Source organism: Bos mutus, chromosome 25 (genome assembly GCF_027580195.1).
Source record: "Bos mutus isolate GX-2022 chromosome 25, NWIPB_WYAK_1.1, whole genome shotgun sequence".
In the NCBI taxonomy this organism is placed as follows: Eukaryota; Metazoa; Chordata; class Mammalia; order Artiodactyla; family Bovidae; genus Bos; species Bos mutus.
In genome coordinates, this window is record NC_091641.1 from 23,939,206 (window position 1) to 24,011,046 (window position 71,841).

Below are 71,841 nucleotides of genomic sequence, written 5' to 3' on the forward strand. Positions count from 1 at the left end.
CATTCCAAACTGAGTCACTTTCTCAGAGGTGGGGTTATGGGAGAAATTTTTGTTTTCTACTTAACATTTTTTTATTGTGTTTCTTGAAATTTTTACATGTGTGCATTATGGTGATTACTTTTGAAAGAAATATTTACATTTGAGAAAATTTGCTCAAAAATCAAATGGGTTACACTGCCAGCAGTAAGCTTCCCATCAAAAGAGGTATTCAAGCAGGAGTTGGGGGAGCATGAGCAGAGGCTGTGATAGGGATTGGATTAGTCATCTCTGAGACCCAGAGGCTCACCTTGGGATTCTGGACTGAGTTTCATATCTAAAAATATTCTTACCTATTGTCTGGGGAGCCAGTGGGCTTGAGTGTTGGTTTGTGATTTGGCTTTCTGTTGCTCCGAGTGGGACCCTGCTGCCCTGAGCTAATCCCATGCAGTTTCAATGGGCCCCAAGGTTAACCTCTTTGGCAAAGTTTGCCTCTCCTTTACCAGCTTGCTTTGCTGAGCTCTGGGCACTGCTAGGAAGCCAGTGGGGGCATGCTGAGGTAATATTCTCCACATCAGGACTGACCTTTTAGGAAAGGAGATGGGGAGGGAGTGATGACGTGGGTCCCCACCACCCGTGTTGGTAAGAGTTCTTGTTCTTTCTCCTGCCCTTGAAGGACAGCCATGGAGCTGCTCTGTATGTCTCTGCTGCTGGTAGCCTCTTGTGTCGGCACTGTCCAGGGCTCACCAGAGATGAATGGCAAGAAGGAGAGCATCAACATGTCCCAGCCCTTGCATATCCTTGTGGAGGAAAACTTGATGGTGCTAACACCTGCTGGCCTGACTCAGATGCTGAACGAGACGCGCTTCCTGATGGTGCTCTTCCGTGAGTGTCTCCCACTCCTGGGCAATGGGTGATGGGTGGGCTGAGACCTGCCCCCTTTCTTCTGGTAGCCAGAGGAATTTTAAGTATTGTTAAACAGGTGGCGCTAGTGGAAAAGAACCTGCCTGCCTGTGTAGGAGATGTAAGAGACGTGGGTTCGATCCCTGGGTTGGGAAGATCCCCTGGATAAGGAAATGGCACCCCACTCCAGTATTCTTGCCTGAAAAATCCCATGGGCAGAGGAGCCTGGCAGGCTACAGTCCATGGGGTCTGCAAAGAGTTGGACACAACGGAAGCAACTTAGCATAAATACATGAGAACACATTTCAATAATAATTTAAAAAAAAATAGCATCATCCTTAATTCCCAGATGAGAGTACTGAGGTCCAGGGAAACTAAATCATTTGCAAGATACTATGTCGCCTCTTTGGTCTTGATTTGTATGGGGTCACACAGGGTCGGACACGACTGAAGCGACTTAGCAGCAGCAGCAGCAGCAGCAGCCTCTGTTTCACTGAAGGCAAGAAGCCAGGATTTACCTTCAGGTGTCTTTACCATTCTGAACCTTAGTTTTCTTCTCTGTAAAATGGGTATAAACAGAAGTGCTATACTGGATTATTGTGAAGACAAAATAAGTTGTTAAGTTGCTAAATAATATTGTAAGTTGCTGGGACACAGTTATGGGCACTGTCTCAAGGAAGATTTTTTTTTTTTTTTCAAGGAAGATTTTTAGATCATCAGGTTTTTCATCTGAATTTTGCATGCCCACTTTTATTCTTCAGATTTTGCATCAGCAGGCATTTTGATGGAGGAAACGGACTCCTTTTTCCTGAGATACTGACATAGACCCATGTCTATGCTTTGAGACCGGATGGAAGGGATGTTCATAACAACTTTCACATAGTGGGCACCTACTGCGTGCCGGGAACTGTCCTTATAGCCCCACTAAATGTTCTCACACACTCCTCATAATCACCCAGTGTACTGCCACTATTTGTCTCCCTATTTGGGGACATTTCATAATTGAAATTCAATTTACATCTGCTCTTGAAAAACCAAGAGATCTGGAAGCCCTGGCTTACGTTCCTATAATGTGACAGTTGGCTGGAGCTAAGTGACAGTTTCCCCCTTGTGATCAGGAAACAGCACACTAGTCAGTTTGCCACATTCCTAGTCAGCCAGCCCCACATAGTCACACCCCTGCCTCACCCCTCTAGCATTTGAGTCTGTGTCTTCTGCCTGAAATTCAGGCCTCCCAGCTCCTTCCTCAATTCTTGTCTCTTCTCATTTGATACATTCTCTCTGAGTTGCACCACTTCAGTGAGGTGGTCTTTGCATCAGTGGGCATTTTGTGACAGTGACATAGTATCAGTAGCTCAGTTACCATGGATCCCATTGCTTCCTCAGCTGACTTGTGCAGCCATTTCATAGCAACATACAACAACCTTAACCTTAACCTTGCCCTTAACCTTGGTAGTTCCCAGGAGAGAAAATCTAACTGGGTCATTTTGCCTCCTTCCAACTTTCACCCTTATGGCGGAAAGAAGAAGAACTAAAGAGCCTCTTGATGAAAGTGAAAGAGGAGAGTAAAAAAGTTGGCTTAAAGCTCAACATACAGAAAACTAAGATTATGGCATCAGTTCCCATCACTTCATGGCAAATAGATGGGGAAACAGTGGAAACAGTGGCTGACTTTATTTTGGGGGCTCCAAAATCACTGCAGATGGTGATTGCAGCCATGAAATTAAAAGACACTTACTCCTTGGAAGGAAATTATGACCAACCTAGACAGCATATTTCTTTTCCATGGGGATGGTCTTGATCCCTGTCTCCTGTACAATGTCATGAACCTCAGTCCATAGTTCATCAGGCACTCTATCTATCAGATCTAGGCCCTTAAATCTATTTCTCACTTCCACTCTATAACCATAAGGGATTCGATTTAGGTCATACCTGAATGGTCTGGTGGTTTTCCCTACTTTCTTCAATTTAAGTCTGAATTTGGCAATAAGGAGCTCATAATCTGAGCCACAGTCAGCTCCTGGTCTTGTTTTTGCTGACTGTATAGAGCTTCTCCACCTTTGGCTGCAAAGAATATAATCAATCTGATTTTGGTGTTGACCATCTGGTGATGTCCATGTGTAGAGTCTTCTCTTATGTTGTTGGAAGAGGGTGTTTGCTATGACCAGTGCGTTCTCTTGGCAAAACTCTGTTAGCCTTTGCCCTGTTTCATTCCGTACTCCAAGGCCAAACTTGCCTGTTACTCCAGTTGTTTCTTGAGTTCCTACTTTTGCATTCCAGTCCCCTATAATGAAAAGTACATCTTTTTTGGGTGTTAGTTCTAAAAGGTCTTGTAGGTCTTCATAGAACCGTTCAACTTTCAGCTTCTTCAGCATTACTGGTTGGGGCATAGAATGGTTTACTGTGATATTGAGTGGTTTGCCTTGGAAATGAACAGAGATCATTTTGTCATTTTTGAGATTGCATCCAAGGACTGCATTTCGGACTCTTGTTGACCATGATGGCTACTCCATTTCTTCTAAGGGATTCCTGCCCACAGAAGTAGATATAATGGTCATCTGAGTTAAATTCACCCATTCCAGTCCATTTTAGTTTGCTGATTCCTAGAATGTCGATGTTCAACATATTAAAAATCAGAGACATTACTTTGTCAACAAAGGTCTATCTAGTCAAGGCTATGGTTTTTCCAGTAGTCATGTATGGATGTGTGAGTTGGACTATAAAGAAATCTGAGTGCAGAAGAATTGATGCTTTTGAATTGTGGTATTGGAGAAGACTTTCGAGAGTCCCTTGGACTGCAAGGAGACCCAACCAGTCCATCCTAAAGGAAATCAGTCCTGGGTGTTCATTGGAAGGACTGATGTTGAAGCTGAAACTCCAGTATTTTGGCCACCTGATATGAAGGGCTGACTCATTTGAAAAGACCCTGATGTTGGGAAAGATTGAAGGCAGGAGGAGAAGGGGACGACAGAGGATGAGATGGTTGGATGGCATCACTGACTCAGTGGACATGAGTTTGGGTAAATTCTGGGAGATGGTGATGGACAGAGAGTCCTGGTGTGCTGCAGTTCATGGGGTCGCAAAGAGTTGGACACGACTGATGAACTGAACTGAACATGAAGTGTGCCTATTGTGTAAAGTTCTATCAAAATAATTCCAAGCCTCTGACCTCCATCTAGTTCAGGCTCTTAATGGTTTGTTTCCTTCAAAGTGTCAGAATGCACACCTGATTCTGCTTCAAGCCCATGGAGCAAAACTTGGTGAGATCCAGTTTGGGTCATTTTCTTTATAGGAGCCTGTGAGCAGGGCATAATTTCCACCTTACTGAACTACTCCTCCAGCTGGTTCCCTACCTCCCTCATTCACATCAAGACTTGGGTCACTACTTGAATATTTGGTTCATGGTTTTTTCCCTCAGGGAAGAATTGAGAACTCTACGGCTGCTGTGGCTTGTGAGTTAATGGTTTGCACAGGTCAGCCATCTAAGCCGTCTTCTCTTTTTTGCTGCAGCCTTAAGCCCTGAATCCTGGACCCTCAGTGGAAATATTGAAGGATTTAGAGCCACACACTTTGCATGACACAACACACACCACAACACTCATTTATGCTTCCAAAATGACACGGCAGGTGGACAAACCTGGGTAACCTATCCAATCTGGGTGAGAATGTAAGACTCTGTCCACAACTACTCTGCTTTAATCAGGGCAGAAGGGCAAGTTCATGGTTCTTTGGGACGTTGATGTTTTATAACTTAGGGATTGACACTGAACCTGGGGCTATGAAGGGAGCTAATCGATTTTATATTCTTTAATTATACCTGATAACAACCAATTTGAATACTTTAAAGTCTTCCCACCAGCAGGTATTTAAATTCGGTGAACACTGGCAGATATGCTATCTAAAAGACACTCAAACTCATTTCATTTGAAAATTTGATTTCTTCAAATATGCAGCTTAAATAAAAATGAATTCTCAAAAGCTTGCAGATCCTTTAAAATGACCTTTGGAAAAACGAATCACTTAGGACAAGCATTATAAAAGTACCCCCCACCCTGCCGCCAGGAGTAAATGGCTCTTTACAAAAAGGTCTTTCCAATATTGTCCCAGGGAAATACTGTCCTGGTAACTATCAAATCCTTAGCTGCTCCCCAGTTTCTCATTTCTCCAAGGACTCCAGATTCAAGAACCAACACTCAGAGGCATCTTTTCTCTTGGATATCTCACACATCTCAATGCCACATGTGTCCAAAATAGACCTCAGCATCTTTACTTGATTTGCTTTTTCTCACATCCTGTCTTGATTGACAGCATGGCTATCTTTATAATGTCAAAGTCAGAAATCCTAGATCATTCTTGACTCCTTTCTAGTCTCATCTCTAATCTCTCACTGAGTCCTATTGAAACTACCTCCTGAAGCCCTCTGCAATCTCCAGTCCTCCCCATTCCCCCCGCCACTGCCATAGTTATGGCCTCATCATTCTCTCCCTGAACCACTGCAGTATCTTCTAGATCAGGGGTAAGAACTGGGCCACACAGCAGGAGGTGAGTGGTGGGTAAGCAAGCAAAGCTTCATCTGTATTTACAGCCACCCCTCGTTATTTGCATTACTGCCTGAGCTCTGCCTTCTGTCATGTCACTGACGGTGTTAGATTCTCATAGGAGCACAAATCTTACTGTGAATTGCACATACAAGGGGTCTAGGTGGTGTGTTCCTTCTGAGAATCTAATGTCTGATGATCTGATGTGGAGCTGAGGCAGAGATCATAATAAATCAATTGCTTGCGGACTCATCAAAAAGCTGCATCTGGGGGCGGACTTTATAGTGGCAAGAGAGGTGAATTTCTTCAATTGTACAGTTGCATCTTGGTGGCAGGCTTTAAGTTAGAATCCAGCACTTATTTCAGTCCATGCATGGCCTGCCTGTGTTTTATTTACCACTTCTGTCTCTGCTTCTTTTCCACACTGTGCACTTGTCTCAGTCACAGTTTTGGCAAACTCACAAGCTAACTCTAGCCAAAATGAGTAAAAAATGAGTGTCACTGGGGAGCTTCTTTGAAAAGGGGGAAAGACTAAATTATGAGACAGCAGAATATTCTAAGACTGCCAACAAAAAGAAAGCCACAGTTACAAGAAAATATCAAGAGACTTAAGTTACAGGCTCATTGCAACAGGTGATTTATATTCTCTAAGCTCACTTTCTATGGTGACCAGCTATCCAACAAAGCCATGAAATCTTCAAATCTGCTTTGCCACATGGAGACCTAGCACCCTGCATTAAAAGACAAACCTTTGGAGCTTTTCAAAAGGAAAAATGTGAACAGGAAGAACAGAAGCAATTATTGAAGGCCACCACACCACCAAGCATTTCTGCACTAACAGCATCATTCTTAGAGGCTAAATTAGCACATCTGCTTGGATCACTTTCTGATTGAAAATCCCAAAGTTTCCAAACTCCTTAACATAGCTACAATGTCCTTGGCTTGATTTAACCCAGGCCTACTTTTCCATTCCACTTGAAGTCTGTGCTCTACACCCTGAGTGTGGCTACCAGGTAGGTCACACTGGCACTAGCCTCCTGGCCTTTACACTTGAGGTTCCCTCTACCTGTAGTGTCCTTCCTGAACTTCTTAAGCTGGATTATGAAGTTTAAGTTCATGAAGTTGCCTTGTCAAGAGGCTGTGTTCACCTCCCTCCCACCTAGGCTCTGGCATGCTCACTCAGCCCTCTGCACCCTGCTTTTTATAACATTTGCCACACTGCTTTGAAACTGCATTTAAACTTGTGAGTTCCACAGGGGACAGGGGTCAAAACTGATTCATCTCTTGATTGCTAACATCTAGGATTGTGCCTGGAGCACAGTAGTCATTTGGAGATGTTGGTAAATAAATGAGCTTTCCTTTGGCCCACAGTGTTCTTCATAAATGAGACAAGAGAAAAGGAAAAGCTACATTTAGTGGAGGAGGCCAAAATGAGACTTAAAAGGAGCAGTTTCTAGGTTGACTAATTAGTAATCATCCGTAAGGCAGAGGTGGCAAGAGTCTGCCTTGGGAGCAGATTAGATGATGTAGATGGTATAGTAGATGAGGATGGTGATGACGTGGACAATCGTCATGATGAAAATGAGGAAGACCATTTACTCAGACCTGTATTCCAGGCACTGGGCTTGTTCTCATTGTTCCTGTCTTATATCATGAGGCAAATAAAGTCTCAGAAAGGTTTAGGATTTGCCCAAAATTATACAACTGGTAAGTGATGAGGATTTCAGACCAGGTCTAACACTCAATTCTTCTTAAACTGTGCTGATAATTGAAACATTCATTCATTAAACACTTATTGAATATTTATTATATGCCAGATCTCTTCTAGGCACTGAGTGGTAAGCAAAACAGACAGACCCTTGCTTTACATATCTTTTATCCTGGAGAGGTGAGTGAAAATGAAAGTGAAAGTTGCTCAGTCATGTCCAACTCTGGGACTCCATGGACTATACAGTTCATGGAATTCTCCAGGCCAGAACAGTGGAATGGGTAGCCTTTTCCTTCTCCAGGAGATCTTTCCAACCCAGGGATTGAACCCAGGTCTCCCACATTGCAGGCGGATTCTTTACCAGCTGAACCACAAGGGAAGCTTTGAGAGAGGAGACTCAAGATAAAATGATGCAGAAGTCAAAAATGTAGCATATCTTAAGGGTAGAAGTACTATGGAGAAAAACAGAGCAGGGCCCTTAGGAAGTACAAGGAGTGGTGCAAGTGGGTTAAGTACAGGGTAGCCAGAGAAGGCTTTCCTGTGAAGATGGAAACTGAACAAAGACCTGAAGGCAGTAAAACAGCAACCTGAGAAAATTTCAGGCAGAAGGAACAGCAAGTGCAAAGGCCCTGAGGTGGGAATGGGCAGGGTGGCTAAACTGAGTTGCTGAAGAGAAAAGTAGTGGGATATAAGATCAGAAGGGTAAGGAGCAGATTTTTAGAGTTTTGTAGGCCTTTTCAATGGTCAAAGAAACTTGTTGGCTGGACCCTGAGGAACTGGGAGTTGGAGATCATCCTGAAGTCCTTATCACCTATGAGCACTATAAAGCATCCTATGGAATGGTGAGAGTATTATACTCATAAGCTTTTTCCATGCTTGATCTTGAACTTGGTCTAAAATGGGGTTTCTCATCCTTAGCACTGTTGACATTTCTGCTGGCTAATTCTTAGCACAGTCTCTCTATGTATGTGTGTGTGTGTGCGTGCGTGCGTGTGTGTGTGTGTGTGTGTGTGAGATGGGGAGGAGGGTGTCTTGTGCACTGTGGGATATTTATTAGCATCCCTTGCTTTTACCAACTAGATACCAGTAGCATTCCAGATGTGACAACCAGTAATGACTCCAGATAGGGCCAAATGTGCCCTATTGAGAACCACAATCTAAAGAAAGGCAGACTCCAGCTCCCTGTGCTGGGAGCGAATCTCCATTTCCTACACTCACACCTCTCCCATCCATCAGCCCCATGGGGTTACCTACTAAAGACCCAGGCAAACATTGATTCTAGGTCCACTAGCCATTAACACATTTACACACTAGGCACACTGTCGAGAGCCACTGCCAACTCTAATGGGACCCTGGGTGCCATTTGCTTAACCCCAAAACCCATGAGAGAGCCACAGAATAGGCCTCAGCCTTATTTTGGATGGCTTGTCACCCTTGTCTTCCTTTCCCCAGGAATAAGAAGATTTGCTGAAGATCCTGATAACTACATAGGATCCTTCCTCCCCAGAGAACATCTGGTCAGAGCAAGACCATGAATTTCCCCCATATTATCATAATGCTCAATGTTTATTGGGCACTTCTGTATCAGAGCTTTGCATACCTTGGCTTACTATGTAGGCTTATTCTAAGGTATGGAAACTTATCACTATCCCCATTCTATAGGTGATGAAGCTAAGGTTCAGAGATGTTTAAAAAAACTCCTTTTCTGGACCACAGGTGCTGTAAGCCACCATAACTGTCTCTGATTTATGAAACAACCTAAGGAAATGATGTTCATTGAATATCTAGTATGTGCCAGACAATGGACCCTAGTTAGAACCTGAGGAGGGCTAAAACTGAAGGAGCTCCCAGCAAAGGGCTCCCTGCCCATCCACAGTCCACTGGGCACTGCTTTGCCCAGGTTCCAATGTACAGCTGAATTGACTCCATGCCCCATAAGACATAGTCACCAAGATCTGAGGGTGTATGCATTCATTTTACCTTTACACGCTTGGCATTCAAGGCTCCAGAGGTAAATACTGATTTGCAAATTTTAAAAAGATAGAAACTAGCAAACAGGACTGGACATAAAAAGTAGATTTGGTTCTCTACAGTCTATTTGCTCTGATATGAACCACCCAGAGCAGGGTAGATTGGAAACTCACCCCTCCAGGGAAAAAGAGCATTTTTTCAGTCTGGCTTGCCTACAAGGTCAGTTAGAGCATGGAGTTTGGAGTCAGCCAGCCTTGGAGCTGGAGAAGGCAATGGCACCCCAATTCAGTACTCTTGCCTGGAAAATCCCATGGACAGAGGAGCCTGGTAGGCTACAGTCCATGGGGTTGCACAGAGTCAGACATGACTGAAGTGACTTAGCAGCAGCCTTGGAGCTGAGTCTTGGCCTAATGCTTACTAGCTGTGAGACTTCTGGGTTTCTGTTTCCTTGTCTAACACTCCTCACCTGTAATAGTAGATGACTGTTTACAACAGTAGATGACTCCTAGGCTTTTTCTGAGGACTAATCAAGATAATGCACATAACACTTAGCAAAGTACTTGGCATAGTAAGTGTTCAATAAATGCTGTTATCTTGTTATCAATACTATGATCATCATCACAATCATTACCATCATCATCACTATCATCATCCTTCTGGTTGTTCAGGTCAAAATGTCAGAGTCATCCTTGATTTCTTTCATTTACATTCCACCTCCAATCCATCAATAAACCTTGTCAATTCCTCCTTCAAGACCCCTCGAGGCTCTGACCACTTCTCACCCTCTCCATTGCCACTCCCCTGATTCAAGCCATTAACATTTCTTACCTGGATTATTATAGTGGCCTCCAGCTGGCCTCCTTTTTCCTCTGTGGTCTAATCTCCATGTAACATTCAAAACAATCCAGTAAAAATGTATATCATCACATCTAACACTGCTCCAAACCCTCTAGTACATTTCCACAAGCTTCAGAGGAAAGACCAAAGTCTATTCAGTGGTCTACAAGGCCTGTGTCTCCAGACCCAATGGACTTCTTGTCATCCCTCAGACATGTTGCTGCTACTGCTGCTAAGTTGCTTCAGTTGTGTCCGACTCTGTGCAACCCCACTAGACGTCAGCCCACCAGGTCCCCATCCCTGGGATTCTCCAGGCAAGAACACTGGAGTGGGTTGCCATTTCCTTCCAGTGCATGAAAGTGAAAAGTGAAAGTGAAGTCGCTCAGTCATGTCTGACTCCTAGTGACCCCATGGACTGCAGCCCACCAGGCCCTTCTGTCCATGGGATTTTCCAGGCATGTTGTATGTGTTCTTACTTCAAGGCCTTTGCTCATATGGCTCCTTTGCCTGGAACTCTCTCCCTCCTGTGAGTGAGCACACAGCTGGTTCCCTCATCATCTTCAGTCTTCATTAAAATGTTCCATTCTTTTCTCAGTGAGACCTCCGTTTACCTCCCTACTTAAAATCCATTCCCAGACACACTCCCAACTTCCATGTCTGCTTCTTTTTTCTCCATAGCACTTAGTGTTCTCCATAGAATACAGCCTGTTTCTTTACTTTATTCTTTACTTTATTTTCTGGCTTTTCCAATGAGAGCAGTGATTTTTATCAGTCTGTTCATTGTTAAGTCCTCAATACCTAAAATACTTCCTGGCACATGGGAGATTCTAAAAAAGATTTGTCAGATAAGTGAATGAATGAATCCCATTACTGTAACTATTAGGTCCCATCCATCCAACTCTCAGGCCCCAGTTGTCACAGTCTCTTTCTCTCACTTTCATGTTAGACACCAAAAAGCACTGGGCTATGTGTGGAACCTCAAAAACTCCACTGTTTGGACAATCATTCCAAGTGTTTCTCTTGTCCCAAGCTTAGAAACTCAGATTTGAATGCTATGTCAATCAGCAGCCCTGAGCCAGGCATGGCCAAATCCATGAGGAAGTCAGAGGAGAGGCCTGCAGGCCAGAGCTTCTGGCAACAGGCCAACCCCTGCTGATGGTGAGGGATGGGGTATCGAAGGCAATGCTGGTGACGAAGCAGGCAGTGGAGAGGCACTGATCAACAAGGGAGGCGAAAAGTCACACTTCATGTCCGTTGATTGAGAGTTTAATGAAAGTGATCATGCACATTTGGGTTCCATCACTGGAGCAGTGTGCTGACTGGCAATGGGGTGTGTGCCAACTGTCCTAGGCCTGGCTTTCTGGGTTTTGCTTTACAAAAGCCCTTTCTCTTGTACTTGGAACTTGCCCATGGCAGTGGAAATGACTTGCACTGGTTTCAAGTGCTCCAGATGGACAAGGGAGTTTGAGAAAGATAAAGCATTCTGGCTTAAAAGGGAATCAATGACCCCCTACCCTGGCTCAACCCACCTGCTGCAGACACTGGGCTCTGAGAGCCAGTGAGGGGCCTACAGTCTCTCAACATTATCAGGAGGAAGGGAGACAAATGTGATTGCCTTTTAGCCCCTCCCATTTAGGCCAGGAAGTCTTCTACTGCTGCTGGGATCGCATGCCAGTCCCCTGGGGCTCTTTCCAGAAAAAGGCCCCTCACTTCTACTTCCAGCCTACCACCCGGCAATGTGAGAGGCCAAGGAATCTTGATCAATAGTGCCAGGTCTCTTCAACACTCTGGACCAAGGAGATGAGCTGGGTGGGTAGGGGGTCATCATAACCTCCCCCCACCCCCTTATCCTTCTCACATCTGGCCTCCTTTTCACAAGCATGTCTCCTGCCATATTACATGCAGATACAGGGCAAATGAAGGTGCAGAACCTGTCCTGTTAGCTCCAGGAACTTCCACCAGATGGTGCTCATTCTCCCTCTCTCTCCATGCCCCGCCCACCCACTTCTCTTTTTCTCTCCTCTCACCTCCCTCCTTCTCAATCTCTCCCTCTACTATGATTTCTGATAGACATTTTAACCATAATAACAATATTAATAAGAAGGCATTATATACTGACCAAGTGCCAGGCCTGATGCTAAGGACAGGCCCAGTGGAGGTTAGAGAGCAAGCACCCAAGCCAGAGTGAGTGAGTCCCATCCAGCTACACCTCCTATTGCCATAAAACTTTGGGCAAATAAGTCATTTCAATTATGCAACAGTTTCCTCCTCTATCACAGTGAGATAATAATAGCCATACCTACTCCATAGAGGCTTCTTTGGTGGCTCAGATGGTAAAGAATCTGCCTGGAATGGGAGAGACCCAGGTTTGATCCCTGGGTTGGGAAGATCCTCTGGAGAGGGAAATGGCAACCCACCCCAGTATTCTTGCCTAGAGAATTACATGGACAGAGGGGGCTACAGTCCATGGGGTTGCAAAGAGTCAGACATGACTGAGAGCAACTAACACACACACACACACACACACATACCCCATAGGGGTACTTGGAGGATTCAGTGGGTTAATCCACATAAACCTCTTTGAAAGTAATAAGCACTATATAATTGATTGTTAAATCTTTTGACTCAGCTTCACAAAGCAGCCACTATTTCCCCACTTTATTGATGAGGCACATGAGTCTCTGAGAAATTAAATTGCCCAAAGTTGTATTGTTTCCAGTGTTGCTGAACCCCCGAAAAACCTGATGCATATCTCCCAAACTGATCAGTTTCATGAACTGTGATATACTGTCACATTTCTGAATCTACCCATTAGCAGTGGAACATGAGAAAAACCCAGGAGTTAAGCAGGCCTTAACTTTAAAAAAAAAAGCCTTAATAAAGGCTTAAACTTAACAAAGCCTCCTCCTTGGGAGATGGGATGGAGGAGAGGTTCTAGTGAGCTCTGTCTTCTTATTGGCTCTTTCAGATAACCCATCCTCAAAGCAATCCAGAAGCTTAGCTGAGGAGCTGGGCAAAGCTGTGGAGATCATGGGCAAAGGCAAGAATGGGATTGGCTTTGGCAAAGTGGACGTCACAGTTGAGAAGGAACTTCAGAAGGAGTTTGATGTCAAGAAGGCCCCAGAGTTGAAGCTGTTTTTTGAGGGCAACAGATCACAGCCCATCAGCTGCGAAGGTAATGGTATTTGTGTGTCAATCAAAGGAATGCTAACTATGGAAATACAAAAATCTGCATTTCAGTAGCTTAACAGAATCACAAGTTTATGTCTTGCTTGCACCAAACCCAGTTGTAGCCAAGGTTGGCTGTGGGGCTTCTGGTCCACACAATCTTTCAAGGACCCAAGTCCCTGTCAGCCTGTGGCACTGTCCTCCCCTAGGACCTCTGATTCTCTGGCTGTTCCCTCTGTGTCTGGCCAGAAGTCGGTGCTGGGAGGCAGAGGAGTGCCCCAGTGGAGTCCGTAGCCCAGACCTGGAGGTAGTGAATACCACTTCTATTCCCATCCTATTGATGACCTGGTTTCTGTTATGTGGCTCCACCCAACTGAAAGGCCTGGAAATATGGCCCTGCTCTATGACCATAAGGAAAAAAATGGATTTTGGTGGACATGTAGTTACCTCCACCATATCTGAGCTGGTGGGCCCTGGAGGCACACGAGATGGCACAGTGAGGTACATGGTTTCTAAACTAAAAAGACCAGAGAGTGAGTTCCTGGCTTACCTAACTGCCCACTCCCACTGCACCCTTCCACTTTAGAATGATCTTGACAGGGTCTCGGACCAAGGAAGCACTGACTGGTCAAAAGGGAGACCGGGAAGTGCTAGAACAAGATGCGCATGGGACAGGGTGACTACTAAACTAAAGCTAAAGCTTCTGTCACCATCCATTTCATTAACTCATTCACCCACTTATTCCACACCTTTTATTAAGAACCTAACATGTGTCAAGCCCCATCTTGTAAAAATATTCATTTGTTTTTATTTATTTGGCTGCACTGTGTCTTAGTTATGGCATGTGGAATCTAGTTCCCTAACCACGGATTGAACCCAAGCTCCCTGTATTAGGAGCACAGAGTCTTAGTCCCTGGAACATCTGGGGAATCCCTCAAGTCCTATCTTAATGCTGGGGAATTTGAAGAATTTTGTGCCTCAGTGTGACTAGGTCTTAATTTTTAAAAAGTGTTAAATATATGGAGAAGCTAAAGGTAAAGGGGAAAAAGGAAAGATATATCTATTTGAATGCAGAGTTCCAAAGAATAGCAAGGAGAAACAAGAAAGCCTTCCTCAGTGAAAAAAGCAAAGAAACAGAGGAAAAAAACAGAATGAGAAAGACTAGAAATCTCTTCAAGAAAATTAGAGGCACCAGGGGAACATTTCATGCAAAGATGGGCACAATAAAGGACAGAAACTATATTGATCTAACAGAAGCAGAAGTTAGTAAGAAGTGGCAAGAATACACAGAAGAACTATACAAAAAAGGTCTTCTTGACTCAGATAACCACTGTGGAGTGATCACTCACCTAGAGCCAGACATCCTGGAATGCAAAGTCAAGTGGGTTTTAGGAAGCATCACTATGAACAAAGATAGGGGAAGTGATGGAATTCCAGCTGAGCTATTTCCAAATCCTAAAAGACAATGCTGTGAAAGTGCTGCACTCAACATGCCAGCAAATTTGGAAAACTCAGCAGTGGCCACAGGACTGGAAAAGGTCAGTTTTCATCCCAATCTCAAAGAAAGGCAATGCCAAAGAATATTCAAACTACCACACAATTGCACTCATCTCACACACTAGCAAAGAAATGCTGAAAATTCTCCAAGCCAGGTTTCAACAAACAATACATGAACCGTGAACTTCCAGATGTTCAAGCTGGTTTTAGAAAAGGCAGAGGAACCAGAGATCAAATTGCCAACATCTGTTAGATCATCGAAAAAGCAAGAGAATTCCAGAAAAACATCTACTTTGACTGTGTGGATCACAACAAACTGGAAAATTCTTAGAGATGGGAGTAACAGATCATGTTACCTGCCTCCTGAGAAATCTATATGCAGGTCAAGAAGCAAAAGTTAGAACCAGACATGGAACAACAGACTGGTTCCAAATTGGGAGAAGAGTACGTCAATGGTGTATATAGTCACCTTGCTTATTTAACTTATATGCAGAGTTCAGTTCAGTTCAGTTGCTCAATCGTGTCCAAGTCTTTGCAACCCCATGAATCGCAGCACGCCAGGCCTCCCTGTCCATCACCAACCCCTAGATTTTACTCAAACTCATGTCCATCAACTCGGTGATGCCATCCAGCCATCTCATCCTCTGTCGTCCCCTTCTTCTCCTGCCCCCAACCCCTCCCAGCATCAGGGTCTTTTCCAATGAGTCAATTCTTCACATCAGGTGGCCAAAGTATTGGAGTTTCAGCTAAGCATCATTCCTTCCAAAGAACACTCAGGGCTGATCTCCTTTAGGATGGACTGGTTGGATCTCCTTGCAGTTCAAGAGACTCTCAAGAGTCTTCTTCAACACCACAGTTCAAAAGCATCAATTCTTTGGTGCTCAGCCTTCTTCACAGTCCAACTCTCACATCCATACATGACCACAGGAAAAACCATAGCCTTGACTAGATGGACCTTTGTTGGCAAAGTAACGTCTCTGCTTTTGAATATGCTATCTAGGTTGGTCATAACGTTCCTTCCAAGGAGTAAGCGTCTTTTCATTTCATGGCTGCAGTCACCATCTGCAGTGATTTTGGAGCCCAAAAAATAAAGTCTGACACTGTTTCCACTGTTTCCTCATCTATTTCCCATGAAGTGATGGGACCAGATGCCATGATCTTCATTTTCTGAATGTTGAGCTTTAAGCCAACTTCTTCACTCTCCACTTTCACTTTCATCAAGAGGCTTTTTAGTTCCTCTTCACTTTCTGCCATAAGGGTGGTGTCGTCTGCATATCTGAGGTTATTGATATTTCTCCCAGCAGAGTACATCATGTGAAATGTCAGGCTGGATGAAGCACAAGCTGGAATCAATATTGCCAGAAGAAATATCAATAACCTCAGATACACAGATGATACCACCATAATGGCAGAAAGCGAAGAAGAACTAAAGAGCTTCTTGATGAAAGTGAAAGAAGAGAGTGAAAAAGTTGGCTTAAAACTCAACATTCAACAAACTAAGATCATGGCATCCAGTCCCATCACTTCATGGCAAATAGATGGGGAAACAATGGAAATAGTGACAGACTTTATTTTGTTGGGCTCCAAAATCACTGCAGATAGTGACTGCAGCTGTGAAATTAAAAGAGACTTGCTCCTTGGAAGAAAAGCTGTGATTAACCTAGACAACATCTTAGATAACAGAGGTGTTACTTTACGAACAAAGGTCAGTCTAGTCAAAGCTATGGTTTTTCCAGTAGTCATGTATGGATGTGAGAGTTGGACTATAAGGAAAGCTGGGAGTGCCGAAGAATTGATGCTTTTGAACTGTGGTGTTGGAGAAGACTCTTGAGAGTCTCTTGGACTGCAAGGAGATCCAACCAGTCAATCCTACAGGAAATCAGTCCTGAATATTCACTGGAAAGACTGATGCTGAAGCTGAACCTCCAATACTTTGGCCATCTGATGCGAAGAATTGATTCATTAGAAAAGATCCTGATGCTGGGAAAGATTGAAAGTAGAAGGAGAAGGGGATGACAGAGGATGAAATGGTTGGATGGCATGACTGACTTGATGGATATGAGTTTGAGCAAGCTCCAGGAGATGGTGACAGATGGGGAAGCCTGGTGTAGTGCAATTCATGGGGTCTCAAAGATTAGGACATGACTCACCAACTGAACTGAACTGAAATATATGGATGCAAAAATGTATGCACAATGTGTAGAAACAGTGGCTGACTTTATTTTTTTGGGCTCCAAAATCACTGCAGATGGTGACTGCAGTCATGAAATTAAAAGACGCTTACTCCTTGGAAGGAAAGTTATGACCAAACTAGACAGCATATTAAAAAGCAGAGACATTACTTTGTCAACAAAGATCCATCTAGTCAAGGCTATGGTTTTTCCAGTGGTCATGTATGGATGTGAGAGTTGGACTATAAAGAGGACTGAGCACAGAAGAATTGATGCTTTTGAACTGTGGTGTTGGAGAAGACTCTTTAGAGTCCCTTAGACTGCAAGGATATCCAACCAATCCATCCTAAGAGAAATTGGTCCTGGGTGTTCACTGGAAGGACTGATGTTGAAGCTGAAGCTCCAATACTTTGGCCACTGATGTGAAGAGTTGACTCATTGTAAAGGACCCTGATGCTGGGAAAGATTGAGGGTGGGAGGAGAAGGGGATGACAGAGGATGAGATGGCTGGATGGTATCATCGACTTGATGGACATGGGTTTGGGTGGACTCCAGGAGTTGGTGATGGACAGGGAGGCCTGGCGTGCTGCAGTTCATGGGGTCGCAAAGAGTCGGACATGACTGATCGACTGAACTGAACTGAACTGATGTTGGGAAAGATTGCGGGCAGGAGGAGAAGGGGACGACAGAGGATGAGATGGTTGGATGGCATCACTGACTCAATGGACATGAGTTTGGTAGATTCCAGGAGTTGATGTTGGACAGGGAGGCCTGGTGTGCTGTGGTTCATGGGGTTGCAAGGAGTTGGACACGACTGAGCGACTGAACTGATCTGAATGTGTAGATGAATAGATAGATGGATGGAATAAAACTGATGAACACAGAAATGATCAACACAACCCTTCCTTTATTAGTAGAATGTCCCCATTGTGTATGTTGAATGATTCAATCACAGAAAACTGAGCCTGTCTTTTAGCAGGGCTCAGCATTTAGCAGGAGAAGGCAATGGCACCCCACTCCAGTACTCTTGCCTGGAAAATCCCATGGAAGGCGGAGCCTGGTAGGCTGCAGTCCATGGGGTTGCTAAGAGTCGGACACGACTGAGCGACTTCACTTTCACTTTTCACTTTCATGCATTGGAGAAGGAAATGGCAACCCACTCCAGTGTTCTTACCTGGAGAATCCCAGGGACGGGGGAGCCTGGTGGGCTTCCGTCTATGGGGTCGCACAGAGTTGGACAGGACTGAAGGGACTTAGCAGCAGCAGCAGCAGCATTTAGCATGTTTGCAAAAATCCTATTCAAGAGTGGTTGCAAGAACCAAAGGGGTAGAGTGGAGAGGCCACCATGTGCAGGGCCTGCAGGCTGCCTTGAAGCTCTCAGAAGGGACACAAAGAGAGTATGAGATACACAGGCCAGACTTGCAGAAGAGCCTGCCTCAGGGCAGGTTGCATAAAAGACTTGGAGCCTCCTCCTAGCTGGTTTGTAGGAGGGTAGTGTGTGAGGGAGTAAGAAGAGAAAGAGATGAGGAGAGAGGATAGGAGTGAGAGAAAGGATAAAGACTGCTGCTTCCTGTGTGCTGAGTGATACCCTCAGTGGCTACACACTGACCTAAGCGAGGAGTCCTTTGTGATGTGTTGGTTTAGGGGAGGGCTGTGAAAAAAATAAAAGCCTGAAGTTACTTTGTTAAAGTACATATCTGCTCATGGAGTTACTCAGGCTCTTGGGATACCCTCACTTCCTAAAGGACAGGTGAGGTTCAACTGCACTTAAGGGTAAAAGGGTTGCAGCATAAAGAGGACTGTCTGAGCCCTCTTTGTGCTGGGAGCCAGTGCCTGAAATCTCCTCATCATTCAGGAAGAGTCACCATCACCTCCTCTAGGAAGTCTCCCCTGATTGCCTGGGTCATGGTGCCTGCCCTGTTTCTGTGGTCCCACAGTACCTGTCCTTCCTCCTCAAAGATCTCACCTCTCACCTGAGAGCACAGGACAGAATCCAATCTCACCTTCTTTTCTGCGATCTCTGAAAAGGCTACCAGAACTGGTGGACACTGTGACTTCAAATCCTCACTATGTACCTGAGGAGCAGCCACTTCCTCCCATCGAATTCTGATTTCTTCATCTGTAAAGTGTGAAGGGCAAAGATATCTACCTCTGAGGGTTCCTGGGAAGAAAGATAAGTGGACATGTCTGAAGCATTTACTGTGTTACAGATACTGTTCTAGGCCCTTCTCAGACATTACGACACAGGGTAGGAGGTGCTTTTACAGGTGGGGAAACTGAGGTGCAGAGAGTGGAATAACTCTTAAGGCTCCCCAGCTAATAAGCAGTGAGATTCACAAACATTTTCTCTAAAGGACCAGAAAGTAAATATTTCAAGCTTTACAGGCCAATCTCTGTTGAAACAATTTAACTCTGCTGATGCTCTGAAAAAGGAGCCATACACAAACAGATGTGGCTCTGTCCCAATAAAAATAACTTATAAAATTAGATGGCTGGTCAGATTTGGCCCATGGGCTATAGTTGATGGATCTTTCCTGCACATTGTTCTGTCCTCTAAGTAAATGGCAGATGTGGTTATTATTGTTGTTCAATCACTCAGTCATGTCCAATTCTGTGACCCCATGGACTGCAGCACACCCAGGCTCCCCTGTCCATCACCAACTCCCGGAGCTTGCTCAAACTCATGTCCATTAAGTCAGCGATGCCATCCAACTATCTCCTCCTTGGTCATCTCCTTCTCGTCCTGCTTTCAATCTTCCCACATCAGGGTCTTTTCTAATAACTTGGCTCTTCGCATCAGGTGGCCAAAGTAATGGAGCTTCAACTTCAGCATCAGTCCTTCCAATGAATATTCAGGGCTGTTTTCCTTTATGATTGACTGGTTTGATCTCCTTGTGGTCCAATGGACTCTCAAGAGTCTTCTCAAAAACCACAGTTTAAAGCATCAATGTGGTTATTATTATCCTCAAATTATTACTTTTCTAACCCTAGACCAGGGCCTGGAATGCTTAGGTTTTTAATGCATATTTTTGTGTTTGAATGGGGTGGTATTAGAAGGTTCCCACTGCAGCAGGCTTGGAGTAAAGAAGCCAGCTGTTATTTGTACTAGGCTTAACCATCTCCTTCTTCCTCAGTATGACCCTCAACCATGGAAAGAGACTATGGAATACTGGGATGGAGTCAGGGCCCAGATTTTAGGATGAGCACTAGCTGTGAGAACTTGAGGCAGCCTTGATCTATCACTTCCTAAAAAGAATGACTTGTGCCAATTCTGCCACTTGATAGGACTTCCCTGAGCCAAGCAGGTGATGGTACTTTACTGGCCTCCTACACTGTGACTTGTATGAAAATTTTCCTCAGATGCAGGTTGGGTTTAGTTCTTGTTGAGTCAAGTTCAGGTTCTCCTCTGGTCTCCAAGGACTGATGGTGGGAGACTTGGCTTTGACCATCTCCGTTGAGGGAGGGAGACTCAGGCTGCCTCCAGGCCCTCAATTAATGATGCATTCACACCTTGTGCCTGGAAATATGCAGCAGAGTGACGGCCCCAGTTAATTATTGGCACGACATTCACACCTCAGTTGTCACTGTGTCCTCTGGCTCAGAGCCGAGCAACAGGACAGGCATCTGCATAGTGGGGACAGTGCCCAACACTCAGAAACAAACTGTTTACCAGACTCAGAGCTGTCTCAGTCCCATAGGGCCCAGGGGGCCAAGTGGAGTCCACCCATCCCAGAGAGGAGGGTTCAAGATCAAGTTCCCTCACAGTTATCTAATGACTCATTAACCTTGTTCATTCATCCCATGATTTCCTGAACACCTACTATGAACCAGACATTACAAGATGTAGGGGAGGAAAACTTTTCCTTTCTTCCCTTCTAGGTTCTTTGAGGGGTCTAATAATTAAATGGACATAAGAGAGATTAATGAAAGAAAAATTAATTTCATATGTATAGGAGTCCCAAAGATATGAGGCTAAAAAGAAGTGATCAAAGCAGGCAGATTTTATACCTTTTAGACAAAGAAACAATAAAGTTGTGAAGAATTGACAAGAAAAAAGGGGTTGGGGCTTGGGGTAGAAAATTAGTGAGGAAGTAACCAGGTTTGTTTATATAGCCTTCTTGACCTTAAAACCCTATGAGTCATAATAAGGATGTCATCGACCCTGCTAGTGTTGGGAGGGTACCGCCACATGGGAGATTTATTTCCTGCTTTCAGAGGGATAAAGAAGAATCAGAACATCTTTTTTGCACAGGCTATTTCTCAAGTACCTTTCATTCAAAATAATATGCCAAAGTAGTAGAATTTGAGGTGGCATATTCTATTATCCTTCAGGAGCTACTGAGAAAGTTAGCAAAAACTCATAACTTCAGAAACAGAGTCAATGAGGAAAATATAACAGGTCATAATATAGAGAATGATTGAAAGGAGAGTAGGAAAAGACCAAACTGAGGATTAAATAAGCAGGATGAGATGCACTTGAGGGCTGAGAGGAAAGGACAGCCTAGGCGGAGGGACTGGTGGATGCCACAGCCAGTGTGCTGGAAGACAAGGGTGTGACTGGAGAGTGGCCACAGGGAGAGGGAAATCAGGGCAATGGTCCTGATGACCTGATATGCAAACTCGTTTGAAGGGATTTTATTCACCTTTTTTGACATTTTCAGAATGTCTAAGCTAATTTCTTTCAGGTCACTTAGAAAAAAATAATTTTTTCAGGCAAAGCCTTTAGGAGAAAGGGTTTGTTTTCATGATGTGTGCCTCTTTCTTCCTAAAAGATGGCTTGGACCACTGTGAAAATAGAATCTCAACATTAGGCTGGTATCTGGGTTGGAGGGTGGGGATGACTGCTGTGAGTGGAACCATGGTCTGAGAATGGCATGATGCCTCCCCACCCACTCTGACCCTTGAGACCACCACATCATCCTCTTATGAACCTTCAGAGGCTTGACTCACCGTGACTTTTTTAATGGCCTAATCTGTATCTACTGAAGCTGGACATTGTGTACCCATGACCAGAAATTCTTGTCTTGGGCATGTACCCAACAGAAGTGCATATAATGTGCCCCTAGAGACATGCCCAAGAATTAATTCTTAATAGCCCCAAACTGTAAACAAACCAAATGCCCATTAATAAGGAATGGATAAATAAGTCATGGAAATCTCACACAACAGTGGGAATGAATCTGAAAATGCAACATGGAGGACTCTCACATGTATAATGAAGCCAGATCCTCAATCACATACTGTATGACTGTTTACATGCAGTTCAAGAACAAGCTGTTAGAAGCTAGGGTAATTGTTACTTCTAGTTACCTCTAGGTGAGAGCAGGGTAGAGGCTGGGAGGGGGCACATGGGGACTTCTAAGGGGCTGATAATTTTCTATTTATTTATCTGGGTGGTATTTACACATGTTTGTTCGTTTTATGAAAATTCATCAAACTGTATATTATAATTTGTGTACCTTTCTCCACGTTGCTGCTGCTGCTGCTAAGTCGCTTCAGTCGTGTCCGACTCTGTGCGACCCCCATAGATGGCAGCCCACCAGGCTCCTCTGTCCCTGGGATTTTCCAGGCAAGAACACTGGAGTGGGTTGCCATTTTCTCCTCCAATGCATGAAAGTGAAAAGTGAAAGTGAAGTCACTCAGTCGTGTCCGACTCTTAGCGACCCCATGGACTGCAGCCTACCAGGCTCCTCCGTCTATGGGATTTTCCAGGCAAGGGTACTGGAGTGGGGTGCCATTGCCTTCTCCATTTCTCCATGTAAACATACTTAATTAGAACATTTTTAAAGGCCTAATGTTCTTAGGAAAGGTAAGTAAAGACACTTGGTGCCCTTTCCAGTCAATTTAACAATAATGTCCTTTTCAGACAGTTGAACAACACTGTGTGCATTCCTCAAGCCCCAGGCTGCAATTTGTCCTACCACAGGGGCTTTGCACAACCTGTTTTCTCTGCCTTTCCTTCTCTAGCTACTTCCTGTTAACTCTTACGTATCCTTCAGTTTTCAGCTCATAAGTGATTTCCTCCAGGATTACCTCCTCAACTTCACAGTGTAGGTCATGTATCTACTGGTCCACAGAATTTTGCTTCTTAATGCTAACTTTGGGTGTGACTACATACTTGTTTGTGCAGTTATTTAACAATTATCTTCCTCAACAGAATGAGAGGTGCATAGCAGAGGCAAGGTCTTATTTCTGTTCACCATTTTATCCCCAGGACCAAACACAGCACTTTAACACGGCACTCCAGTGCATATTTATCAAATGAATGAATGAGTGAAGGAATGAATCATGAGAGAAGGAATACAGGCTTTTTTATGTCATACAAAGCTACTCACAACTAACATTGCTCTAGCTCATAAATTCGTTTTAAATGATCCATTCTATTCTATAACAGTCTTTGACAGAAAATATTTTCATTATCTGCCATCATATAACATCGATGATCCTAGCAAGCACAGTCCATTTGTAGCCTTGTGTACATTTTGGCACACTATTATGTCTCCCAGATATGGTCGATGTGTCTCAATTTTAGAAGCTTTCTGCATGCTTGGCATTTCCTATATGATAGCTGAGAAATGGAAGTCAGGATAGATGACCTTAGAGGACATCCATGTCTCAGCTAACGAATGGGAGACACACGGAGATAATGGAATTTTCCTAAGGGTGCAGAAAAATTCTGCTGGTCTTTACCTTTTAAATTTTTATATTTAAAAAAATAAATCCATCTTCCTTTTACTTTGAATGGTGAATAAGAAAACACGGCTGGGCATGCTTCCTCCTCTGTTTGATTCCCAGGTTCACTAGTGGGGTGGCCACTAGCGAGTTGAAACCTCAATATGTATCCCATAGGGCTACTATGGAGACGTAATACATGCAAAATGCTCAGCACAGTGCCTGGTCCTTGGTAAGTGTTCGGTAAAGTTTAGTTGTTATTAAAGTTTACATCCTTGGGGCTCAGGTTGAGGAAGAGAGGAAAAATTGACCTTGGCTTTCAAGGGGTGGGAATCTAAGGCAAGAGGTTTTTACTCATTTAACTTGGGGAAGATAGGCCTTGCTCCAGTTCAAGAGGAAACTTCTGTGCGATCCATTTAATTGTACCTCTCTCTCCAGGAGTGGTTGAATCTACTGCTTTGGTTGTTTGGTTGAGAAGACAAATTAGCCAGAAAGCATTTCTGTTCTCTAACAGCAATGAGATAGCAGAGTTTGTGAATTCCAGGCCCTTGGTCATCATCGGTTTCTTCCAGGTACTGCATTCAAGAGGTGGGAGGTGGCTTCTCAGTTTCTAAGGATTCCTATGTCTGGGAAGGTGTGTGGGGTGAAGAGAGGTCTTCCATTTAGGTTAATTCCATGCCCATTTTTCCTTTTTCAATGAGTGGTTTTCTGGGAAAACTGGAAGGATAAAAAAGAAAAAGTGGAAGCTGAAATGGCAGGAGGAGCTAACTACAAAGGCAGATAGTAATGGGGAGAAAGGAGAGGAGATTAGTATACTTTGAACTGGTTTTGATAGTATCAGATCAGATCAGTCGCTCAGTCGTATCCGACTCTTTGCGACCCCATGAATCGCAGCATGCCAGGCTGATCTTTTTGAGGTCCACTTAGAACATCAATGAATAATAAATGATTTTCAAATTGCCCCTGCTTTTGGAGAATGAGTTTTTTATACATCTTTGCTCATTTCCTGTAACTTTGATGACTCCTCCCTTTTTCTGAGCAGAAATCAGAACTTTGGGGTTATATTTATACATGGGGAGAATTTGTAGTTTTTTCTCTCCCATATTACATTTTGACATTGTTTTGGGCCACAGTTTTCTTTCAAGCTAAAGAATGAAGGCTGAAACTACAGTTATATCTTAATATGAAGTTCATATTTGTTACTACATGTGATCAAACCAATGGCCTCTTCTGAAAGCAATTAAGGACTGTGTGTGCATGTGTGCTTAGTCACTCAGTTGTGTCCAACTCTGCAACCCCACTGACTGTAGGCTGCCAGGCTCTTCTGTCCATGGGGTTTCTCCAGGCAAGAATATTGGAGTAGGTTGCCATACCCTCCTCCAGGGGATCTTCCCAACCCAGGGATTGAAACCAGGTCTCCCACCTTGCAGGCAGATTCTTTACCATCTGAGCCACCAGGGAAGTCCATTTAAGGACTAAATGTTATTAATAAAAAGTCTCAACAACTGTGTTCAGACTTCACACTCATACTTGGAAAAGGTCAAGTTTATCAATTCTCTCTGTTTATCTCTGTGGATTTGCCTATTTTGACCTTAGTCATAGCCATAGAGGAAAAGGCAATGACAACCCACTCAAGTACTCTTGCCTGGAAAATCCCATGGATGGAGGAGCCTGGTGGGCTGCAGTCCATGGGGTCGCGAAGCGTTGGACACAACTGAGCGGCTTCACTTTCACTTTTTACTTTCATGCATTGGAGAAGGAAATGGAAACCCATTCCAGTATTCTTGCCTGGAGAATCCCAGGGACAGAGGAGCATGGTGGGCTGCCATCTATGGGGTTGCATGGAGTCAGACACGACTAATGTGACTTGGCAGCAGCAGCATAGCCATAGAAGTATTCTGGGTGTGAAACATCCATGAAGGTGGATTTAGGTAGCCTACCAAAACCACAGAACTTGGAAAGGTGAAGAGTTGAGTTAGTCACCATTTTCACCCTGTCCTTAAAACTGCTAGGCATTTTGCTTTCTGTCGAAGCCTCATCAAACATCTATCCCCAAATAGGACTTGGAGGAAGAAGTAGCAGAGTTGTTCTATGATATGATTAAAGACTTTCCAGAACTAACGTTTGGAGCGATATCGATTAGACATGCCATTGGGCGTTACCATGTCACCCTTGACAGTGTTATAGTGTTCAAAAAGGTAAGACTTGAATTTTATTGCTAGTGATGGGTCTCTAGTTCAAAATAATGAACCATGCATGGGCTTTGGGTATAAATTCTGGTTCTGTACTTGTGAACTAAGTGGTATTGACTAGTTGGTTTCTGGGAAACCAGTCTCTAGACGTCTGTCTGACCTTTCCATCCATTTCCCATCGGGAGCTCTTCCTTTCCTTAACCAGTAAATGCCATTAATTAAGGCTCAGTCTTCTGCCCTGCATTTTCTTCTGGTCCATCCATATACCCATGATTTACAAATCTCCATCTCCAGCCAGACTCCTCTAATCTCCAGACCTTTAAATCCATCACCAGACGTCTCAACATGGTCAAGCCTAAAGTCATGACCTCCCTTCCAAACCCTCTTCTAGTATTCTCTCTCTCTTTTTGTGAATAGCAGAAACATTTATTCCACCCAGCAGCCACTGAAGAAAAGCAAAGTTCAAAAACATTTCTTTGATTATCTTCTCAGTTATAAATAGAAATAGGCATTTTTGTCAAAGAAGACATACACATGGCACATGAACACAACACAAATGTTCAACATCATGAATCATAGGGAAATGCGATCCTCTCACAGTGCGATGTCACCATCACTCCCAGCTCCTCTGTAAACAAAATCAGAACACCTAGGCATCATTCTAACACCTCTCTCTTTTCCATCCCTGCTAACCGATCCATCAGCCCAATCCCATTGATTTTTAAATTTAAAATGTTCCATGAATCTATCCACTTCTTTCTATTGCTACCATCATAGATCAAGTTGACCATTCATATCCCACAGCCTAGTGCAACATACATTCAACTGGTCTACCACATTTTATCTTGTCCTCTAAAGAGATATCTTTTCAAAATTAAAATCTGATGGTTATTTTCCTTCTTCTCATTGAAAGCCCTTTAACAGTGTCCTATAATTTTTAGGATAAATATGAGTCTTTGATGAGACCCACAAGGCTTTCCACAGTCTAACCTCTATTACAAACTGCCCTCCTCTCCCTCTCTGGGATCTAGATCTGAGCTGTTCAATACAGCAACCACTAGTCACATGTGACTATTTACTGTAACATTAAAATGTTAGTTCTTCAATCAAACTAGCTATTAGTAGATAGTGGCTACTATATTTAATATCATTGATTTACAGAGCAAATCCATCATCTCAGAGAATTCTACTGAAGTGTTACTTTAGACTCTGTAGTTTGGTTCCTAGAATATGCATTATTCCTTCCCTACACAAAGCTAAATCCTTACAATAACCATGTTACTTAAAGACACGGCTCAGAGAGGTTAGGTTACTTGCTCAAGGCCACACAGGAAGTAGATGAAATGATCCAGATGCTGGTTGACTTCTCATAGGGAAGACTGTGAGCCATTGTGTTTTTACTTAGGCCCATGAAAGTCTGAAAGATTCCAAGCTAGAGAATAAAATAACCTGATTTGTGTTTTTGAATGGACAACATAGAGTCCAGAAGTAGATCCATATGCATACTGAAATTTAGTATTTAATAAAGATGCTGTTTTAGACTAGTAGGCAGACTATGTTATTCAGTGACTAGCATTGAGAGAATTGGGTAGCCGTTTGAAAAAAGCTAAAGCTAAATCCATAAGTCATTCCTGCCACCAAATTAAATTTCAGCTTGATCCCTGATTTAAAAATATAATAAAACTGTGGAAAGACTAAAAGACGCCATAGGAGAATTTGCTTTCTAACCTTGGAGGGAGGGGAAAAGTCCCTTTATGAAGCATGACAGAAACCATAGAGAATATGAAAAGAAACCACTATTAAATTTGGACCATACAAAAAAACATTAAATTCTGAAGAATAAGTGAAGGTCACTCAGCCGTGTCCAGCTGTTTGCAACCCCATGGACTGTACAGTCCATGGAATTTTCCAGGCCAGAATACTGGAGTGGGTAGCCATTCCCTTCTCCAGGGGATCTTCCCAACCCAGGGATCAAACCCAGTTCTCCTGCATTGCAGGCAGATTCTTTACAAGCTGAGCTACCAGGGAAGCCCTCTGCAGAACAAACCCAGTCACAAAATAAAAAACGAAACAGCAAACTTGGCATTGCATTTAGGAGAGATTTGGTTTATGTTAATGGTTAAGAACATGGGCACTAGAGTCAGATTGCCTGAGCTGGAATTTTGGCTCCATGTCTTAGCTTAGCTTAGTTTAGCTTAGCTTAGCAACTCTGGGCAAGTCACTTCACTCCTCTGTGCCTCAATTTTCTCAACTGTAAAATGGGCAAAATAATAGTATATGGCTCAGTGAGATGTTATGAGGATTAAATGAGTTAATACATACATGTTTAGAACTGTGGCTGGTACAACTTGATCTCTCCATAAGTTTAATTAGTATTATTAAACTATTATTATGACCAGACAAGAGTGTAGGCTTTATCAAGAGGACAATAAGGCTTATGTTTAAGAAAGAGTCGCATTTTAACATCACTCTGGCTGAAGTTTAGGGGACAGATTGAAGGGAAGCAGGGGGATAAGTTGGAAGACTATTAGGAAACTATTGTAGGAGCCCAGGAAATACGTTTGGATTAGAGGTTGGAATTGGTATAGATGTAGAGAAGGAGATGGAGTAGAGAGAAATAAGGAGATAGCTACTTTTTTCTCCTTCTCCCACAGACTTTGATCCTGTGCTACAGATAATTTATATTATTTTCTGTGTTAATCCAGTTCCTTCTGAGAAGCAGTCATCAAGCAGGATTAGTCATGCAAAAATTAGAGGAAATGCCTGTGAAGGAAAACAGAAAGGGGGGTGGGGAAACTTATCAGACCATGATGCAGATTCGACCCTTGGAAGGAAGGAAGGTGAAGTGGAAGTCTTTGATTGCAGTGTAGTCCTAAGAAAGTTCATCAAAGTCCTCCATAAGAGAAGTCCTGCATCTTCCAGAAATGGGCTTGCCTTAGTATCCTTGAAAAATTCATTGGTTAGGAGCAGTGTGTGAAAAACTGCTCAGCATCAGCACAAATACATTGACGAGATTTCAGAGCAAGGCAGATAGGGCTGTCAGTCAACTATACTCCCTGCTCTGTAGACCAGAGATTTTCATGGCTTCCCTATATCCATATTCCACCCTCAGGTTAGTCTGCTCAGATGTCTATATTTATTAAGTATCTAGATTATATGTCACACCTGTTACCATGGTGTTTCCCTTTTATCCTAGGGGAAAATCGTACTATTTACATTTATTAAATGGTTATGTCATGGATGCTACTGCCATCTAATTTTTTCTTCTATTGTCCAAGGGAAGAATTGTGAACCGCCAGGAGCTTATTAATGACAATGTCAACAAACAAATCCTCAATAAACTCATAAAAGAACAACTCACAGATCTTGTTATTGAATACAACACTGAGGTCAGTGAGCAAAGGGTCTCAGGAGGAGGGTAGCTGCGGTAGCTGTGTGCACAAAATGACTTGTTTTCTTTTGAATTTCAGAGTAGGGATCTGATTTACGAATTGAACATCCTGAATCACATGTTGCTCTTTGTCTCCAAAAGCTCTGAGTCATTTCGTATAATAATGCAGCATTACAAGTTGGCATCGAAGATATTCCAAAACAAGGTTTGTGGAAGTTGCCATTGCTTTTTAGGGTTCTTTGGATAGGAATCAAAGCCCTGTAGACCCTGATGCCATCCATCTGCTTTGCTGATTGTAAATGAATCTAAGAAGAATTGGCATATTCATTTGTATACCTCCTGATTTGCAGTCTTCTTCCTGCCCAGTGTCTCTTTCTTTCTCACCAAAGTTTTGCTTTTCCTTCCCTCATCTTTTTGAGAAGCCTACTATGGTAACATGATTGTTTTGGCTGCTTTTTTGATGGACCAGGCTCTGCTAAGAGTGGGTGACTGCACTGTGGCTAGAATCTGGCCTGGAAGAGAGGGGAAAGCAAGACCTGAGGTCAGGGACTGTGAAAAGCCTGAAGATGTGAAGCAGTACAGACAGCAGTTGCTGGGGTTCTAGGATTCAGCATCAACAGGCTTCGGTGCAAATTCTCTTCCTCTTACAAGTGATTTTGTCTTAGATGAGTTTAATCTCTCAGTCTCAGTCACTTTCAGTGAAAAACGGATAATTAGAGCAAGAATTAAAAGTGCTTTATGTAAAGGAATGAGCAAATGTACAATAAACAGTGCTTACTTTTATTATTATTAGAAACACATCAGTGTTTCCTAAGTATTATATCCATATATATGTAGTTACCACCGTCTGGATTATGGAAGCTATTTTCTTCCTTTTTCTCTTTATTTTTATAAGAAGTAAGGTAATAAAATTATTCTGAAATTTAAACAAAACAATTAAAAACTTTGAAGACTCAAATGAACACATAATAAAGCCACTATGCACCAACATATGTAAAGACCATGCTACATCCCACATCATTATTCTTCAGGAAAGCTGTTCTAATTACAGAAACATCTGTTGTAAATGCATTCCTGTGTGTGTGTGTGTGTGTTTGTGTATGTGTGTGTGTGTGTGTGTGTACGTGCTCAGTCGTGTCCTACTCATTGTGACCCCATGGACTGCAGCCCTCCAGGCTCCTCTGTCCATGGAACTTCCCAGGCAAGAATACTGGACTGGCTTGCCAGTTCCTTCTCCAGGGAATCTTCCCAACCCAGGGATCCAATCTGCTCGTCTTATGTCTCCTGAATTGGCAGGTGGGTTCCTTATCCCTAGCACAACCTGGGAAGCAATAGTTCCTGGTTTATTCAATTTTAACCTAGATTTTTGATGTAATTAAATTGATTACAATCTGATTGCTTTCCCGCTATTTTTGTTATAATGGTCAATTTGTTGTTGCTTAGTCACTAAGAGACGGAGAAGGCAATGGCACCCCCACTCCAGTACTGTTGCCCAGAAAATCCCATGGATGGAGGAGCCTGGTAGGCTGCAGTCCATGGGGTCGCTAAGAGTCGGACACGACTGAGCAACTTCACTTTCACTTTCCACTTTCATGCATTGGAGAAGGAAATGGCAACCCACTCCAGTGTTCTTGCCTGGGGAATCCCATGGACAGAGAAGCCTGGTGGGCTGCAGTCCATGGGGTCGCACAGAGTCGGACACAACTGAAGCGACTTAGCAGCAGCAGCAGCAGTCACTAAGAGAAGTGAAAGACGAAGCAGAAAAAGAAAATATATCCCTCTTAATGCAGAGTTTTAGAGAATAGTAAGGAGAGAAAAGAAAGCTTTCTTAAGTGAACAATGCAAAAAAAAAAAAAAAGAGGAAAACAATAGAATGGGAAAGACTAGAGATCTCTTTAAGAATATAGATACCAAAGGAACATTTCATGCAAAGATAGACACAATAAAGGACAGAAATGGTACGGACCTAACAGAAGCAGAAGACAGTAAGAAGAGGTGACAAGAATACACAGAAGAATTGTACAAAAAAGATCTTCATGACCCAGATAATCACGATGGTGTGATCACTCACCTAGAGCCAGACATGCTGGAGTTCGAAGTCAAGTGGGCCTTAGGAAGCATCTCTGTGAACAAAGCTAGAGGAGGTGATGGAATTCCAGTTGAGTTATTTCAAATCCTAAAAGATGATGCTATGAAAGTGCTGTACTCAACATGCCAGCAAATCTGGAAAACTCAGCAGTGGCCACAGGACTGGAAAAGGTCAGTTTTCATTCCAATCCCAAAGAAGGGCAATACCAAAGAATGTTCAAACTGTTGCATAATGGCACTCATTTCACATACTAGCAAAGTAATGCTCAAAATCCTTCAAGGTAGGCTTCAACAATATGTGAACCGAGAACTGCCAGATGTTCAAGCTGGATTTAGAAAAGGCAGACATACCAGAGATCAAACTGCCAGCATCCTCTGGATCATAGAAAAAGCAAGTTCAGTTTAGTTCAGTCCCTCAGTCATGTCCGACTCTTTGCAATCCCATGAATCACAGCACACCAGGCCTCCCTGTCCATCACCAACTCCCGAAAAAGCAAGAGAGTTCCAGAAAAAATCTATTCCTGATTAATTAACTATGCTAAAGCTTTTGACTGTGTAGATATCAATAAACAGTGGAAAATTCTTAAAGAGATGGGAATACCAGACCACCTGACCTACCTCCTGAGATACTTGTGTGTAGGTCAAGGAGCAACAGTTAGAACTGTACATGGAACAACTGACCAGTTCAAAATCGGGAAAGGGATATATCAAGGCTGTATATTGTCACCCTGCTTATTTAACTTATATGCAGAGAGAGTACATCATGAGAAATGCCAGGCTGGATGAAGCACAAGCTGGAATCAAGATTGCCAGGAGAAATATCAATAACCTCAGATACGCAGATGACACCACCCTTATGGAAGAAAGTGAAGAGGAATTAAAGAGCCTCTTGGTGAAGGTTGAAAGAGGAGAATGGAAAAGCTAGCTTACAACTCAACATTCAGAAAACTAAGATCATGGCATCCAGCCCCATCACTTCATGGCAAATAGATGGGGAAACAATGGAAACAGTGACAGACTTTATTTTCTGGGCTCCAAAATCACTGTGGATAGTGACTGCAGCCATGAAACTAAAAGACACTTCTTGGAAGAAAAGCAATGACAAACCTAGACAGTGGATTAAAAAGTAGAGACATCACTTTGCTGACAAATGTCCATATAGTCAAAGCTATGGTTTTTCCTGTAGTCATGTATGGATGTGAGAGCTGGACAGTAAAAAAGGCTGAGCACTGAAGAATTGATACTTTTGAACTGTGGTGCTGGAGAAGACTCTTGAGAGTCCCTTGAACAGCAAGGAAATCCAACCAGTCAATCCTAAAGGAACTCAACCCTAAATATTCATTGGAAGGACTGATGCTGAAACTGAAGCTCCAATACTCTGGCCACCTGATGCAAAGAGCTGATTCATAGATCCATTGACAAGACCCTGATGCTGGGGATGATTGAAGGCAGGAGGAGAAGGCAATGACAGAGGATGAGATGGTTGAATGGCATGACTGACTAAATGGATATGAGTCTGAGCAAACTCCAGGTGATGGTGAAGGACAGGGAAGTCTGGTGTGCTGCAGTCCATGGGGTGGCAAAGACTTGTACATGACTGAGCTACTGAACAACAAGTTGCTAAGTCATTTCCGACTCTTTTCTGACCCCATGGACTGTAGCCCTCCAGGCTTTTCTGTCCATGAGCTCTCCCAGCAAGAATACTGGGGTAGGTTGCCATTTTCTTCTCTAGAGGAATCTTCCTGACCCAGGGATTGTATGCACATCTCCTGAATCATCATGTGGATTCTTTACCACTGAGCCACAGGGAAGCATAATTGCTTAGCCATAATTCTTCTAGATTGATTTTTTAATTTATCTCTTTAATCTAGATGGAATTTATTTTGGCATATATCAAAAGACTGAGGTTGTTGATTGCCTTTATCCCATTTAGCAAGCTTGTTGAATGTCATTCATGATTGTGCTCCATTTTTGAGGCAAAGTTATACAGTTGGATAAATATTATTCCAACAGGTCATGCCCCTTATCTTGTTCTCCTCTAACAAATGTTTACTGAAAATATACATGGTTTTAATATGTCTACTTTGTTTTTCACTCTCTCCCCAGCACCTGGAAGACTGTCTGATACACAGTAGACTCTTAATATTTTGAATCATGAATGACCTGAGAGTGTCCAAATCCAGAGTCTTCAAGAGCCTCTAAATGGTCTCCTTTCACATTTTCTTCTTATCTACAACCAGAGTGGCCTTTTTAAATTATCACCATGTCACACTCTGGCTTATTATTCTCAGAAACTTCTCATCTCTTTCATATCAACTCTCGGCTCCTCACTGTAGATCTGACCTTATCTCTCACCATCTCCCATGACTCTATCCCTCATGGTGTTGTAGCCACACTGGGCTGCCTCTCTGTTCTAGAACACTCTAAGCATTCCCCATCCCTCCACCCAGGCCTTTTCAGTGACAGTCTTCACTGCTTAAATAAGTGATCCCCTGACTAGTTACTCATCACTCAGGTCCAAGCTCAAATGTCATCTCCTCAAATATGCTTTCTGACCTTCTATTGAGCCCCTATGTCACCCTATCTGTGCAGTCACTCTCTCACAATGCCCTGTCTCATTATCCAGTTGGCACTCACTCATTGCTATCTAGTTGATTAATTTCTTTACTCATTTCTTGCCTGTCTTCTCCACTAGAACGTGAGCTCCATGAAGGCATGAATTTTGTCTACATTGTATCCCCAGTACTTGGTAAAATTCCTAGTAGCCACTCCACAAATAGGTGTAGAATGCATGGTTGAATGAGTTATGAGTTTCCTAGATGGAAGAATAATTTGGAATAATAATGAGTTGACATGTAGTGAGCAATTTTCTACCTCCCAGTCACTGAACTAAGCCTTTTATATACAGTATCCTGTTTCATTCTCACAGCAACCCTGTAATGTGGATACTATTGTAATTATCACTTTACAGATAAGAAAACTGTAGCACATAGAGGGGACATTACTGTTTTGCCCAAGGAACTGAGATGAAAGCTTAGGATCTCCTGACTTCCTGCAGTTGTATGTCTTGCACAAGGATGATGAAACTAGGATGACAGCTAATGCCTGTCTATGCAGTGGTGTTCAGGACTGCACCTGATGAAAAGGAGCCTTTACAGAGATGCTCCATAGATGCTGCTATTTGCATTTCATTAAGTGCCTTGCCGGGCTTCCCTGGTGGCTCAGACAGTTAAGAATCTCCCTGCAATGCAGGAGACTCGGATTCAATCTCTGGGTCAGGAAGATCCCCCAGAGAAGGGAATGGCTACCCACTCCAGTACTCTTCCTGGAGAATTCCATGGACAGAGGAACCTGATGGGCTACAGTCCTTGGGGTTACAAAGAGTCAGACATGACTGAGCAACTCAAACTACTACCACTACAAGTGCCCTCTCGTAGCTTCCCACAGTTTCTCTCCCTCGCCCTCTCCATAACTCCAGTCCAGACAGACATGGGTTTCATTTGATTTTGCAGATCCTTTTCATCCTTGTGGATACAGATGTGCCCAGAAATAGACGTGTCTTCAAATACTTCCAGATCAGAGAGGTCGATGCCCCATGTATCCAAATCCTAAACTTAAGCTCCGATGCAAGGTACAAAATGCCTTTCGAGGAAATAACCTACGAAAACCTCCGGAACTTCGGCCAGAGCTTCCTGAATAGAAAGGCTAAGGTAAGCCCATCCTTGGATAATGATTATTCAGAACCTCAAAATAATTCTTTTTTGGCTGTGCTGGTCTTCACTGCTTCGCTTAGGCTTTCTCTAGTTGCAGTGAGCGGTGGCTACTCTTCGTTGTGATGCTCGGGCTTCTCATTGTGTTGGCTTCTCTTATTTCCCAACATAGGTTCTAGGCAAGCTTGGATTCAGTAGTTGTGGTATACAACCTTAGTTGCCCTGAAGCATGTGGAATCTTCCTTGACTAGGGATTGAACCCACGCCCCCTGCATTGGCAGGCAGAATCTTATCCACTGTGCCACCAGGGAGGTCCTCAAAATAATTCTTTTTCTGTCATTCTGCTGGCTTTGGGCATCTGAATGGAAAAGTCAGTCTTACGTTTCTTGTGATGAAATACCCATATCTCCCCATCTCAAATCTATTCAACGTTTGATATGTCCTGACCTTATAATTCCACCATTAATTCGTTATTCTTAATTTTAAGACATTTTCTCTATAGGAATCTCCAATTGAAATGAGCACTCCCAGCCTGGCATTGTCTCAAAGTAGGTTCTTATTCTTCTTTCAGACTCTAAAGTGAAAGATTTACTTGGGCACAGGGTAGATGCTTGCTTGGGGGAGAAGATGGGGTGGCATATATGGAGCAATCAGGACTTAACCTCAAAGACTTTAGGGACTAAGGAGGAGAGGCTTCAAAAAGAGGGCTACAAACACTATGTTGCCCCATTACATAACCACCTGCTGTTTATTTAGCTCTTGCTGTATCCTCAACCACCTTTCTGAGTTACTTCCTGCTGAGTTAGGTGATCATATTGTTTATTTTTCCAAATGTGGACACTTTTGAGAGTAATGGGAGCATTCTTTGGAAGTATTTTAAATGGCAGGAATAAACTGGGATACTCCAGGCAAACAGGAATGTATGATCACCTTATTTTGGAGGGCTCCCTTTACTTCTGTCCATCCCCCCACAGACACTGCTTCCTCTGAAGCCTTCTCAAATGAAAACTGATTTTTATTTTATGTACAGCATTATCACACACCAGTTGGTAAGGCTGGTGTCCTCCATGCCACTTCTAAACCATTTCTCTTCCTCTTGGCTTTTAAAAACTCCAAATTCTTTAGATTCCATGCCTTTGGACTTTAGACCACCAGCTCCTGCCTCCCATGGCTGTCCTGGTCACTTCCCTTTCACTTTCTGAGGATGCAGACATGCCCTCTACCCCTATTCTGTCCTTATTTACAGAGATGTCAATATCCAAAACCCTCATCTCTTCTCCAGTAACGGTATGTCCATGCCTTCTCAGCCACTTGCTCTTAGGGCCATACTCTAGAGATGGCAGCCCCTCTGAAAGCCTGATTTCACCCTTCCTGTCCCCTCAGTTCCCTTCCCTAGTAGCCACATGGCTACAACCCCTTACCCTTTTCTTGTGGCTCCAGTCTCCTGATCTTATTTCATAATCCCTTTAATGCCCTCCTTTGTTAACTTGGATTCCATGTCCATCACCCTGATGATGATTCCCTTAACTCCTCCGTCCCTTCCACCTTCTACCTCCTCTACATCCCCTAGCATTTCCCAGGCAAAATCACAACTCCAGTTGAACCCACTTAACTTTCCTATAGATTCTAGGCCAATTCTGGAAAAAAAGAACATCACCCTGAGGCAGGCTGGCTTCATGGAGTCACAAACCAAACCCCCTGTGGGCTCTTAGAAATGTTCTGACATTTATAGAAATTTCACTTAATGTGTTCATTCTCTTAATCTTGGAGTCTATTTCTCCTCAACCTCATTCCTACTTTCAGTCTGAGCTGAGTATTCTAATATATCCCTAATAAAATAGAAGGTTTCAGACAGGGTCCCCTCATTTTCTATCACCACATCTGCAGATCTAAGATGGAGCTCTGCCTGTCCTCTTTTTCTCATTCTGGTTATATCTCAGGAGGTGTTTGTCTTCCTCTCAAGGACCAGCACATCCTCTTGTGTTCTTGGGACAAAGAAGAGCATCTTTCATCTGACCTATAAGATGTCACGAGTCTGATCTGGCCCACTACTAATTCTCCATCATTTTCTCCATTTCCCATCCCTCACATCCAGTCCCCTCACAAAGAATCTTCAGGTCCTTTCCAGAGGTGGGGGTAGGGATGAGGGAAGCTATTGTAGGTGACAAGGCTGGTGAGTTGGGCAAAGACCACACAGCAAGGACTTGTAAGAATATTAAGGACTTGGTCTTCTAAAAGCAATGGGAAGCCACATTTGCCTGGTGAAATTAGAACCTGCTTTTAGAATAAAGGTGTGAAGAGGATTAGGAGGAGATAAAGAGAGGACACTGTAATAACAGTGACCTAGATGAGAGATGAAAGCTACCTGGCCAAAGTAGTAGCAGTGCAGACAGAAAGGTGTGAATTCAAGAGATATTCAGAAAACAATGGTTGCAAAGAAAAATACATGTTCTGAGATTTTTCATCGCCTCCTTTAAAGAGAAGCAAGAACTGAGTTCATTTTTTCATTTGTTCACAATATTGACTGAGGTCTCATGATGTACCAGTACTCAGTGGTACTCAATGATAAGGGAAGAAAAGTCCTTTGTGAGGACTCAGATAGGGACACATTAATCACATAACCATAAAATAAATATAAATGATAAATAAGTGATACAGGAAAAGTACCAAGTATTATGAGAATTTATGAAAGCAGGGCTGTGACCTAGTCTGGGGGAGAGTCAGGGAAATCTTCCTCTGAGATCATTCTGAAAGACAAATCTAAGTTAGAGATAATTCTGATAGAGAAGGGAGCATGGGAATGAGGAAGTGGGCAGAAGGCTAGTCCTTTGAGTGAATAGACCAGTGTGGCTGAAGAAAGCGAGGAAACAATGATGAATGTGGAAAAGGTGGCGGAAAACAAAGTATAATATATATTTTATAGGTGACATAAGTGATCCTAGTTTGATTCTTGGAATAATTGAGGACAGCTATATTTTTGGGAGAAGGGACATAGACTAGTTTAGATGTTAATGATATGAAACCCACTCTCATCTAAGAATTCTAAGAATCATGTATTTGGAATTCTGGAATCCACCCTGGTTTGGGACTCTGCTGCCTTCTCAGCCCTCTGACTCCAGTGCCCTGGACAATCCAAGTTACACATTTAGCTCATGACCTTTCTTAACATTTCAAATGCTTTCCCAAGGCTGCTATAAAAACAAGAGAAAATTTTCTATTGTTTCCAGCCGTGGTGGGGACCCTAACTGCCAACCCATTTCTGGAGGCTGTTAAAATGTCTCAAATTTATTTCCTAGAAACATCTATCCAGTGAAGAAATTCCAAATTATTGGGACCAGGGGCTGGTTAAGCAGCTTGTTGGGAAGAACTTCAACGTCGTCGTGTTTGACAAGGAAAGGGACGTGTTTGTGATGTTCTGTGAGTATCTCTGCAGGGGCCTCTGGAGGCCGTGGCTCTAACGTTACTTTTTCAAGTGGAGGTTCCTGAATTCTTGGGTACCAAAATCTCCAAAACCTACCAAAGCATCATGCCAAGAATGGTCTTCAGATATCCATAGTTTGGCTCAAGATGCTATCAGCTACAAAGCAACTCTCCCCCCAGATCAAATTCTTGAAGCGTGTGGAATACCTTTCACGTAATCGAAGCCTGTGGCTATTTGTAACAACAGTAATACTGATGGCTAACGCTGATTGGATGCTAGAGCCGCCAGGCCTGCACCATCACACTACACTAGCTCACTCAATCCTCACACCTTACTTTTGAAAGTAGCTACTTTATTGCTCTCACCTTACAGGTGAGTATACAGAGTCCCAGGGAAGTGAAACTTTACTGAAGTTAGGCAGCTAGTGGGTGACCTTAAGTAAGTAAGGGATTGGAACCTAGTCAGCCTGAATCCAGTGGCTACACGGGTAACTGCTGTACCAGCATAAGTTAAGTAACATCAAATAGCCCATATTTAACATACCTGAGTTGGGGCAACCAAAATGAAGACTCACATCATACATGTAAAAGACCTGGAACAGTGTCTGGCATGTTGTAAGCACAGATAAAAGGCAGGTACTATTTATTGCCGTTGTTTCCCTTGTTATGACTGTTTCCAGTGTTCACCCAGGGACTGTTGCTCTTCCTCCATTGTTTCTGATTTGCATGTGAAACCAAAGCGAAGGGACCTTCTCTTTTACCCTGAGACACAGAGAAGGGTGGCAATGCAGTGACTTCAGATACCTCTTTTACTTAACAGGAGGAGTTGATATTTATTGAGCACTGATGAGTTTGCTGTTTATACACCTGCTCTCATTCCTCCTCCAACCAAGCCTCTTAGGAAGGTACAGTGGATTTCCCCATGATACAGATCAGGGAACCTAGCCTCAGAGAGAAGAATTACTTTACCCCAGATCCCATAGCAAGTAAACTGCAAGACAAAAAGTTCAAATCCAGGTCTGATGCCATCATTTCCTAGAGGGTGAAACAAGGACTGGGTTACATTATGCAGGCCTTTAAAACTCTCATTAAAATGGACATTCATCCACGGAGCCAGGTGTTTATAAGTCTGCATGGCTGAATAACCATGATCTTTTGCCTTTAAGTGAGAGCCTGGGGAGGCCTTTCTTTGCTCGTCTGACACTGGGAGTCTTGAGAATGCTCACTTGGTTCTGGTAAAAAACCAAAGTGGTCTCATTTTTTTGGAATCAGGGTTGTCAGATTAGCCTCACGACCATAGCCATTAGGCCCCCTTGGGTTCCCACCCAGGGCCTGTTGATCTCCAGGGAAGCTGCCAGGATGCAGCCAGGAGAGTAGATGATCACAGAGGCACTCAGTCTGTAAATGGAGGGATAATCATCCAAATGTAATACCCAGGGACTTTGAGCCACTCCTCCGACAAAGCCAGAATCTTTAATGGAACGAATAAGGCAAGGTTGTTTCCCTTCCATGGTTGGAGCTGGTCCCAATTCTCCCCACAGTTCCAGGTGTCTGGACTGTCCACAGAGCTTAGGGAACTATCTGGAGGGAAGTCCAGTGTCTCTTTCCCAGGGATAGTTGTACTTAGCTCAACCTCATGTTCACTTCCTAGGTGGACTCTCCTCCATGGGACTGAAAGGAGTGTGATACAATGGTCACAAGTCAAAGCAGCCTGTCTGCTAATCCCACTTCCTCTGCTTAAATCACTAAGTGACCTTGAGTTGTAAGCTTAACCACTGTTGGAAAACTCTTGTGCTCTCTCTCACATACACAAATACACATACTTTTTGGCAGAACATAAATATTTTTTTCTTGGTTTGGTTTTCCTCTTCAGCTGGATAGAAGGAAATGTTAAAGGGAAATCAGAGAATAGAAGAAAATGTCCCAACATGTTAATGTCTGAGTGGAAAGGGGACTAGGTTATTACTTTTTTTTTTTTCTAGTTTATGTAGTGATGATCAGATACTATAGCTGAAATGTAAGATAACCTAAGTGAAGTAAGTGAAAGTGAAAGTTGCTCAGTTGTGTCTGACTCTATAGTCCATGGAATTCTCCAGGCCAGAATACTGGAGTGGGTAGCCATTCCCTTCTCCAGGGGATCTTCCCAACCCAGGGGTCAAACCCTGGTCTCCCACATTGCAGGTGGGTTCTTTACCAGCTGAGCCAGGAGGGAAGCCCAAGAATACTGGGGTTGGTAGCCTATCCCATCTCCAGCAGATCTTCCTGACCCAGGAATCGAACTGGGGTCTCCTGCATTGCAGGCGGTTTCTTTACCAACTGAGCTATCAGGGAAGCCCAAGATAACCTAACATACTATTAAAAGAGACAGGGAGTGCAATTTGCATGGCAGCAGACCATTAGTGGAGCACAGTGATGGTGTCTACGGGGCAGTGTGGCTTTCAGGGTCTTTATGAGTGTGAGCTTGAGTGATGGCCCTTCTTTTCCAGATGCACCCTGGTCCCAGAAGTGCATGGTGTTATTCCCAGTGTTGGAAGAACTGGGCAGAAAGTATCAAAACCACTCCACAGTCACCATCGCCAAGATTGACATCACAGCAAATGACATTGAGCTGACGTACCAGGACCGGTACCCCTTCTTCAGACTCTTCCCCACTGACTCTCAAAAAGTGAGGGGCTCTTGGGATTCACATAACTGGAAATGTTATATTATTGTCAAGGACTCAGTTTCTCTCAGTCTCCCTCTACCTTTTACAAAATCAACTTCACTCTCAGCTCCAACTCTTATTATCTTTTCATATTCAAGTTAGAGAAAAATTTCCACTAGCTTTCAGAAAATTCCCAACTCAGTCTGATTGGGTCCCCCTAACCCAATCATTGTGGCAAAGGGGATGTTGGTGTTTTGATGGTCAGGCCTAGGTCAAATGGTTCCCTCTGGTATTAAAGCTGAGCTTCACTCAGACTATATGGAATAAGGTAAGGGGAGTCACCATGTGAATATTGGGGGTGGGGTGGTACCAGAAGAAGGAAGACTGCATGATGGAGACAATTAAGTACTTTACACTTTGGTTATAGAGCCATTGAACATCACCAGTGTTCATGGAATACATACTTCATGCTACTTTGGTATGTGGGGAAGGACGTCAAAGAATCACAAGCCAAGGTCCCTGATCCCAGGAAGAGTACGATTAAGTGTTGGGTAAAGTCATGGAATGTGAAGTCAAGTGGGCCTTAGGAAGTATCACTGCGAACAAAGCTAGTGCAGGTAATAGAATTCCAGTTGAGCTGGAATTCCAGTTGAGCTATTTCAAATCCTAAAAGATGATGCTGTGAAAATGCTGCACTCAATATGTCAGCAAATTTGGAAAACTCAGCAGTGGTCACAGGACTGGAAAAGTTTTCATTCCAATCCCAAAGAAAGGAAATGCCAAAGAATGCTCAAGCTACTGCACAATTTCACTCATCTCACATGCTAGTAAAGTAATGCTCAAAATTCTCCAAGTCAGGCTTCAGCAATATGTGAACCGTGAACTTCCAGATATTCAAGCTGGTTTTAGAAAAGGCATAGAAACAAGAGATCAAATTGCCAACATTTGCTGGATCATCGAAAAAGCAAGAGTGTTCCAGAAAAACATCTATTTCTGCTGTATTGACTATGCCAAAGCCTTTGATTGCGTGGATCACAATAAACTGTGGAAAATTCTGAAAGAGATGGGAATACCAGACCACCTGACCTGCCTCTTGAGAAACCTGTATACAGATCAGGAAGCAACAGTTAGAACTGAACATGGAACAACAGACTGGTTCCAAATAGGAAAAGAAGTACGTCAAGGCTGTATATTGTCACCCTGCTTTATTTAACTTCTATGCAGAGTACATCATAAGAAATGCTGGGTTGGAAAAAGCACAAGCTGGAATCAATATTGCCAGGAGAAATATCAATAACCTCAGATATGCATATGACACCACCCTTATGGGAGAAAGTGAAGAAGAATTAAAGAGCCTCTTGATGAAAGTGAAAGAGGAGAGTAAAGATGTTGGCTTAAAGCTCAACATTCAGAACACTAAGATCATGCCATCTGGTCCCATGACTTCATGGAAAATAGATGAGGAAGCAGGGTAAACAGTGGTTGACTTTATTTTGCTGGGATCCAAAATCACTGCAGATGGTGATTGCAGCCATGAATGCCATGCAGGCATTCCAAGCTTACTCCTTGGAAGGAACGTTATGACCAACCTAGACAGCATATTCAAAAGCAGAGACATTACTTTGCCAACAAAGGTCCATCTAGTCAAGGCTATGGTTTTTCCTGTGGTCATGTATGGATGTGAGAGTTGGACTGTGAAGAAAGCTGAGTGCCAAAGAATTGATGCTTTTGAACTGTGGTGTTGAAGAAGACTCTTGAAAGTCCCTTGGACTCCAAGAAGATCCAACCAGTCCATCCTAAAGGAGATCAGTCTTGGGTGTTCATTGGAAGGACTGATGTTGAAGCTGAAACTCCAGTATTTTGGCCACCTGATGCGAAGAACTGACTCATTTGAAAAGACCCTGATGCTGGGAAAGATTGAAGATGGGAGGAAAAGGGGATGACAGAGGATGAGATGGTTGTACGGTATCACCGACTCAATGGACGTGAGTTTGGGTAAACTCCAGGAGTTGGTGATGGACAGAGAGGCCTGGCGTGCTGCGGTTCATGGAGTCACAAAGAGTTGGACATGACTGAGTGACTGATTTGAACTGAACTGAAGGTCATGGTATAGCCTCATCTCCAAATGCAATTGACATTAAATAGGGCAGATTCTGGAGGGCTTATATGGCTGGAAGTCTTCATGAAAATATGACACTTTGAAGAATGGTAGGGATTTAAATCAGAAGTGTGTGAATTATAAGTAGGGAGTATAATATAAACAAGGGGGTAGGCGGAGGGCTAACCACAGAACTGTGAAAGAGATGTCATCCTCCTGGTGTAGAAGATGCACATGGAAAATGAGGCTAGATTGAAAGGGTGGATGGACCTGGTTCAGATCTTCAGTTATCTGAAAAGGAGTTTAGACAGCCAGAGGGCAGTAAACAGTTTCCTAATCTTCTTAAAGACTGAAAAAGGAAAGGAAGCTAGTGATAGCTGAGCAAGAACATACGCCAGACCTTTTGTAAAACAAATATTCTCATTCTTTAGTGATAAAATAGCATATATATCTAGATGTAGATATATATAGTGCTCCTATGAGTCAAGCGTTGTTTTAACTGCCTTTTGCACGCTGTTTGCGACCCCATGGACTGTAAGCCCACCAGGCTTCTCTGTCCATGAGATTTCCTAGGCAAGAGTATGGGAGTGGATTGCCATTTTTTTTTCTCCAGGGGCTCTTCCCAGCCCAGGAATAGAACCCAGGTCTCCTGCATTGCAGGCAGGTTTACCTCTGAGCAACCAGGGAAGCCTCCTTTTCACATAGTAACTCGTTAAATCCAAAGAACAACACCATGAGCAAGGGACTGTTATTATCTTCATCTTACAGTTAAGGAAACTGAGTCATAGAGTGGTTAAGCTTCCAGACAACACTGCAAAGTGATGAAGCCAGGGATTGAGCCCCAACAGTGTGGCCCCATAGTTCTTGCTCTGAACAACTACATCACAGCCCTATGATGGAGGATATTTCATTATTCTTATGGTAATGAAAGCTCAGAGAAGTTAAGGAACTTGCTCACTGCACTCAGGTTATTAGGAATTTGACTCCGGATTTGTCTGTGGAGCAATCCCTGAGTATCCTGCAGGAAGAGGCTACCATTTCATCTCTGTGCCATTTTCTTCCTAGGCTGTACTGTACAATGGTGAACATACCCTGAAAGGCTTTTCTGACTTCCTGGAAAGTCAAATCAAGATTCAGATTGAGGATGAAGATGAGGTAAGGTGAAACAGCAGTAGCCTAGACCATTCTGTCCCACACAGAACCATCAAGAGCTCAACAGATTAGGAAAGAGGGTGCCAAGAGTTCTATAATCTTGTGGGAGAGAATGGAGGAGGGATCCAGGTTGGATGACTTTATTTCAAGGACACATGCTATTAGAAAGGCAGAGTTGAGAAACACATAAAATTAATAAATTTATATTAAAAAAAAAAAAAGGACAAGGTCTCACACAGCTCCTAGGCTGCTTCCCTAGGTCCACTATTCTTGAGTGCTTAACCACATGTCCTGATTGGCTCCTGTGCCCTGGCATTGTTCTACAATTTCCATTCCCTCCTAATTCTGTCCATGCCTCAGTAAGCTGAAAGGGGTCATCTGTATTAGTTAGGACCCTTTCAGTTGCAAATGTCAGAAACTATAGCACTGTTTGGCTTAAGCAGCAATGGGAATTTATCCCCTATAACCAGGAGAACATCAAAGGTGGGTGGATTCTGAAGCTCAGAGTCATTTTCTGTCTCCCCATCTCTGTTTTCCTCTGTTTGCTTCATTCCCAAGCAGGCACTTCCCCACGGAGGGGCAGTGACTGCTCCACAGCTCTCAGCTAACATCTTCTCAGCTTGCAAAGAAAGTATTATTAATAATACCAGGTCTTTAGTAGTCCTAGCACATGTCCTGGAACGAATCTCAGCAGCCAGGCCTGGGGCAGCAGCACCTCTGAGCTTAGAGCAGTGAAAGGCTGCTTGGCAATACAATGGCAATTACTGCATAATTCTTGCCTCTATTTATTTTTCCTCCTCCAACCCTTTCTCCCTCCCTCTCTTCTTTTCTTAAATAGCTACTCTCTGTTGAGCAAAGTGAAGAAACAGAAAAGAAGGTATTAGCGGAGGAAAAGGAGGAACATTTTATGAAGAAAGAGCTACCAGAACAGAATTTGCCTGAGCTGGAGAATGTGACCAAGCTCGAAGGGCCAACTGAGCAGAAAGAAAAGGCTGAGGAGGAGAAGGTAGCTGAGCCAAAGGAACCTCCAACACAGGCGGAGAAACCAAGAGTGAAGGAAGAACTGTAAGGCTCTCCAAAGCCAGGAAGAGAGGGTGCCCATTTTCCAGATCCTGGCATCATTTTCTGAGTTTATCCACTCCAAATAAAATTCTATATAATTGTGGTAGGTGGGTGGAGGCTGGATAATAAAAGCCCCTGAATGTCTTTGGCCCCGTGTTACTCATTACCTTTTTTCTGCTGGTGTTGCTTTAGAAGAGCTCTTTGGCCTTGAATTCAGATAGGGCTGCAAGGGAAGCCATAATAGTAACATTTAATGAGTGTTTACAACATACTGGGCATTTGCCTAGTTCTCACAGCCTCACTGAGAGCTAGGTTTCATCATCCCCATTTTATAGATGAGGAAACTGAGGCAAAGAGAGGTTGAGCAACCAGGCAGGATCACAAGGCTAGAAAGCCCTTGAAATATGATTCTGGGCAATCTTACTCCACAGGTGGTGCACACATCACCATCACCACTACCACACTGGGATCCCCAGAGAGGGTGGCTGACGCTTTCAAAGAGGTGGACTGATCTTTTTTTTTTTGCTTCATTTTAGCACAGTAAGAAAGAGATTTGACCCAAAATCTCTCCCTAGTCTTTCACTCAAAATGACCCATTCTCGTAAGCAACCATATGCTAGGCTAACGCTCAAGTCCCTTCTTTCCTTTTATTACCATAAAAGTAACTCCACCAAAATACATGACTCCTCCTACTTCCTTCCATGTGACTCCATCCACTATTCCCCATCTCCAACCACCAGTCTCAGCCACAGAAGTCTTCTAATTGGTCCCTCTACTGCGGCTCTGTACCTCCAAGCCCCCAACACATACATGCACACAATCCCTAACCCTAAAGCTGTTAAAGTGATCTTTTTAAAAGCCGTTTCATGAGAGCTCACGGTACTACCCTGTTTTTCTAGTTTCTAGTGGCTACCTGCCATTCATGGTTTCCTCTTCAAAGAACTCTGACCATTTGTTTCCATCCTCACTTGTCCTGCTTCCTCTGACTCTAATTCTTCCTGCATCTCTCTCATAAGCACCACTGTAATTGCACTGGGCCTGCCCAGATAACCTCATCTCAAGATGCTGATCTTAATTATACCCACAAAGTCCCTTTTGCCATGTAAGGTAACATTCACACGGAGAAGGAAATGGCAACCCACTCCAGTGTTCTTGCCTGGAGAGTCCCAGGGACGGGGGAGCCTGGTGGGCTGCCGTCTATGGGGTCGAACAGTCAGACACGACTGAAGTGACTTAGCAGCAGCAGCAGCAGCATATTTATGCTGCTGGTTTGTGACATTCACTTAATTCGGGTATAATAGACCTCGGTAAAAGGAGGGCATACTATTTTAGAAACTAAGGTCTACACAAACCACCTGGGCCTCTCCACAGCCTTCCTATTATGTAACGCAAAGGCTGATTGTACTTAATCAGGTCTCAATAGCCTGTGCCCCAGTCTCTCCTTTCCCAAACCCGGGCCTGTCCACATCCAGACTAAGCAGGGAACAGCCTGCGGCCCTGGAACTCACCGGAACCAGTTGCCCTGGCAGGAGCAGGTGTTAGTATTCAAGACACGATTCCAAGCTCACCTGCTTCAAAGCCATGTGGCTGCCAGTTGAAGGAGGGGTCCCCGGGGGCTTCTAGGAAATCACGTGGAACTAAATCACATGGAACAGAGCTCCTTACTGGCCATGAGCCAGAAAATGGGTGTGCTACTTGCCTGTCCCCCAGATGCAACTGGGGCCTTAGGAAGTGGGGCTCAGATTGGTGAATACAGTATGGGTAGGTGGGGCAGGTGATGACTCTCTGTTGGGAGGTCATTAGAGCATACAGGGAGAGAAAAACCTTTTACAGAAGGATACTGTCTCAATGAAAGGACGGGATGTGGAAGATGAGTCCAGAGGCAGGTAGATGGAGAAGATGTGGGAGGCATGGCTTAATGACTCCAATGAAGTTGCCATGTCGTCATTAAGTGTGTGGGGCTGGTGGGGGCAGGGAAGGGTGTGAAGAACAAAGAGTGGAAAAATAGCCAATTAGAGAAATATACCACAAGATGATCTAGCTGTGTTGAATGAAGGTGGTAATTACTGTTCTAAAATACAGATTTTATTATAATTCAAGTCTGACAAAGGCAACAGAACAGGAGATAACTGTCATCAAAAGATAGTTTATTATACTCTCAGATCCTAAGAGGAGGGAATATGTCATGCCATGAGGGTGGCATACAGGAAAGTGCTAGGGTTGGTCAGAAGGCAGAGGAAGCAGGGGAGAAATCTGACTATAACCTGAAAATGTAGGCTTTATTGTGGTTTCCATAGGAAGGGACAGAAGAGGCAAGGTAAGCAGGTTTAGGATTGGCTAGTTGGAATAATGTCAGTAGGCTCTGGGACTTGGAAATTGTCCCTAGTTATCTGGTACCTGGTCCTGAGTGTGAGCCTGACAGAGGAGAGCTTGGGTGATGGGCTCTAGACTGGCTGTTTTGCATGTGAAAGGCATGCTCTCAGGAATATGATATTCTTAGAGATAGCAAGGTGTATCTCCAATGCTACCTATCTCCAAGGCATAGTTCACCCTCAGTGGGGCAGTCCCTCCAGAATCACCAAAGTTTCAAGATGTAAAAGCATCAAACACAAAAACTTGAATAATGTGGTTGGTTATTAGACTTAAGAATAGTCTCAGCCCAAACTCCCTATTTTCCTACCCAAGATCTCTGCCCAGACAACTTCAGGAGCTACCTGGAGCTCCATCTTTAATCCTTTAAAGACACTCAGACTTAGGTTTTGACAGAGCCTTAGAAGGAAATGGCAACCCAGGGACGGGGGAGCCTGGTGGGTTGCCGTCTCTGGGGCTGCACAGAGTCGGACACAACTGAAGCGACTTAGCAGCAGCAGCAGCAGCATGTCACCAACCAGAAATGACACTCACCATCTAGGATTGAGAAAAAAAATATTAAGAACTTTTATTTTCTTCTGAAGTTATAGCAAAGAAAGGGAAAAAAACATTCTTACGGGGGGTGGGGAGGAAATGGGCAAAGGATACAAACAGTTCAGAAAAGAATAAATAGTAAGCAAATGAAAAGATAACTTCCTTTTTCATTAAAGAACTGCAAAAGGAAATAACGATGAGATATTTCTCACTTTTCCACAAAGATGAAAGTTAATGCCCAGGGTGGCTGAGTACTGTGCTGGGATTGTAAACTAATTGTTATAGATCTCTCTGGGGTGCTGTTTGGGAAGAAATATCGCTGAAAACTGTGCTACCTCTTTTCCTATGAAATTCCCCTGAGGAGGTGAGTGAGCCTCTGCTGATAGTCACCCGACCACTAGGCCAGACAGAAGGAGAAAGCCCTCAAAGAGGCAATGCTGTGGATCACTGTCATACTTCCTGCTCAGCCTGAGTTCACACGTACCTGATTTTTCTCAATATGGCATTGCCATTAATGTGGAATTAGGTCAGGAGACCTAAGGCTGAACCAAGCCCTGTCATTCTCTACCCCATGACTGCACATCACCAAAGCAGCATCGGCAGTGACTTCCACAGTTGGTACCATTGCTATATGCCTTAACTTGCATCATCTTCTTTAATGGCCATAACAATTCTAGGACACGGGTATTCTTGTTTTATAGATGATGAAAATTACCTCTGGAAGGAAAGAAATAAGCCCACTGGCACACAAAAAACGCTGACCAGGATTCAGATAGACTGACTCCAAAGTCAGTCTGTTCATTTACAAAATTATCTACTTCTCAAGGACCTTCCTTCATGGGAATTCAAATTTCTTGATTCACAGAGCATCTGGTCCAATGATGTCTGAATTACCTTCTGTCTCTGACCTTCAGGCATTCTCAGCTCCTTTCCTGCTCACATCGGGACCCCAGGGAAGCTGGTTGAACCCATGAGGATGGAACTTGCTTTGGAACTGAGTGGCCACAAGTATACATCCCAGTGGGGACAGTGAGCACTCCTTTTCTCCTGGAGCAGCCTGGCTTCAGATTCTGGCCTCTGCTTGGCTCCACTTTGTGCTTTTCAATGACCAAGAAAAGCCCAGGCACTTGGAATTGTTTACCCAGTTAATTTCTAACTAAAGAACCTCTCGTTGCCAAAAGATATAAAACAGAGCCCTTGTAACTCTGGGCACAACTGTGACCCCCAGTGTCAATCATTTGGGGTCTCTACCTATTAGGGAAAAGAACAACAACCACCTCACAGCCTAGAAAAGGAAAACACTGTGTCAAAAGGGAAAAATATTCCACCCCCATTAAAATAATTAAGAAACAGAACCAGAGGATCATTGGAGGAAAGACTGCCAGTGGGGGACAGATGTATATATATAGATATGATAGTCACCTACTTGTAAAAGGATTAATTCTACCTTTCTGGTTTCAGGTAAGGCTATCTGCAGCTCTCACTTCTCCTAGCCACTTCTCCCATCTAGTCTTTGCTGACTCCCATTCTGTTTGAGGGATGGGGGTCTGGAAATGAAGAGATTGGACACTTGAATCAAAGCTAGGATAAGTCATTACTCTGCTGACTATTGACTTTAAGGGCTTTGATAAATCAACTCCCCTCTCTTTAATCTTGCGCTTCCCTAACAACAATGACTACAATTTTTCCATTTGTTCAATCCATATTAGTGAAGTTCCTATTATATACTAGGCATGGGGATGGAGAGAGCAGTGAACAAGAGCATCTGCTCTGAACCTGCTTTGCACATATCATTTTTGTTAATACCGGGATGGTAATATGCAGTCTGATATTAGCCAAACTATAGTTCTCAGCCCATTAGTGGATTACGGAATCATCTGTGGGTTACATTCAGAATTTTCTCTTAATTAGATACAATAGGATATATCAGCAAGGAATGCACGTAGTAATGGTAAGAATTGTTTTATAAAACATTTATTTCATGTGTACATGTGTGTGTGTGTGTGTGTGTGTGTATTAGCAACTGTACTGGGTCATGGCATAAAATATTTTCCTTATAGCAGATCATGGTCACTAAGGTTTGTAAAACACTTTCCTATGAAGCAGGTTCTTTACTAAAAGGAGACTTCACACTGAGCCTGATGCATTATAGCCACTCAGTTTGTGCAAGCAATAATCTCTATTTCATAGATGAGGAAACTGAGTCTCAGTGAATTGAAATACCTTGCCCAATGTCACATGTGAGTTTACCAATCATAGTGATTGGTAAAATAGAGGTTCAAATCCTTGTTGCAGCCTCCAGGTCCTATACCTTTAACTGCCATGCTACCTTATGCTGCTATAAAAACTGGGGTATTAGTAGATTATTTTACCAGGTGAGTGAAATAATATCTGAGCACTCTGGAAACATTAAAATACATTATGAAGATTAATCACTTCTCAAACTGCTTATCTCAAGCCACTTCTTTACAATATGTGAATTGCATGAAGTCAGGGACCTTGTCTGTCATTTGGTGCTTAGCTTCCTGTTTGGCTACTCAATAAATTTCTGTTGAATGAGTAAATGCATCTAGGAAAGTTTAGAGTTTTCCATGAGGGAATCATGAGGGTGCCTCCAATAAAATGGTGAGTGCAGAACACCCAACCCCCACGTCTTGCAGGTTCCTGCTCCAGATGAGAGACTCAGCTCTTTCAAATGCACTGAGACTTGGGGAACTGAGACTGGGATGTGGTGGGAATTAAGAGTAAGGCCACAGAGGGGAAAGCTCTACCAAAGCAAGGACCACAGCACTACACACTTTTTGTGGTTCACATAAATGGCATCTCCTGGACTTGCACAGAGCACAACCAAAGCACTTTTCCCAACTGTGGGGAAGGGAGTTCCATCATGTATTTATCTCATCTGACTCTGTTCACAGGACTTCAGGGATCAGGGACAGAAGGAAATCTCAAGAGGCCAGCCTTTCCTTGCCTTTGGGAAAGTCTTCCCAGACCAGAAGAAGCTGTGAGGAACAGAAAGGATGAAGTGTCTTTTCTCTCCGAACTTCATGTGGATGGCAGCGGTGGTGACCTCTTGGGTCATCATACCTGCAGCAACTGACACCTCATCAGCAAGTAAGTGCTGTGTGTGTAGAGAGCAGTGCCCCGTTAGCAGAAGAGGTCTCAGTCCCTCTCCTTTTATGCTTGGGATTTGCATAGTCTTTATTCTAAATTCATTTCTTATACTTTAAGGTACATAGGACTCACCCAGGAATTTTACTAAAATGCAGATTCTGATTCAGTAGGCCTGGGGTGGGGCCTGAGACTCTGCATTCTAATGAGCTCCCGGATGATGCTGATGATGTGATCCTTGGATCACATATTGAGAGACAAAAGTTTAGAACATCACTAAGCCCGCCCCCCCACCCCCAGCACTTTACTGGAAGGTCAAGAACATATTCAACCACACAAGAGATGTGAACATACTTGGGTGGGACCCAAAGACATCCCCTTTCACACATAAGTGACCCTTCCATTGGGTTGCACATTGCTGTTAGCTTTTTGTTGGAGAAGGGAGCTAGACACCTCTCCACAACCCCCAACTGGATTTCTCTGGAGCAGAGTAAATACCACTGTGTCATTGTGGAGCACACACACTGTGGTCCTGCAACCTCCATTTGTGTCCTGGTTCTGCTGCTTACCAATGAAGCAAGTAGCTTAAACCCTCTGAATCTCAAGTTTCCTCACCTTTAAACTATGGCTAAATACAAAAGTAATTGCCCAGGGCCACTGGAGAGGATTCTATTAGCTAATGGATAGAAAATGCCTATCCCAGTGTCTGGCATATCCTAAGCACTTAATACATGAGAGCTCACCATCTTTACTGTTGTTATTGTCGTAGAGGAACACACAAAATGTCAGTGTCACTGCTAGGTAGAGAGGGGAGGCAGGGAAGGAGATTTGAGCAAAAGGCATAGAATATATCAAGTTGGGGAAGGGGTGACAGGGTTCCCCAAATCCTTACCGAAGTGTCAAGTATTATTACCTGCATTATTCCTCTGGTGGTGGGAAGGTGGATGTTTGAAAAGATGACACAGCTTGAATGCAATGCTTAACACAAGAATGCAGGTGGGTGTTTAGACATCGGGGGAGGTTTATTTGTTTCTTTCAAAGGGAGTCTGCTATGTCTTAAAGAACCCTAAGGACCATGGAAAGAGTCTCTTGGTGAACAGTGGCCTAGTGGCCCCTACTCTGAATCTGGGCTTTTCTGCCTGCAGAAAGCTGCTCTGAATGTCACAGCAATGCCACTTGTACAGTGGACGGGGCTGCCACGACCTGCGCCTGCCAGGAGGGCTTCACTGGCGACGGCCTCGAGTGTGTGGATCTGGACGAATGCGCCGTTCTGGGGGCGCACAACTGCTCCGCCACCAAGAGCTGCGTGAATACGCTGGGCTCTTACACGTGCGTCTGCCCTGAAGGTTTTCTCCTGAGCTCGGAGCTCGGCTGCGAGGATGTGGACGAGTGTGCAGAGCCAGGGCTCAGCCGCTGCCACGCCATGGCCACTTGCATCAATGGCGAGGGCAACTACTCGTGCGTGTGTCCTGCGGGCTACCTGGGAGACGGAAGGCACTGTGAGTGTTCCCCGGGCTCCTGTGGGCCTGGGCTAGACTGCGTGCGGGAGGGCGACGCGCTCGTGTGCTTGGACCCGTGCCAGGTGCACCGCATCCTGGACGAATACTGGCGCAGCACAGAGTACGGCTCCGGCTACATCTGTGATGTCAGTCTGGGCGGCTGGTACCGCTTCGTGGGCCAGGCCGGCGTGCGCCTGCCCGAGACCTGCGTGCCCGTCCTGCACTGCAACACAGCCGCGCCTATGTGGCTCAACGGCACGCACCCATCGAGCGACGAGGGCATCGTGAACCGCGTGGCCTGTGCACACTGGAGCGGTGACTGCTGCCTGTGGGACGCGCCCATCCAAGTGAAGGCCTGTGCCGGCGGCTACTACGTGTACAACCTGACGGCGCCCCCTGAGTGCCATCTGGCTTACTGCACAGGTGAGCGGGTGTCTCCCAGCAACCCCCCCTGGGCCCTGTGGGCGCCCCGAGAGACTGGAACTCATCCTTGTTGACTGTATCTGTGACCCTGCAGACCCCAGCTCTGTGGAGGGGACGTGTGAGGAGTGCCGTGTGGATGAGGACTGCAAATCGGATAATGGTGAATGGCACTGCCAGTGCAAACAGGACTTCAACGTCACCGGTGAGGCCGATGGGGAGGTGGGGTGGTACTCAGAAATGCCAGGGACCTGGGGAGGGACATATTCCTGTGTGTGAATTGGGGGCCTGTGGGGATGACCCAGGGTGTGCATATTATCCAATCGGAGTGGAAAGTCAGTCCAGTAATACCTATTAAAATCAGCCAGAAGCCCTCTGGATTCCTGGAGTCTCCCTTTAGTTGACCCATAAGCTCCCAGAGCTTGAGGAACAACCCCACTCCCAGGCTTCTTTCGGAGGCCCCCAAAATCCTGATGGATAAGCAGGAGGTTGCCACCTATTGGCCAAAGGCTAACCTGAGCTGTATTCCCACAGTACAAGAACACAGGCCTGGCCAGCAGTCTGTGGTTTCTTGGACTGGGCCCTCCGCTGACCGGCTGAGGACCCTGAGCAGGGCCCTGGCCATCTCTAAACCTGTTTCCCTGTATACATAATGACTGAAGCAGGCTGCTGCTGCTGCTAAGTCGCTTCAGTCGTGTCCGACTCTGTGTGACCCTATAGATGGCAGCCCACCAGGCTCCCCCGTCCCTGGGATTCTCCAGGCAAGAACACTGGAGTGGGTTGCCATTTCCTTCTCCAATGCATGAAGTGAAAAGTGAAAGTGAAGTCACTCAGTCGTGTCTGTCTCTTAGGGACTCCGTAGACAGCAGCCTACCAGGCTCCTCTGCCCATGGGATTTTCCAGGCAAGAGTACTGGAGTGGGTTGCCTTGGCTAGTGTTTCCCAAATTCCAGTCTTGGTTTTAGTCACAACCTTCTTTTAAGTAAACTTGGGCCGTTGAAGTTCACTAATGCGTCTTATCTGTGGGCAGTAGCAGTAATAATGAATACAATGAAAGAAAGTTGTTAAATTTCATCAACTATGTAATACTTTAATTAAAAAAATCTAACTGGATCTCTTTATATGCTGCAAATACTTAACCAGAGGTCTGTTCTCTGTGGTTTCAAGGAAAATTGGCAAGTGTATGGTGTTAATAATAAAAACATTAGCAAATCTTGAGGATTGTCCCCTTGATACAGAAAGGATGGAAAGAAATTACCATTAACTTATTAGCTTTGTTTGCTTGCTATTTGTTTTGTTTTATTAGGGTTCAATGATATTTAGTGCCGGGGCTGTGGAGTCTGGCAGGCTACAGTCTGTCCATAGAGTTGCAAAGAGTTGGACATGTCTGAGCACACAGAGAGAGCATCGAATGACCCAAATGTGTTACTTTTCTTTGCGTACAGCCTAGGCTTAGGGTGACATGGGCTGGTGGTTAGTCACGTGGATCCATCCAGTGATACTTGGAACCCAGTCTCATGTTTCCACCTCCCTGAGAGGGGAGACCACAGCATGACTCTGAGTACTCCCAGCTGGTTGGCTGGTGGCCAACCCAGCTAGCTGGACCTGGGCCCTGGGGATGTGCTAAACCTTGAACTGTGGTCACAGGCCTCCAATCCTGCCTTCCCTGACCATTTCAGATCTCTCCTTCCTGGAGCGCAGGCTGGAATGTGGGGTTGATGACATTAAGTTGTCCCTGAGCAAGTGCCAGCTGAAGAGTCTGGGCTTTGAGAAGGTCTTCATGTACCTGCATGACAGCCAGTGCTCAGGCTTCACTGAGAGGGGCGACCGGGACTGGATGTCTGTGGTGACCCCAGCCAGGGATGGCCCCTGTGGGACAGTGATGATGGTACGTTCTGGCAGGTATGGGACAGGGTCGGAGCACAGCCCCACCACTTACTAGTTGTGTGAATTGGGTGAGTTATTTAACCTGGATGTGGCTCAGCTTCCTCCACTGAAAATGGAGTAATAGTAACTCCTTCATAGGGTTCAGATCAGATCAGATCAGATCAGTCGCTCAGTCGTGTCTGACTCTTTGCGACCCCATGAATTGCAGCATGCCAGGCCTCCCTGTCCATCACCAACACCCGGAGTTCACTGAGACTCACGTCAATCGAGTCAGTGATGCCATCCAGCCATCTCATCCTCTGTTGTCTCCTTCTCCTCTTGCCCCCAATCCCTCCCAGCATCAGAGTCTTTTCCAATGAGTCAACTCTTCACATCAGGTGGCCAAAGTACTGGAGTTTCAGCTTTAGCATCATTCCCTCCAAAGAAATCCCAGGGCTGATCTCCTTCAGAATGGACTGGTTGGATCTCCTTGCAGTCCAAGGGACTCTCAAGAGTCTTCTCTAACACCACAGTTCAAAAGCATCAATTCTTCAGCGCTCAGCTTTCTTCACAGTCCAACTCTCACATCCATACATGACCACAGGAAAAACCATAGCCTTGACTAGACGGACCTTTGTTGGCAAAGTAATGTCTCTGCTTTTGAATATGCTATCTAGGTTGGTCATAACTTTCCTTCCAAGGAGTAAGCGTCTTTTAATTTCATGGCTGCGGTCACCATCTGTAGTGATTTTGGAGCCCAGAAAAATAAAGTCTGACACTGTTTCCACTGTTTCCCCATCTATTTCCCATGAAGTGATGGGACCAGATGCCATAATCTTTGTTTTCTGAATGTTGAGCTTTAAGCCAACTTTTTCACTCTCCACTTTCACTTTCATCAAGAAGCTTTTGAGTTCCTCTTCACTTTCTGCCATAAGGGTGGTGTCATCTGTATATCTGAGGTTATTGATATTTCTCCCAGCAATCTTGATTCCAGCTTGTGTTTCTTCCAGTCCAGCATTTCTCATGATGTACTCTGCATATAAGTTAAATAATCAGGGTGACAATATACAGCCTTGATGTACTCCTTTTCCTATTTGGAACCAGTCTGTTGTTCCATGTCCAGTTCTAACTGTTGCTTCCTGACCTGCATACAAATTTCTCAAGAGGCAGATCAGGTGATCTGGTATTCCCATCTCTTTCAGAATTTTCCGCAGTTTATTGTGATCCACACAGTCAAAGGCTTTGGCATAGTCAATAAAGCAAAAATCGATGTTTTTCTGGAACTCTCTTGCTTTTTCCATGATCCAGCGTATGTTGGCAATTTAATCTCTGGTTCCTCTGCCTTTTCTAAAACCAGCTTGAACGTCAGGAAGTTCATGGTTCACATGTTGCTGAAGCCTGGCTTGGAGAATTTTGAGCATTACTTTAGTAGCGTGTGAGATGAATGCAATTGTGCGGTAGTTTGAGCATTCTTTGGCATTGTCTTTCTTTGGGATTGGAATGAAAACTGACCTTTTCCAGTCCTGTGACCACTGATGAGTTTTCCAAATTTGCTGGCCTGTTGAGTGCAGCATCATCTTTCAGGATTTGGAATAGCTCAACTGGAATTCCATCACCTCCACCAGCTTTGTTCATAGTGATGCTTTCTAAGGCCCACTTGACTTCACATTCCAGGATGCCTGGCTCTAGGTCAGTGATCACACCATCATGATTATCTGGGTCGTGAAGATCTTTTTTGTACAGTTCTTCTGTGTATTCTTGCCATCTCTTCTTAATATCTTCTGCTTCTGTTAGGTCCATACCATTTCTGTCCTTTATCGAGCCCATCTTTGCATGAAATGTTTCTTTGGTATCTCTGATTTTCTTGAAGAGATCTCTAGTCTTTCCCATTCTGTTGTTTTCCTCTATTTCTTTGCATTGATCACTGAAGAAGGCTTTCTTATCTCTCCTTGCTATTCTTTGGAACTCTGCATTCAGATGCTTATATCTTACCTTTTCTCCTTTGCTTTTCGCTTCTCTTCTTTTCACAGCTATTTGTAAGGCCTCCGCAGACAGCCATTTTGCTTTTTTGCATTTCTTTTCCATGGGGATGGTCTTGATCCCTGTCTCCTGTACAATGTCATGAACCTCATTCCATAGTTCATCAGGCACTCTATCTATCAGATCTAGGCTCTTAAATCTATTTCTCACTTCCACTGTATAATCATAAGGGATTTGATTTAGGTCATACCTGAATGGTCTAGTGGTTTTCCCTACTTTCTTCAATTTAAGTCTGAATTTTGCAATAAGGAGTTCATGGTCTGAGCCACAGTCAGCTCCTGGTCTTGTTTTTGCTGACTGTATAGAGCTTCTCCATCTTTGGCTGCAAAGAATATAATCAATCTGATTTCGGTGTTGACCATCTGGTGATGTCCATGTGTAGAGTCTTCTCTTGTGTTGTTGGAAGAGGGTGTTTGTTATGACCAGTGCATTTTCTTTGCAAAACCCTATTAGTCTTTGCCCTGCTTCATTCCATATTCCAAGGCCAAATTTGCCTGTTACTCCAGGTGTTTCTTGACTTCCTACTTTTGCTTTCCAGTCCCCTATAATGAAAAGGACATCTGTTTTGGGTGTTAGTTCTAAAAGATCTTGTAGGTCTTCATAGAACCGTTCAACTTCAGCTTTTTCAGCATTACTCATTGGGGCATAGACTTGGATTACTGTGATATTGAATGGTTTGCCTTGGAAACAAACAGAGATCATTCTGTTGTTTTTGAGATTGCATCCAAGTACTGCATTTCTGACTCTTTTGTTGACCATGATGGCTACTGCATTTCTTCTGAGGGATTCCTGTCTGCAGTAGTAGATATAATGGTCATCTGAGTTAAATTCACCCATTCCAGTCCATTTCAGTTTGCTGATTCCTCGAATGTCAACATTCACTCTTGCCATCTCTTGTATGACCACTTCCAATTTGCCTTGATTCATGGACCTGACATTCCAGGCTGCTATGCAGTATTGCTCTTTACAGCATCAGACCTTGCTTCTATCACCAGTCACATCCACAGCTGGGTATTCTTTTTGCTTTGGCTCCATCCCTTCATTCTTTCTGGAGTTATTTCTCCACTGATCTCCAGTAGCATCTTGGGCACCTACTGACTTCATAGGGTTAGGAGAGTTAAAGGAGTTACTGTGTGCAAAGTGGTTAGTACAAGTGACTGGCACAAAGTAAGTGCTCAATAAATGTCAGTTTCAAATGAAGAGGACAATCCATAGTGATAGTTCCCCATTTGACAGATGCCCCCAACAGAGCAATGACTATTCTAAGCCAGTAGGTATCAGCACTGAGTTCAGAAGCAGATCTGTTTGTCTCTGATGGTTCCTGGGAGGCAGAGTCTGCACTTTGAGTGTTCAGAGAGCCAGGGCCTCAGCTACAGAAGCCTCCTCCAAAGGGACCCAGAGGTAAACATTTGTGTGAGTGGGTTCTGCTTCCTTGCATCTCCCTCATCCCCCACATAGAGAAAAAAAAAAAGACATAAGAAACAAGGAAATAATTGTCATTTGCCAAATATGACTTTTTGACAATCTGCCATTAATGATGACTCAGTATGTGATTTTTAGTCTTTTGGCATGCACGAGAGGAGGCATGAGGTGATGGGAAGAGTCCAGGCTTCTTAGACCCCCTGTACCATGGATAAGTTACCCAGTTCCCATGAACTTCCATCTATATTAAGGAGGTGGTCATCCTGCCTGTCAGGGTCATTGAAGGATCCGTGCAAAGATGCAGTAGGGACATTCAGCTTGGGAGGGGGGTGCCTAGCTCATGACTCATGCTAATGGAAACTGGGAGGGCAGTTTCAGCAGTTTCAATGCCTTTGGTTTTGAATCCTACTCAGATTCTATTCCTTTTCCGCCCTTCCTCCCCCCACCTTCCTACCCCAATACAGAGGAATGAGACCCACGCCACATACAGCAACACTCTCTACCTGGCAGATGAGATCATCATCCGTGACCTCAACATCAGAATCAACTTTGCGTGCTCCTATCCCCTGGACATGAAAGTCAGCCTGAAGACCTCCCTGCAGCCAATGGTCAGGTGCGGCCAGAGAGGGTCCCCAGTGTCCCTGGCCAACTCCACCCCACAAACCCTTGGCCGCCAGGACCTCAGCTTCTCTATCAGCTGCCACCAATAAGGAGTTGATTGGAGGCGGTCAGCTGGGAGGCAGTGTTGGACTCCAAAAAGAGTCCATAAGGAACCCAGCTAGGAAATCTGGAGCCCACTTTCAAATCCTGGCTCTATCTCACAAATGGCTTTGGGAAATTGATAACCCTATTCTAGGCGTCAGTCTTCTCATATGTTAAATGGATTTAGCAGTAAAGTACTGTCTTTCTTAGAAGCACAAAAGTGCTCTGCAGTGGTGAAACCCATATTAGGGTCCCTGGTTTATCTGAGGGGTAGAGTGGTTGGACCAAAAGAAAGAAGGTTGGAGTCTCAGTTCAGACCTGCTATGGAACTGGGCAAATTGTACCCCATATTTGGATCTCAGTTTCTTTCTCTGTAAATAGGAGAAATTTGAATAAAGAGGGGTTTACAAATTATGCTTCTTGGAGTGTGAAGGTCTTTAAGGAAGTGATTTGGGGATGTGAACCAGAGAACTTTTTAAATTTTATTTTTTCAATTGAAGTATAGTTGATTTACAATGTTGTGTTAATGTCTATGCATTCTTTTTTAATATTCTTTTCCATTATGGTTTGTCATAGGTTATTGATTCTAGGTTCCAGTGCTATACAGTAGGACCTTGCTGTTTATCCATTCTGTGTATAATAGCTTAAATCTGCTAATCCCAACCCCCTACACCAGCCCCCCTTCCCCTGACAGCCACAGATCTGTTCTATAAATCTGTGAGTCTATTTCTATTTCATAGATTGCTTCGGTTGTGCCATATTTTAGATTCTACATGTAAGTGATATCATATGATATTTATCTTTCTCTTTCTGACTTTACTTAGTATGATAATCTCTAGTTTCTTCCATGTTGCTGCAAATGGCATTATTTCATCCTTTTTTATAGCTGAGTAGTATCCCATCATGTATATGTACCACATCTTCTTTATCAATTTTATTACTTAGAAAATAAAAGGATCCTGTTGCTAAATAAACTTGAACATTTCTGAATAGGATGAATCACAAGCCAATGATGCAGATACTTGGAAAAAAATAATAGTTGTGATAATAACAAGTGTTTAGCAAGAGCTGACCATATGTCAGGCATTGTGCTAAGTGCTCTAGATGGAACACCTCACTGAAATCTTAGCATGGCCTAGAAGGTTTAAATATTATTATTATTGAAATTGAAGTTCAAAGAAAGTTTAGTAATTTGTCCAAAGTGGTAGAGGAAAGTAAGTTACAGAACTGGGATTCAAACCCAGGCCATCCGGCATAGAGCCTCCACTCTACCATGACCTTTTTTTTGAAGCTTGTCCATGGTCACATGTTTTCTGGGCCAACCAGACTTGGGAAGGGCACCTACCACTGATGAAGGTGCTTGGCTGACTTGAAGGAAGCCAGTTGCTCCTTGTCTGCCTCTGTGTGGAACATCACCTGGCCAAGAAGTGCTCTGGAGCAATGTGGCCATGCCTCAGACCTGCTAGGTTCCAGAGAACAAAACAGCTGTATGCAGATCTCTCTCTGGCTTAAGCTAGAAATCTCATCCCAGTCGAACACCAAGTCCAAACAAATAACCCAGTACTCACCTCTAAAATGGACTTCCGCATTACTATTTCTCATGTACCCCCTTTCCTGGGGCATCAGTCTTTCAGTGTCCTTTGTAGGATAATCCCCATGGAGTTGCCATCAGTGTGGCTGTTTTTAATGTGATTTAAAATAATGCATTTTAAAAATCCTAATCTTCTGCTGTAGGTGGAATCAGAACTCTGACTAAGGCCTATAGGACTCATAGCCCATCTTTTAAAACTGTTCTATATTAAGATCAAAAAAGGAATCTAGGTGATTCCCTTGAGAATGTGTTTGCCACACTTAAATGCAAGGGCCACCATGTGAAGGGGTAGACGTGTTACAGAAAAATGTGATCTCTGGATCAGAAGCAGCAGCGTCACCTGGGAACTTATTAGAAATGCAGAACCTTTAGCCCTATCCCAAAGCTACAGATCCAGAATCTGCACTTCAACAAGATCCCTAAGTGACCTGTGTGTGATTATTGTATTTTGCAGAGCAGTGGTTGGTGGATTCCAGTCCTGTTGCTGGATAAAATTCCAAATAACTGCCAGGGATGGCCCAGGAATGCAGATCAGAAAGAGTGACCTATCTGTTGCTGTTCTTGGTTCTGGTTGTCTCACCAGCCTCTCTCCCCCTGCAGCGCCCTCAACATCAGCATGGGCGGGACCGGCACATTCACCGTGCGAATGGCACTCTTCCAGAGCCCTGCCTACACACAGCCCTACCAAGGCTCCTCTGTGACCCTGTCCACAGAGGCGTTTCTCTACGTCGGCACCATGCTGGATGGGGGTGACTTGTCCCGGTTTGTACTGCTCATGACCAACTGCTATGCCACGCCCAGCAGCAATGCCACAGACCCCTTGAAATACTTCATCATCCAGGACAGGTAAGGCCTGTTGGATGGAATTTGGGGCTGGGGAGGGACTTTAGACTTGGATGGGTACAAAGTACATCTTCACATTCATTCACCTCTAGCTGAAATTCAGCACTGTCATTCATTATGATATAGGCAACAAACCAGAGAAGTATTAGCAGGACATTTGAAGACATTTACACAAGTCAGTATTTTTACTGATTTTACTATATTGTAGTATTAGAATTTCAACTAGATCTTATTATTTGATATATATCAAATACTTGTACTTGTAAATATATAGTTATATCCAGATATGTAAATACATGATGTATTAAGTTTAATATTTTAAGAATTATATTTAATTTTTTTTATTATCTTATGTAATTTAGTGTATGCATTTAAAGCATTACTTTTGACGAGGAGTGCATAGGCTTCACCAGATGGCAGAGGGGGTCTAGGATTCAGAAAAGGATGAGGAACGTGATGGAAAGGCAGGCCCTGGACAGGAGCAGGCTGGCACTTGGCTGGGAGGAATACAGCAGAGGCATGGTTAGAAAAGGGTCAGTGGAAACAGGGAGGACACAGATGGACCGCTTTTAACTCAAACACATTAGAGAAACATGAACCACACTGTGAGAAAGTGGTTCACATTTTCATTCATAAATTGAACAGATATTTTTGGAAGCTTATTGTGTGCCAGGCTATGTGGATAACAGTGAATAGAAGAGACAAAAGTCTGCACCCTTATCGCTGATATTCTAAGTGGGGAGATCAACAATTAAACGAAAGTGCCATCCATGGCATGTGAATGATGACGGTGCTATAGAGAAAAAAAATGAAGCAGGAAAAAGGGAGGGGAGTTGCTGTCTTAATAGTGCAGTCAGAGAAAGCGCTCCCAGGAGACCCTGACCTATTTCTGTCTCACTTCTCTTAAAATCTGCCTGGTCACGTCAATTGGGTGCTCATCTGGTGTTCACACTTCCGTTATTTGCTAATCTCCCTTTACAACAAAAAGAAAGGAGAGCAGAAGTCTTTTGGGGGTCTTTTACAATCAACAGTGTTGAAGTAAAATGCAACAGTAGTGTCTGACTGTGTTTGTATGGTCGTGTTTTATATATGGCAAGCAATGTGCTATGTTCTCAGTCATTCAATTCTTTGTGACCCCACAGACTGTAGCCTGCCAGGTTCCTCTGTCCATGTAAGTCTGCAGGCAAGAGTACTGAAGTGGGTTGCCATTTCCTACTCCAGGGGATCTCCCTGACCTCAGGATGGAACCCTCATCTCTTGCATCTCCTGTATTGGCAGGTGGAGATTCTTTATTTTGCCACCTGGGAAGCCCTTGGTTTGCTATTTGTGGTCATGATCTTTTTTAAAAAAAACGTTTGTAGATTTAAATAAAAATAGTAATAATAATAATAAAATAATGTAAAATAATAGTACAGGTGTTGGCAAACAGGAAAACATTCAGGGAGGTGGTTTCTGTATTAGGCAAAAAGAACTGAAATTTGAAAAATATTGACATGACCTTGACTGGGACATCATGGAGACTTGGGCTCATAGCATGGGTTTGCTGTTTCTTAGTTCAAGAAACAGCAAACAGTTCTTAGTTCAGCTCATCTGTCTGGATATTCATGTTCTCATATGTGAAACAGGCATGAAGAAAATCTACTGTGCAGGGATTTTTAAGCTTGTGTGTGTGTATATATATATATATATTTATCTGAGTATAAAGGTAGAGCATGTATATTGTGAAAAGCTTAAAAAGTCTTGAAAACGAAGCATGAAGAAATGCTGGCTGTGGCCTGTGTTTCTGCCATGGCATGAGTGGGAGCTGGGCTGAGGACTGCCAGTCTGTGAGTTGTTCAGAATATCACAGGGGTGTAAGGCGGAGATGAGTTGAGGAGGTGCTTAAGCACTGGGGGAGACACGTAGGCGCCTTACTTGGGTTGACTGCCTGGGGCTGCCAAGGGCAGTGCTGGCTGCCTCTTCCTCTGCTTTTTGTAAGGTGGGTCTCCTTAACCACAGGGCTTTTCTTTTGTCAAGTAGAGTCAGATTTGAATTGTGGGGGACACAGAACAAAATGAACACCATTCCGAGAAGTTTCTTTCTTGGTCCTCCAATGCAGTCAGCCTTCAGCCCCTTTTCTAAGTCCATTTTGAGCGGATAGTGTCAAAAAGCAGACGGGGTGCCCGATTTGCCTGCTTAGAGTGCCTGTGTACCCTGATCCAGCCCAGCACTCACGTGAGTCTCTGGATGTGCAGTTTTGAGTTTCTGCGTGTTTGGGTGCACTGGGTAATAATGTGTGCTGATGAGCACACATACATACCCCAACTTGGCCAGCAGCCTTCAGTGCTCAGATGTTTCCAATGTTAGAATTAACACCAGGCACTAGTAGATAGCCAATAAATGCTAGGTAATGACTCCTGCCTGGAAAATCCCACGGACAGAGGAGCCTGGCAGGTTGCGGTCCATGGGGTCGCTAAGAGTCGGACATGACTGAGCGACTTCACTTTCACTTTTCACTTCCATGCCTTGGAGAAGGAAATGGCAACCCACTCCAGTACTCTTTCGGGGAGAATCCCAGGGTTGGCGGAGCCTGGTGGGCTGCTGTCTATGGGATTGCACAGAGTCGGATATGACTGAAGCGACTTAGCAGCAGCAGCAGCAGCAATGACTCCTGAATGCCATTTCCTGAGAAATCAAAAAGTGCTTACTTAAGGATACACTTACTTAAGTGCTTACTTACTATCCTTAAGTAACTGTCCTTAAGCTCTGAACTGATTACATTTGTATTTTAGAGTCACATACATGTAGCACCTATTGTACGCCATATACTGTTTACTTTGTAATTTTAACTCATTTAATTATCGCAACTGTCTGACGATGTAAGCTAAGATTATTATTCCTGGCACATAGGTAGGGCAACGGGCTCAGAGAGATTGAGTAAATTGCCCATAGTCACACAGCTAATAAGTGATAGAGTGAGATCTGAACCCAGGAAGTCTGGCCCCAGAGTGTTTGCATAACCAACCATGTTATGTGATGTCCCCTTCCCAGATGTCCACGTGCTGCGGACTCAACCATCCAAGTGGAGGAGAATGGGGAGTCCCCTCAGGGCCGGTTTTCTGTCCAGATGTTCCGTTTTGCTGGAAACTACGACCTGGTGTACCTGCATTGTGAAGTGTATCTCTGTGACACCGTGAATGAAAAGTGCAGACCTGTGAGTCAGTCTGCTTGCCACACCCTCACACCCAACTCCCGTAACCCAAGACACTTGGCCACAAGGTGAAAAGAAAACAAAACGTCTCTGCCATATTTCCATTTTAGTACGGGGCTAGTCAGAGCTACAAGACGAGGCTGCCATGGCCAGACAGGAGACTAGGCTGTGCGGAAGCTGGGTGAGATCAGGGCACTGCAGTAGGCTGGTGAACCTCTCATTTATCTGCAAGCTTGTGTTCTAATAGCAGAAACTGACATTTTTAAGCACTGTGTGCAATTTGCACGTGTTAACTTTTTGATACTTCACAGCAACTCTATAAGGGAGGTATTTTATTAGCCCCTTTTTCCATATGGGGAGAGAGGCTTAGAAAATGTAAGTGACTTGCCTAAGATCATACACCTAACAAACGGCAGAGCTGGGACATGAACGCATGTATACAGATCTCCTAACAACCCCTGCCTCTACCATCCTCAAGTCCCAGCCTGAGGCAAGAGGTTGCTCTTATGAAGGGTGCACCCAGCTCCCCATGGCAGGGCCTCATTCAGTCTCTCTTGTGGAAAGGTTTCTTTGTCACCGTCTCCCTGCAGACCTGCCCTGAGACCAGATTCCGCAGTGGGAGCATCATAGACCAAACCCGTGTCCTGAACTTGGGTCCCATCACACGGAAGGGTAAGAAGGCCACTCCCCTCTCCATGTTCCTGGTGAGAAATGTTCTCTGGAGATGAGGTGAGGTGAGAGAACCTGGCACTTGGGATCTTCCTGGGGTCCGAAGAGCTGGAGCAAGTAAATCCTGTGAGACGAGGTAGACTATAAGCTGCCTTCCTCCTGCAGGTTCTCATTCATTGCACGGCTGTCTTCTCATGCCTGCCTTGTGGCAGGCCTTGTGTTAGTGGCTGGGGGTTCAGGATGAGCAGCAATGGGTACAAGCCTGGCTCGTGTGCCACTTATGGACTGGTAGAGGAGACATCATTTAAATAATCATGTGTCTCTGGAGTTGTGATAAGTGCAGGCATGAACATGGATCAGGAACTCTGAGCTCTTGCCACAGGGGAAGCAGACCTAGTCTAGAGGATTAGGGAAGAAAGGAAGTAAGTTTTGGAAACTGAGAAAGGATTAAGTAACTGGGGTCAGGAGAAATGGAAAAGAGGGAGGAATCCCAAGGAGAGAGTAGAGAATGAGCAAAAGGCCTCTGCAGGAGGGAACCCAGGGTGCTAGAGGAACTGGCCAGGCAGGCTGAAAGGAGGAGGGGAGGTTGGTGTGGGTGAGCTGATGGAGGTGTGGGACCAGACCACATGAGGCCTTATCAGTTCAGTTCAGTTGCTCAGTCATGTCTGACTCTTTGCAACCCCATGAACCGCAGCACGCCAGGCCTCCCTGTCCATCACCAATTCCCGGAGTTTACCCAAACTCATGTCCATTGAGTCGGTGATGCCATCCAACCATCTCATCCTCTGTCATCCCCTTCTCCTCCTGCCCTCAATCTTTCCCAGCATCAGTATCTTTTAAAATGAGTCAGCTCTTCACATCAGGTGGCCAAAGTATTGGAGTTTCAGCTTCAACATCAGTCCTTCCAATGATAGTACTTCTCTTTTTTCTTCTTCTCCTTCCCCTTCCCTTTCTCCTTCTTCTAATTGAAATATAAATAACATGTAGTTCTTGCTAAGGTTTTGGGCCCTTTCTCTTGAAAGTAGACAGCAGCCCCCGAGGGATCCAAAGCAGGGGAGTGAGATGACCAGATTGGGGTTTTTAAGAGACCACACTCTGGCTGCAAGCAAGAGCAGACGGAAGGGGCTTCTTCCAGGCTTCCCGTGCACTGATCCTTCTGTTTCCTCCCACAGGGGGCCAGGCTGCAATGTCAAGGGCTGCTCCCAGTAGCTTGGGTAAGTTCAGATCCTCTTTGCACAGGGACTTGACCAAAACCTTCATCTGGGGCTTTTATCTGTTGGCCTAGGGCGTGCTGGAGTGCCCGGTCTGCTTGGCCTGAGCTCTGAAGAGGTGACTGCGTGTGTGGAAAGTGCTGGACCTGGGGCTGCACACGCGCGCACATACCTGTGCTGTCCCACGACAGTGCACATAGACGCAGGCACACACAGACAGGTGCACAAGAGCGAACATCACCTAGACTTTTTCACACACACCCACGAGGTCACATGCACATATTCATACTCACACACAAAACGTCATCACAGCTGCAGCTACTTGTGTGTGGATCTGCATATGCCGACATACGCATGCTTGTCACACACCTGTATGCAGTGGACACGCACACTGCGTTGTGATCTGCACCTTGAGCATTTCCTGAAGCTTCAAGATGTATCTCTAACACCTTTGTCAGGATGTTTGGAGCCAGGATGAACATGGCAGACAAACAAAAAACTCTGTTTTCTGCTTTTCTGCTCCTCTGACCACAAAGACCAGAGACTGGCAGCATTTTAATGGCCCTTGACTTTTATGGCTGCTAAATTGTCTGAAAATCTGGATTAAAAAGTGAATCTGTGTAATTGTTGCTCTGCTTGGCTCTTGGCACCTAGATCTGAGTGGGTTGTTACACCAACCTAGTGTTTGACATAAGCTGGTTCATTCCAGTATCAGTGAGCTCAGTCCTGGAGAGGCAAGGTGCCCCCAAGAGGCTTGCCCTTTGTGACTATCCCTCAAGGTCACCGAGGTTGAGTAGGTTGGTCACTTCACAGGAGTACGCTTTTGAGTGGCTATCAGCTAGTGCCTGCAGAAAGGCTGCCTTTTTCAGATTGGCCCATCTGGGAGGGCACCTTTTTCTAACTGGTTTTCAGGGCAGGTAAAGAAAAAACTTCCTTTTTCTAACTGATCCGGTCAGATAACATGTTCTTTCCTAATTGGTCAATTTAGAGGAGGCATTTTATGTTAGTTTTGCCATAAAATGTGCACATCAGTGCTAGCAGCAACCCTGTAATCTCTTTCTTTTCAGGGCTTCTGCAGGTCTGGCTGCCTCTGCTTCTGTCGGCCACTTTGACCCTGATGTCTCCGTGATCCGTGGCCGGAAATCCTGTACTCTGTGGCTACCAACTCACTTTCTACTGACTGGCGAGGCCATGCAGGCTAGCACTCCACCCATAGAGAAAGGAGCCCACACTTCAGTCACTCTGCTCCTATTTTTCTCCCCTTTAATCCTTATTACCAAAAAATAGCCTGTGTCTTTAAATGCTGCTTTCTCTCAAAATGGGTCTTGTGATATATCTGTTCATGAGGCCCCTATCTTCTTAAAGGGTATTGCAAAATAATAATTAAAAAAAGCTCAGTCTGTGAGTCATTCATTCATTCAATAAGTATTTATTGAGCACCTGCTCCGTGTAGGCACTGTCTGTGGTGCTAAGGATCTGATGGTGAGAAAAAGCAGACTCTATTCCTGCCCTAATGGACTTCACGGTCTGGTCACAGACTGGGTTCAACTCTGGTTTTATGAGCTTAAATAAAATGCACACTGTCTCTGAACTTTATCCATCCATCTATCCTTTCAGTCAGTCAAGAAATATTTGCTGGTAACCTACTATGATTCAGGCAATGTGCTGGGGATACATCAGTAAACAACCTCTGCCTTCCCAGAGCTTAAGGTCTGGAAGGGGAAAAGAACAAGTAATTATAAGTCTGTCAAGCATTGCAGAAATGGAGGGTATAACAGGAGGCTGCTGCTTCTATCATATGGGGATAATTATGATACCCTCACAGGGTTCATTCAGCTTTCCAGAAACATCTATTTGAGCACCCAGTACGTGCCAGGCACAATGCTAGGTGCTGGGAAAAGATAGTCCTGAATAGGATAGACACAGCCCCAGGCTCTGGAGTGTCACAATCCTTATATAAGGGACTTAGATGGCATGTCCCATCATCCTTTGTACTTCTCTCCCTGCCCAATGCAGGAGATGTAGACCTGTTTACAAGGACTTGGCAGCAGAAACAGAAAGCAGACCATTAACTCCATTGAGAGAGGATGTTTTGCAAGGGAGACCTCTAGGAGGTTCCTTGGAGGCACAGCTGGAGACCACCCAGGAGACCCAGATGTCTCAAGGGGCTCTGAACTTCTTTGACAAGTGGACCAAAGGCAGTTGATGCTCATGAGAAATGTCCACCTTGATGCCAGCTGCTTCCCTGGACCCCAGCTGTGGCTTTCAGAAGAGACCAAGGCCCTGACCCATTTTTAGAATCTCTGATCCCAGGGAAAACCACACGTGTGTAACAGCAAACAGCGGGCTGTGAGGTCAGCATATCTCGAGTTAAGGAACCTCTTATCACACACAGACATGCACTGAATCCCCATGCCTGCTGCCTTTGTGTCAGAGCTATGGGAGATGTCCATGGTCAGATGGGCCAGCTAGATGTGTGCACAATCTATACTTTGACTCAGGTACAAGAGAACATAAAAAAATTAAAACAAGGGTCAAAGGCCAGGAGGAAAAAAATATATATCAGAATTTATCCCTTTATTCCTCTGTTCCTTTTTTCCCCCTTCCCTTTACATTTTACTTTTGTTTGCTATCAGATAGTTGCTCAACTCAATATTCAACAAATATTTTGAGCATAAATTCAAGACTTGAAACTTTTATAGGCAGCAGGGAAATTGCCAGTGATCAGAACAGAGCCCTTGCTGATAAGGACCTTATGTTTAAAGGGGGGATACGTTTAAACAATAGCTATGTGATAAGCCACCTGGGGCTTTCCAGGTGGCGCTAGTGGTAAACAACCTGCGTGCCAGTGCAGGAGACATAAAGAGAAGTGGGTTGGATCCCTGGGTCGGGAAGGTCCTCTGGAGGAGGGTATGGCAACCCACTCTAGTATTCTTGCTTGGAGAATCCCCGTGGGCAGAGGAGCCTGGTGGGCCACAGTCCATAGGATCGTAAAGAGTCAGACATCACTGAAGCAACTGACAAGGGGGCAGGGGGAAACAGCAGTAATAAGGCAATGAAGGTGTTAGTTTACCTAGGATGACTGGAGAAAGGTCTCACTGAGATGTAGAAACTGAGAGAAGAAAATGAATATCTGAGGAAGACTACTGGTGGTGGGCCAGCAAGTGCAAATGCCTTGAGGCCTTGTGTCTTTCTACCCAACTTTCACTAAGACTTGGACACCTAAAGTTTGAGGCATCACTCACAGGAAAGGGTCTTAAGCATACATACTGTCATTTTTGTCCATTTGTTAACTCAACTAGTACTTACTAGGTGCTCATTAGAACTGCAAAGATAAGATTGATGTCTGCAAAGATCTTACAACCTTCAGAGGGAGACAGATATGCTAGCGGGTAATTGAGTGCGACTGCAATCAGCCCTGAGAGGTGAAGGAGCACAGAAGAGCAGCACCAGCAAGCCTGTGGAATTTAGGAAAGTCTTCCTGGAAGAGGCAAGCCTGAATGGTAAACAGTAGGAAGAGGCTGGGCACAGAGTGATCCAAGCAAGCATATTGTATGTCGGGAGAAGCTGTAGATGAGGTGGGAGCTGTGAACGGGGTCAGATCCCAGGATACTTTGCATGTAAGTGGTGGGGAATAATGCAGAGAGGTGATGCTGTGACATCTGGCTGCAGGGAGATAACAGAATGAAAGGAGACAAGAACAAAAGAGATCCACTAGGTAGCTGTTAAAATCACTCTTCTAAGAGATGGTGGTGACCTGACTTAAGGTTGATGAAATGGGCATGAAGAAGGAAAGACAGGTTCACGAATATTTGAGATATTAGTGATTACTGGAAATGTTAGACTGAGGGGTAAAGGAAGGAAACAGTTTTCCAGCTCAGGTGACCAGGTGAACAGTGGTGCCAATGATTAAGATAGATGATTCAATGAGGAAAGTAAAAGTGAAGTTGCTCAGTCGTGTCCGACTCTTTGCGACCCCATGAACTGTGTAGCCCACCAGGCTCCTCTCTCCATGGAATTTTCCAGGAAAGAATACTGGAGTGGGTTGCCATTTCCTTCTCCCGGGGATCTTCCCAACCCAGGGATCGAACCTGGGTCTCCGCATTGCAGGCAAACACTTTAAACATCTTAGCCACCAGGGAAGCCCAGTGAGGGATCCCCAAACAGGGATGCAATGAGGAGGGAGGGATATAGGGGAAATCATGAATTAGGATTAGGACCTGCTCAAAAGCAGAGACATTACTTTGCCAACAAAGGTCCGTCTAGTCAAGGCTATGGTTTTTCCAGTGGTCATGTATGGATGTGAGAGTTGGACTGTGAAGAAAGCTGAGCGCCAAAGAATTGATGCTTTTGAACTATGGTGTTGGAGAAGACTCTTGAGAGTCCCCTGGACTGCAAGGAGATCCAACCAGTCCATTCTAAAGGAGATCTGTCCTGGGTGTTCTTTGGAAGGACTGATGCTAAAGCTGAAACTCCAGTACTTTGGTCATCTCATGCGAAGAGTTGACTCATTGGAAAAAACTCTGATGCTGGGAGGGATTGGGGGCAGGAGGAGAAGGGGACGACAGAGGATGAGATGGCTGGATGGCATCACTGACTCGATGGACATGAGTTTGAGTAAACTCCAAGAGTTGGTGATGGACAGGGAGGCCTGGTGTGCAGCAATTCATGGGGTCGCAAAGAGTCGGACACAACTGAGTGACTGAACTGAACTGAACTGAAGGTTCAAGGTGCCTTGAGCATCTCAGTCCAAGTAAAGTCCAGCAGGCACCTGGGAAGGTGGATCTGAAATTAAGGAAGTAGTTGGGTATGGAGGTACAGATTTGGAACTCATCAGCCTGTGGATGGTACTTGAAACCATGAGATAATTTGACACCTCCTAGGGAGAGTCCATGGAGTAACAAAGAAAGATAAGACCTAACAGCCCTCTCAAGGACAACTGGAGGAAGAAGGTAATTATCATGACAATGATCATGATAATTTTAGAGCACAAGTATCCAGATAGAGGAGAATAAAGAAAGTAATTGGTGCAGGGGAGTCAAGGAAATGCAGAGTGCCTAAAGGAAGCAGCAAAAAAATCCATTGACAAGAAGCCAGAAAAAATGCCCAGTGGACTTGCATAAGAGCGGACGTTTGCAAGGCAGTCTTAGCCATATGCCTCAGATTGGAATGGAGA

General features: G+C 44.2%; 2 protein-coding genes across 2 annotated transcripts; both read left to right on the plus strand.

The window, feature by feature from the left end:
* Positions 1 to 659: 659 nt before the first annotated feature.
* Positions 660 to 45,205, plus strand: PDILT (protein disulfide isomerase like, testis expressed). Its single transcript, XM_005895573.2, has 11 exons — positions 660 to 861; positions 12,902 to 13,108; positions 23,880 to 24,013; positions 25,502 to 25,639; positions 28,912 to 29,022; positions 29,104 to 29,229; positions 34,625 to 34,822; positions 38,119 to 38,239; positions 40,729 to 40,907; positions 44,050 to 44,139; positions 44,975 to 45,205. Exons 1-11 carry the CDS (start codon positions 660 to 662, stop codon positions 45,203 to 45,205), a joined length of 1,737 nt encoding a protein of 578 aa, XP_005895635.2.
* A 5,917-nt stretch (positions 45,206 to 51,122) lies between these two features.
* UMOD (uromodulin) lies at positions 51,123 to 67,794 on the plus strand. The gene is made up of 10 exons (XM_005895574.3): positions 51,123 to 51,216; positions 52,359 to 53,135; positions 53,230 to 53,337; positions 54,811 to 55,019; positions 58,924 to 59,072; positions 61,353 to 61,598; positions 64,626 to 64,788; positions 65,376 to 65,457; positions 66,627 to 66,668; positions 67,733 to 67,794. Exons 1-10 carry the CDS (start codon positions 51,123 to 51,125, stop codon positions 67,792 to 67,794), a joined length of 1,932 nt encoding a protein of 643 aa, XP_005895636.2.
* Positions 67,795 to 71,841: the final 4,047 nt, after the last annotated feature.

Excerpts from the sequence above, each read along its gene's own strand:
- PDILT (XM_005895573.2), top strand. The coding sequence starts at position 660 with ATGGAGCTGCTCTGTATGTCTCTGCTGCTGGTAGCCTCTTGTGTCGGC. Across the intron at positions 29,023-29,103 it reads TTATTGAATACAACACTGAG|AGTAGGGATCTGATTTACGA; the intron begins GTCAGTGAGCAA and ends TTTGAATTTCAG. Across the intron at positions 38,240-40,728 it reads GGACGTGTTTGTGATGTTCT|ATGCACCCTGGTCCCAGAAG; the intron begins GTGAGTATCTCT and ends CTTCTTTTCCAG.
- UMOD (XM_005895574.3), top strand. The coding sequence starts at position 51,123 with ATGAAGTGTCTTTTCTCTCCGAACTTCATGTGGATGGCAGCGGTGGTG. Across the intron at positions 51,217-52,358 it reads AACTGACACCTCATCAGCAA|AAAGCTGCTCTGAATGTCAC; the intron begins GTAAGTGCTGTG and ends TTCTGCCTGCAG. Across the intron at positions 65,458-66,626 it reads GGGTCCCATCACACGGAAGG|GGGGCCAGGCTGCAATGTCA; the intron begins GTAAGAAGGCCA and ends TTCCTCCCACAG.